General features: G+C 36.9%; 4 protein-coding genes, 2 long non-coding RNA genes and 1 pseudogene across 20 annotated transcripts; 2 read left to right on the top strand and 5 right to left on the bottom strand.

Annotated features, from left to right (window-relative positions):
* Positions 1-8035: 8035 nt before the first annotated feature.
* LOC113279890 (serine/threonine-protein kinase STY13-like) lies at positions 8036-11770 on the top strand. Of its 3 annotated transcripts, none has more exons than XM_026528540.1 (7): positions 8036-8257; positions 8471-8659; positions 9142-9254; positions 9499-9698; positions 9792-9966; positions 10632-10766; positions 11517-11770. In XM_026528540.1, the coding sequence occupies exons 2-7, from the start codon at positions 8494-8496 to the stop codon at positions 11721-11723; spliced, it is 996 nt and encodes a 331-aa protein (XP_026384325.1). In that variant the 5' UTR covers positions 8036-8257; positions 8471-8493; the 3' UTR covers positions 11724-11770. The 3 variants fall into 3 exon arrangements, with proteins under 3 accessions (XP_026384325.1, XP_026384332.1, XP_026384330.1); XM_026528547.1 differs by having other exon boundaries at positions 10676-10766; positions 11517-11746; XM_026528545.1 differs by lacking the exon at positions 10632-10766.
* Positions 11771-12146: 376 nt separating this feature from the next.
* On the top strand, positions 12147-15593 carry LOC113279879 (serine/threonine-protein kinase STY13-like). Of its 2 annotated transcripts, none has more exons than XM_026528531.1 (7): positions 12147-12250; positions 12573-12918; positions 13667-13788; positions 13873-14072; positions 14172-14346; positions 14612-14746; positions 15123-15593. In XM_026528531.1, exons 2-7 carry the CDS (start codon positions 12648-12650, stop codon positions 15327-15329), a joined length of 1110 nt encoding a protein of 369 aa, XP_026384316.1. In that variant the 5' UTR covers positions 12147-12250; positions 12573-12647; the 3' UTR covers positions 15330-15593. The 2 variants fall into 2 exon arrangements, with proteins under 2 accessions (XP_026384316.1, XP_026384312.1); XM_026528527.1 differs by lacking the exon at positions 12147-12250 and adding an exon at positions 12318-12336.
* A 402-nt stretch (positions 15594-15995) lies between these two features.
* Positions 15996-20021, bottom strand: LOC113279905. Of its 12 annotated transcripts, none has more exons than XR_003325683.1 (8): positions 19929-20021; positions 19703-19798; positions 19481-19522; positions 17964-19306; positions 17697-17851; positions 17464-17557; positions 16872-16933; positions 15996-16358 (listed from the first exon to the last, which is right to left on the bottom strand). It is a non-coding gene; the product is annotated as an uncharacterized LOC113279905 (long non-coding RNA). The 12 variants fall into 12 exon arrangements; XR_003325691.1 differs by having other exon boundaries at positions 17964-18633; XR_003325684.1 differs by having other exon boundaries at positions 17964-18091; positions 18174-19798.
* A 28117-nt stretch (positions 20022-48138) lies between these two features.
* Positions 48139-49338, bottom strand: LOC113353345 (F-box protein At3g07870-like). The gene has a single exon (XM_026597001.1). It carries the CDS (start codon positions 49336-49338, stop codon positions 48139-48141), a length of 1200 nt encoding a protein of 399 aa, XP_026452786.1.
* Positions 49339-49671: 333 nt separating this feature from the next.
* LOC113353250 lies at positions 49672-52302 on the bottom strand (annotated as a pseudogene).
* A 6387-nt stretch (positions 52303-58689) lies between these two features.
* LOC113353159 lies at positions 58690-62196 on the bottom strand. The gene is made up of 6 exons (XM_026596872.1): positions 61641-62196; positions 61408-61545; positions 60494-60950; positions 59461-60087; positions 59083-59204; positions 58690-58725 (listed from the first exon to the last, which is right to left on the bottom strand). Exons 1-6 carry the CDS (start codon positions 62157-62159, stop codon positions 58690-58692), a joined length of 1899 nt encoding a protein of 632 aa, XP_026452657.1. The 5' UTR covers positions 62160-62196.
* A 149-nt stretch (positions 62197-62345) lies between these two features.
* LOC113326278 lies at positions 62346-63826 on the bottom strand. Its single transcript, XR_003348357.1, has 4 exons — positions 63793-63826; positions 63595-63660; positions 63384-63462; positions 62346-62374 (listed from the first exon to the last, which is right to left on the bottom strand). It is a non-coding gene; the product is annotated as an uncharacterized LOC113326278 (long non-coding RNA).
* Between the last annotated feature and the right edge of the window lie 8263 nt (positions 63827-72089).

The raw sequence follows: 72089 nt of genomic DNA, 5'->3' as shown, positions 1-72089 counted from the left end.
AATTGCAGGAGTCGCTTTGAGGTTGCAAAATATGAATGTGGGTCGTATGGAATGAATGTGTGCTTGAAGTTGATGGCAGCTAGGTATGAGAATGCAGTATGGACTTGAACTGTGCAGTGGAAGCAGCTGAGACTAGTGAAGAAGCTGTTATGTGAAATAGATGAATCCTAGGAGTGCAGAGAAGGATTTAAAAACGACCTGAAATTATGGCCAGGAACATGCCATAAATGGGTAAACTCTGCCGGATTTCATCAACGGCGAGTTGACTCACCGATCCAACAGCTTACTCAGATGGACTTGGGCCTGATATTGTATGGGCTAGACAGGCTTGGTACTGGGCGAACTTGCCATGATTTGTGCTGACCTGAACAGAGAATTGGTAGGGGAAAGAAGGATAGATATAAAAGGAACTCCTCTACTAATTTATAGATATCTTATCTTGGTCTCTACTTTTTTGTTCTAGGGTTTGTGTGAACATGATAGATTTATCTCTTCTTTGGATGAACTCCATGAACATGTGTAGCTAATTATCTTTTGGTTAAGGAATAAGTTGGATTTCCAAACATGGGTTGTGCTCAATAAATTAGTTTTGTCTCATGTTTTATCGATTATGATTCGCTAGAAATATCGCCATGTATGATTAATTGTTAGTTTTGTCAAGTTGCAAATTGGTAGAACTCGTAATCATATCTATTGCTAGTTTAGGGTTTATTATACGTAAACGTGATACACCTTGACTACAAGTAGCATAATTGTGAATATTGCTTGTAGTGATACATCCTAGTAGTCACAAGTGAGTCATAACCTTTGTTGAATCGGATTAGTGCATTTTCCACGTTCGGTTGCTTTGATTGACCTGATTTCATAAAACTTAATGCTTTAGGGAATTAAACTTGATTAGTGCTTTTACACGTTAGGTTGTTCTCTTAGATAGAATTCATATTCACATCTTTTAATGTGTTTGTTGATGATAAGAGGAGATTTACGGGATAAACTTGCGATCAAGGTATCCTAGGGCCTTTGATAAAAGTGGAGATTAAAATATCAATTCTAGTTAGTGTCGAAAACATATTTGTGACTGAAGACGAAATCCTTAACCAATATCTTCGCATATTTACGTGCTTGCTTTGCTTTGTTTGTTTTTAGTTTAATATCCTTTATATAAAATCAGAAAAAAAACCCTCTTTGTTTATATAAGAAATCGAAACAAACGACAACCTAGACCTCTCTGTGTGAACGATCCTTTATTGCCCTTGCTATATTTATATTTTGAGTAGTAAGAAAGTGTAATTATTTTGAGTAGTAAGAAAATCTCGCCAAAGACTTTCCGCCGGTTCGCGGACACAGCTAGTTTGTCAACTCCAGCAGAATTTCTCGGGATGAGAAGTTCGGCAGTTCGCGGACTTGACAATAAGCCATTCTTCCGGTTTCTCTTGATCAACAAAGTTCGCAAACTTTGGTTCAAGGGATAGTACTTATGCACATATGTGTTTCCACAACAATACTTATGTCCATCATTGGTTATGTAATCTAAACTCTCATTCCAACCACTGAAACATTCTTAGAGGACGTTATACAGTTGTTACACTATTTCTCCTCAAAGAAATTTTCAAAGTGATTGAAACATATCATGAGTTTCGTCACTAGGTAAAGATAAACATGGTTGAAGCGAAATGCTTACCAACACATATTTCGAGATATAGATAAGCGAGGTATACTCGGCTCGAAATACCAAATGTGTATAATCTAAGGATATATATAGCATACAATTTTTGTCTCAAGAAGTAGGAGATAGAGTAGATAGACTTTTGAGTGATAGATAAGTTCAAGTCTTCACATACCTTTTTATCGAGAAGTTCCACCGGTTCCTTGAGTAGTTCTTTTTTTTGTATGATGAATCGCCATGAAGTCCTTGAGCTCAACTACACTTTCTATCCTAGTCCGAGACTTAGATATAGTATACTAGATATCAAGACTTATAGTTTTGATCACTAACATTGACAAACATGCTTGAGATAGCAACGCATGCGTGTTCGACCGAGCAATGCTCTAACATATGTGGGGAACCGATCCTAGTACCTAGTCAACCGAATTTTTGGAAAGCTAGTGTGACTACACACAATACTCTCATGGAGGTATAATCGAAACTTGTTTTGGTAGAATCGTAAACCCATGATTGTGATTGAATGTTGGTTTGATCAATTACATAGTTCTTGAAAGTCAGATGAACCAATTCTAAACTTGTGTAGAAGTGTGGCAAATCGGTTTCAAGGTTGTAAGTGTGAAAGAGAACTTACAAGGTTAAGATGTCGACAAACTTTGAACACGTGTTGTGAATGTTTATTTCTTTAATTGTTCAAAGATATTCCTTAACGGCTAAGGGAAGAGAATCCCAGAATCGAAACATAAGTAAGTTAAAAATATTTTAATTAAGGTTATTAATTTCATTTTGTAGGGAAATTACAGAATTAGTAATGTGCATTTACTAATTAGATTTTCCGAGAGATTTCGATCTTTATTTTTGGACAGAGCATTTCCAGGAATTATGAAAACTGAATATGTACTTTAATGAATATCTTGAGAATATTTTCGGTTTTGGAAATTCCTTGGTGTCCAAACTTCCTTGTCTATAAATACTCGAAGTTTGCCTTTCTAGCAAACTAATCCTTCGTAACAACAGATTTACTCTTTTGTTGTTGTTATTGGTGTAGCCGCCTATTCGGAGAGGAGAGTAACCTAATTAGGCGAAATCTCTTACGGCCGCTCAGTTTAAAGTATTCTTTGGGATTGAGAAGCTCTAGCGTGTAACGTTGGTGGTAAACTAGATAATTGCAGTTTACCTTTTGTTTTCGATTGATTTGATTGACTAACGGTTGTTGAATCTTTGATTGCACCTAGTTTGTCTATTCTTGAGAACCTTTTATTCTAATATAAGGTTCACTCAAACTAGATAAAAGATCAACGTTTCTACGGATCTAAGTCTTTCTAGATCCATAAGATAGATTCATTGATTTGCCATTGTTAACAGACTCCGCTCTGTGCGACAAATCAATAAGGAATCAAGTTTGTTTATGCAGGTTGTTACTTTGAAGATTAAATCGAAGATTGAAGATTTTGAAGATTTGAAGAAGAAGTTGTTGTGAATCATTAAGAAGATATACTAGATCTACTCCTAAAGAGAACGTCTATTCTGCTAGGATATTGGGTATCAAATATCTATTGAGAACTTCGGTTCTGCTAGATATTATCAAATCAAGAATATTGTTGAAGCTGAGTAACTAGGATTTTAGTTTACTTTATAGTGTCTACACGAAATTGCGGGTTTACTTTTTGTAGCGTCTTAATTCATTGAGTATTCAAATCTGGACTAGGTCCTGGGGTTTTTCTACAAGATTGTAGTTTTCCTCGTTAACAAAATTCTGGTGTATGCTTTACTTTATTTCCGCATTATAATTTTTTTATATTATAATTAAAGTAATTACACTTGTACGTTAACTAGGCACTTGATATTTATCTTATAAGGTTTAGGTCAAGTGAACACTTTGTTGTAGTATTGCCTCGATTTCATATCCATAGACGATCACACAAAGTTTATTGGATTTCTCCACTTGTCTGATATAATTATTCACGTGTTAGGCCAGTTCGGACAAACCCTATTTCAAGTGGACACCATGTTGAAATATTCCTTGAGTGATTGTTGCTCCAAGAGGTTTATACACGGTAGAGATTGAATAGGTTGTGATCAAACGAAAATATTGTGGTGTATTTGGGTACCCTCGCCTTTTAAGAAGATAAATGCAAAAGATTTTCTTTCCTAATTTTGTGGGAACGAAATTTGCATTTAGTATTTTTATGTTGAGTAATTTTGTAGCTGTCAATGTACGGTGGCAGAAAAATTCGGAAACAATTAACTGTAAACAACTGACTTGGTGGAATTTGAATTTTTTTGAATTGACTCTGAGGCGGGATGGGGGACTATTGAGTTTTAATGAGTTGAAACGGTTTTGAGACTTCTTCATAACAACACCGTGATCAAAAGCTTTGAATCCAATCCAGTATATTCCTTTAAGCAAAAGCTTGGAATATATTCAGCAAAAGCTATAATCACAACAACAAAAGTGGCAAAAGCCATTAGAGAAAAATCAATAAGAAAAAGCGTTAAGGGGAAAAAGATAATTAAAAAGCCATAAACCCAGATAATAGATTAATAAGAGAACAAAATACCAGAAAGATTAATGAAAAGTTAGAAAAGAAATATAGAAAAAGTGATTAAACAGACAAACAATAGTACTTAAATGCATGAATTAGATGAAAAGCTAATCAAACATTGAAAAATTAAGAATTTAGAAATTACTGATATGACTCAATTTTTCCCCCGATTCGCAGAGAAAATTTCCCACTAATGCCAGATACCAAAATGTCGAGTCAATTTTCACAAGACCAAACAAGTCTATCTTTTTAGTCTAACTTAATTACTAATCATACTAAATTTAGTTAATCTAATTATTAACACTAACTAATGGAAGATATTACCATTAACAAAATCAATAGGTTAAGGGGTTTGTTGATTACTATTTCATGACTCTCTATTTTGCCATCTTGAGAGCCACTAAAAACCAAAGTTTGGAGCCCCTGTATATAATAGGTTTCCTAATAAAACATTGAACTCCATTCCAATTTTGGCGAACAAGAATACCAAAAGGGGTAACCGGAATTAGTATGGGTATTATTTTGTATGAGACAAAAGAGTTATATCCGATCTTGATCGTCGGATCACTCAAACAGTATCCGGGTAACTTTGTTTAGAGAGGATACAAAAGGAATGGGAATAATAAGGCAATTCAAAACTGTGAATAGTGGTGGGTTTAAGACGAAACCATATTTGGGGAATACCCTCATGAATTGAGGGATATTTTTTGTAGCAGTTGGCATGATTTTTCAATGAAGAATGTTACAGTCTGTATTGAAAAATCATGCCCATTGTAATAAAAAGTAGTATCTACCATCTGTGGCAATATCTCCCGATTTGTCCATCTTTAAGATTCTCTTTCCTCGTATAATATGATTTTTGAGAATATATAGGATTTTTTTCCAAATATTTTTTAGAAATAATTAAATTGATGGATACGACATATGAGATTGAACCCTGCAGAGCATTCTTAGAGCTCTTTCGTTGAATTGTCATTTTAGATGAGATGCAAGCAACATGAGCATATGTATCAAAGTAATCAATTTCATTCCTTTGTTCATAACCCTTAGCAACTAATCTGGCTTTGAACTTATCAGTGAACCATCAATATTCAGTTTTCTCTTGAATACTCATTTACATCTTATTATAGGCTTAATGCCAGGAGCTGAATCATAAAATATTCAAGTAGCATTAGATAAAAGTGAATGTTTTTCATCATTGATAGACTCTTTCCAAAAAATAACATCTTTGGAACTCACGGCCTCATATTAAAGTTTAAGATCATCATCAAAATGCATCACATACTTTAATTTTATTCTTACTACTTTCTACAAGATATGTTATAAATTTCGGACCATAGTTTTTTTCTATTTTTGCTCTCTTACTCATTCCAGGTTCGATATTTTCAATAGGTACTCAAATATCTTCAATTTTTTGAGTAGGAGTTAAGATGTTCATCATACATCAAACGGTTTGGTGCCTTCGTGAACGGATAACATAAACCTAGAATCGATCCACGAGGGCATGAAGACCCACCGATTCTGGGTTGGTTATCTGGAAAATGAATCAAAATTTTTCAGTTATTTGATGTTTTGAAGTTCGATGAACATTAGTTGATTTCACATTTAACACGATTAATTAACAACTTAAAGATTATTTAAAATTAGTAAATCTGGGATAAACTAACCATTTTAGAAAATAGTTGGCTAAGGTTTTTCGGAAAAACTTCGTTTTGACCCGTCCTTGTCTTCTAATGATAGGCCTCAAATATATATTTTAGGCCGCGAATTATCCAAGTTTATATACGATAATAAATAACACGACATCTGTGTATTCTCTCTCTTTTTTCTTAAGAATACAAGCGTGAGTCCTTTATTTTTTATTTGTGGTCATAAAACCTGAGACGTTTAGCACTTAAATTTTATATAGGTTTAAGTTAGTTTTGTATTTGTCCCCTTCGATCCTAAATTGAATCCTAGGTTCGCCACTGTATTATCGAGATTATGGAATCATTAAGCACAACATTATATGAACAATTGAACATGTCCGCATGGATGCAGCCAAAAATGCCTTATGAACCCAACTTTTCCCTCTGGTAAATGTCAATCTGAATGCAAAAACCAAGAAAATACCTTTATATACGTAGTGCAAAAGGCTCTATAGACGGTTATTAATGTGACTAAAATGAAATACGATGAAACAGAAGAGGTTTCAGAAACTTTCACCACCGTTTTATTCATGGTTTATCTACTTTAGTCTTTAGGGGAACCAAGGTTGTTAAATTGTGAATCGCATCGTGAATCGTTTTTCATTCTTAAGAATTGAATCGTACGTTGAATCGCAAATTGAAGATTCATAGTAAATCTCTAAATTCATATATATAAGTTATATATTAATAATTTTAAATATATGTTAGTAGTGTAGATATGGATGGTGATGAATATATAACACAATTTAGTGTTCTGATCAGTGGTTGGACACTTAATTAGGTAGACATGGCTCTCTAATTCGAAGTTTGTGCTTTAGCATGAGACAAAATGTCGCAAAAAGAATGTTACTTTTTTAGAAAAATCACATGGAAAGAACAAATTTAAACTTATCCGACTTCTGAACCGGTACAAATCGCACGAATCCAAAGATAAATCGTAGAATTTACAGTAAATCGAGTCATAGCTGGGATTCGAATCCTGTTGGAAAATTTTGAAGCGAACAATAATTGTGGGTTTGGATGTAGAATTTTAAAGGTGGGATTTATGGGTCCAGGAGATTTGGTCGAATTATGTTTCCCTCGGTACGTTTGGTTGTCCAAATCTCTGAAATCACATTTTCCATGGGAATTACTTTTCCAGCGAATCCTCCATATGGAGTCCGACCCCTCTCCCTAAGATTTGCTGGGAAACTTCTCAAGGGATTTATGGACCCACTTTTTCTTTACTCTAATTCCCATATAAATACACAATTTTAAGATTCTAAGATAATGTCAAACATCATATGATATGGACTTTAAAACAAGATAATTTTAAAAATCCTAAAATTTTTAACTGAATTAACAAACATACGAGGGATTTACATGAATCCCAAAATTTATCATCCCATGGGATCATAAATCCTCGAAAAGTCGAAATAGTGAATTATGCAAACAACCCACCATAAGATTTCAAAAACTATGAGTGGATTTAACAACTCAACTATAAGAGCAAGTCTTATGGTGGAATCCAACCTATTCCAAGTGTGGAAAATTCATGGAATGTCAAGTCTAGTGGCTTCCAAGTTGGGGTGTTCCACAGAAAATCCAAGCAAGGTTCCATGGTTTGGTGGAAGGATCCGTGGAATCCATCTAAACGCCAATAAGAATAGCGTTAAACGCAATTAAGAATGGAGCTAAAAAAACGTAATTAAGAATTACGTTTTTTTTTATCCGTAGATTTAAAATGAGTTGTTGAAATTTAACGGCTGAAAAAAAAGCTCCATTCTTAATTGCGTTTTTTTAGCTCCATTCTTAATTGCGTTTTTTTTATCCGTAGATTTAAAATGAGTTGTTGAAATCTAACGGCTGAAAAAAAATTCCATTCTTAATTGCGTTTTTTTAGCTCAATTAAGAATAGCGTTTCTACTATTCCACCATTACACTTGCGCTTCCATCCACAGTTCTAAATGCTGAGGTAGCGTGGAAGATGGAAGATGAATAGATTCCACAGTAAGACTTGCTCTAACAAAAACAGATAAATGACCTTTAACTTCATGTGGGACCCATTGCTTTGAGAAGAGGGTATTGATCGGCATTTCTTTATATGTTTCTTTCGTACTCGTGGATTTAAAAGTTTATAAACACTCTGCTAAAACTGGAGCTGGCCAAATACAACCAATGTCTGGTCGTAAATGTTAAAGTCGCTAACGATCAGCTGTGTGAAAGTTTAACAATCTTAGAAACTGTTGGTGATGCTTTCCAACTTTACAAAGTGGAACTACTTAACAGAAGAAGTAGTCAATGGAAGCGAAGGAATGGCTCCTGAAATGCATTCGGATTCAGGAATTAGTTCTTGGGGGCATTTTTGTTTGCCGGAAGAGGTAGCTTGTTGGGTTTTTTTATGTTCAATTTGTATTATTTTTTATCTTTGTTGATGTATTCTTTACCGTCTATGGTGTGTACATTTGAACCTTTTTTTTTAGATTTTTTTAATTGAGTTGAATTTTGATGTTATTGAATCTTTCATTATTCAGTATGGTATATAAAACTGGATTGTGGGATTGGAGATTGAAATTTCATAGTTTTCATTTCAGGGAATTGATTGAATTTGAGCAATATGGATATGAACCTGAATGGGGCTTCTTCGTCTAGGCAAAGCGAAATTTATATAGCAACGGAAGAATGGGAGATTGATTTGTCAAAACTGCGTATTAAGAATGTTATAGCTAATGGAACCTATGGTACTGTATACAAAGGTGTTTATGATGGCCAAGATGTTGCAGGTAATTTTTCTCTCTTGTCTTGCACCATATTTCCATATATAAAAAAAGGTGCTTATGCTTGGTACTGTGCAACTGAATTATCCATTGATGTTTTTGATGGCATGCTCCTTCCTTTCATCTTTTTATTTGGTGACCGTGAATCCCATGACGGGTTTTTTCTTCTTCGGTAATTCTTTCAGTACAGCATTTGTTGGTTAGTCTGGCGAATACTTTTGTTGCTTGTGCCAATCTTGACAATATGCTTCTGAATTATTCAAAATTTAGTTATCATCGTCTACACGTTGCAGTATCTTAAATTGACCATGTGTAGGGTTACTTTACTTATAACAAGAATTGCTCTCGGGTATGTCATGTCACTGCATGGAGGTCTTGTAATAGCCAGTTTAGAATTTCATACATAGTAATTTTAGGACTTATTATGCAATATAGTCATCACTATGCTGCCAATGAAGTTCTCAAATAGTGTTGTTTCAATATTTTAGTGAAGGTTATGGATTGGGGTGCGGATGGCGATGCCAGAACTGCTGTTAACCGTGCATCATTTGAACAAGAGGTTGCTATCTGGCATAAGCTTGACCATCCTAATGTTACAAAGGTACGTAACCTTTATTTGATTTACTCATAAAAGGAGGATTACCTTCACTTTCGTTGCTTTCTTATTGAGATCTCAATGATCGGAATGAAACAATTGATAAAAATTGGGTTATTTTTTGTTGGCAATTAAAACTGATGTGAGAACTTGTCACTGCCTGGTAACATTTCCTTGCCTTGGAGGTTGTAAGAGTTAGATTTGGTTTCTTTCCATGTTCACTTTGGTTTTTATATCTTCTCGTTTACAGTTTATTGGTGCTTCAATGGGAACTTCAAATCTCCAAATTCCTTCGACAAATTCTGATGGTCAGGGTTCCCTCCCTGCAAATGCATGTTGTGTTGTTGTGGAGTATCTTCAAGGAACACTGAAAAATTATTTAATGAAATATCGACACAGGAAACTTCCATATAAGACTGTGATACAGCTTGCATTGGACCTTGCTAGAGGGTGAGTGGACTATTATTTCAAGTTCCTGAAGTAAAAATTCCAAATGATGGTTATTTCCTAATGGATGGTGTTGTTGTTTTCTGATATTCGCAGTTTGAGTTATTTGCACTCGAAGCAGATTGCACACCGAGATGTTAAGACCGAAAACATGTTGTTGGATACTAAAAGAACTGTAAAAATTGCGGATTTTGGTGTTGCTCGTGTAGAAGCTAAAAATGCAAGCGAAATGACAGTTTTAACCGGTACCCTCGGGTACATGGCCCCCGAGGTAACTTTAACTTGCACTGTAGCAATAACTAGATAATGGATCCAATTGATAAACATAACTATACTTTGTCATAAAAAACTTTAAAAAGCTGAAAGGCAAGTTCATTAAAGAATAACAGTGCAGATCTTGTTCAAGAAATTCTGTAGATTAGTGGAAAATTGTCTTTTACATATTTGTTAGCCTATCATTATGTAGAATTATCCTAGTATTCATTTTAAGACACCATTTATGTAATTTTCGTTTACACCATTATGTCCCACAGGTTTTGAACTAGAGTTGGGAAAAAGGAATGATTTTAGTGACACCTCCAAACTTCTCATGAATAATCCGTCTCCAAAGAGCATCTTTTTCACCACCATACCTCCAAATCCATTGCAATAGCTTTAGTCGCCAAGTTTAGCCTTTTAATGCCAATTCCTCCTCTAGACTAGGAATCACCGCTTTAGATCAAAGGAATTTTCAAACTTCTTAAAATAATAAATTGAAATTTTAAACAAGTGGTCGCGTTGGGTAATAAATCAAATGACTTACCACAAGTTGGGTCGCGTTGGGTAATAAATCAAATGGCTTACCACAAGTTGGTGATCAAATTGTAGAAGGAACTGTTTTTCCTTTGTAATTAAGAACATTTTTGCACGAGAATGTTAAGTCTTCCCTGTTTGTAGGTTCAACGTGGTGATCCTTATAATAGAATGTGCGATGTATACAGCTTTGGTATATGCCTATGGGAAATCTACTGCTGCGATATGCCATTTCCTCATCTAAGCTTTACCGATGTCTCATCTGCATTTTTCCAGCAGGTTAGTGTACTGTCATTAATTTGAGGTTCTTAATTTAGGTAATTCTTTACAAATGCGTGAAAGACCAGAGTTCTTGACAGCATTTCTGGTCAATTTACTTCCTGATCTCTCATTCTACCAACTCGTAATTTGGACTACGCTGCCATATTGTAGCTAGGGTCTTTAGCATGTCCAACAAGCCTACTACTATGTTCCTTGCATCTACCCGGTCTAATTTATTTAGTATCCTTGTTACTTTCGAAGACCCCATTGAAACCAAGTTAGCACTAGTGTTTTAGGATCCAAGAGGAAATTGAAGAGAAAAGTATAAAAACACATGTTCACTGGGTAGTGGGTAATATGATGATAAGTAAATGAAATCGAAGGCTAAAATCTCCCGAATTAATAGAAAAAGGAGAGTTTTTAATTGTTTAGAATATACTGAGATCAGGCCAGTGGTTCCGGCATAATGTTAGGAATTGGCCTTTGTGGGCCTTTTTGACACTGAAGACCTCAAGACTTGATGAGAAATCAAGTCGGATTAATAGCTGGATGCACACCCATAAGCTCATCTACAATTTTAATTGAATGTTTTCTCTGTTACAAACTTTAATTGGTAGGTAGTGTGCTACTGCTCCTAAACAGCAAAAGCTAGCTGACATACTTGTATATTTTATTCTCTAAAACTGACTGCAAATTATGTCATTCGACGACCCTATGGAACTTGACAAGTGCATGATTTGCTTTTTTTTTTTCTTGTTTTTCAATTAGCATTTACCACCAGAAATACCGAGATGTTGTCCAAGTGCATTAACAAACATCATGCAAAAATGTTGGAGTGGATACCCCGAAAATCGACCAAGCATGGCTGAGGTGGTTAGGTTGTTAGAGGCTCTTGATACCAGGAAAGGAGGAGGCATGATACCAGAGGGCCAAAAAAGTGGATGCTTTTGTTTCGGTGTTCCCCGGGGTCCCTGATTCTTCCTTTCTTTATTTTCTACATATTTATTATGTTGCAGTATTACTGTCATAGGGTTTTAGTTTGAAATTTTACATGGTATTTTATTGTATACACATTCAGAGCTCATTGCTTGCCCACAAAACAATATATCCAAGTCTTATAAAAAAAATTTAAAAATTGCTTCTGTCTTTATTGTTGTAAGTTAAACACATTCTTAGTGTCTGAGAAGCTGGGTACAGCATATCACGGCAGTAGAGTTCCCAGTTCCCACAAGCTTATGCCAAAGCTGTATATGGCGTATCATGGCAGTCTGTATTTTAACAGATAAAAAGATCTGTTAAAATTGAGGATCAGTAACATTTTGATCAGCAGCAACAAGTTTATCCGCGATCATGAAGTAGTAATTGGATGATTCTGGCTTGGGATTTGGAAAAAATTAAGTTGCTGATTGCTTTCCACGCATCATCAGGGCTATGTGAAAATATAACAATCTTGAAGATTTTGGTGGTGCTTTCCAACTTTACAATGTGGAACCACGTACTAAGTAAGAAATGGTCAATGAAAGCGAATGAATGGCTTTGAAAGTGCATTTAGGAATTAGTTCTTGGTAGCATTTGTTTGCCAGAAGAGGTAGCTTGTTGATTATTTATGTTCAATCTATCTATATATATATATTTTATCTATCTTGCTGTATTCTTACTGTCTATGGTGTGTGCTTTGTTCCTTTCCTTTTAGATTTTTTTTTTAATTGATTTGAATTTGATGTTATTGAATTTTTCCTTATTTAGTGTGGCATACATATCTCTAATACATATAGAACTGGATAGTTGAATTGGAAACTGCAATTTCACAGTTTTCTTTTGCAGGGGTTTGATTGAATTTTATTTGCTGCTTGCAATAGAATTCAGAAAGAAGGATCCAACTAAAGTAAACTGATATATATGGAAGATAAGAAATCTGATGCTGGCGGTTCGGGAAGTATTCGTAACGAAGATATGATCGTCAGAGCTGATACGGTTGATTTGAACAATTTGGATTTGGAGCTGGAGATGCCCCTGACTGCGGCTTCTTCGTCTAGAGAAAGGCAGGTTCATAGTACACCAATGGAAGAATGGGAGATTGATTTGTCAAAACTGGGTATCAAGGATGTTATAGCTCATGGAACTTATGGTAGTGTATACAAAGGTGTTTATGATGGCCAAGATGTTGCAGGTAATTTTTCTCTCTTGGCATGGTGCTATATAAAGAATCCCATGATCATTTTTTGTTCTTCTAGTAATCCCCATGTTTGATTTTGCTTCGAGTAGTATTCTTTTTGATGTCATAAATTTCAGTACAGGAATCTGTTGGATGGTTGGTTAATTTTGTTGTTGCTTGTGCATTCTTGACCAAATGCTTGCTGAAATAATTCTAACGGCCCTGCAAGGCCAATCTGAATTATTGACTATCATCTTTAGTGGCAGGCATGTCACTCACTGAGTGGAGGTCTTGTAATAGCCTAGTTGATTGACCCAGTTTTTTATTTATTATATTTTACTTCCTAAACACAAGAACAGTAGTCGCTATCACGAGAGTTCGAAGTTTGAAACCTGAAAAGGATAGTTCCTGACCCAGCTTTTTGTAAATACTGATTTTTTATTGTACCACCTAATTCATCATGCACGACTCTAGTAATTACTCCCTCCGTTTCATTGCACATGAAAAGCCTACTATTTTGAAACAGAGGGAGTAGTTTTTTCCTTGTATTTTTACTTGAGAATCCAAAAGCTAGTGTTTTATGTTCAGATATTTTTTATCCTGTTCTTCCAAAACATGACAATGCGCACTAGGATATTAGGCTAGTACGCAGTAATTTCGTAAATAAGAAACTGAGAGAAATTTTAAAAGCAAACGCAAATTTTATTTATAGACATTATTATTTACAATGAAGTTCTGAAATAGTGTTGGTTCAATATTATAGTGAAGATTCTGGATTGGGGCGCGGATGGTGTTTCCACAACTGCTGAAACTACTGCTCTTCGTGCATCATTTAAGCAAGAGGTTGCTGTGTGGCATAGGCTTGACCATCCTAACGTTACAAAGGTAACGCCTCCTTTGGTAGTTATGATTTGGTTTTGCTGTTAACACCTCCAGATCAAGTATTTATTTGTATCTTCTTGGTTACAGTTTATTGGTGCTTCAATGGGAACTGCAAATCTTGATATTCCTTCTACAAATTCTGATGGTCATCGCTCCCTCCCTGCAAGAGCATGTTGTGTTGTTGTGGAGTATCTCCAAGGGACACTGAAAAATTTCTTAATAAGAAACCGGCGCAAGAAACTTCCATATAAGACTGTGATACAACTTGCACTGGACCTTGCTAGAGGGTGAGTAGTATTATCTGAACTCTAAAGTTGTTGAAGTAAAAATTCTAAGGGATGGTTATTTCCTAATAGGATGGTGTTGCTGTTTTCTGATCTTTGCAGTTTGAGTTATTTGCACTCACAGCAGATTGTGCACCGAGATGTTAAGACTGAAAACATGTTATTGAATACTAAAAGAACCTTGAAAATTGCGGATTTTGGTGTTGCTCGTGTGGAAGCTCAAAATCCCAGTGAAATGACAGGTGCAACCGGTACACTAGGGTACATGGCCCCTGAGGTATTTCGAACTTGAACTCTAGCAGTTACTAGATAATCCATCCAGATTCCAATTGAAAAACATTTTGGATATCAAAATGATTCCAAACTTTCTAAAACAGTAAAATGTTTTCTAGAGAGAAAAATTAAACAAGTTGGATATCAAAATATACTCCCTCTAGCTCTATCTCAAAAAGAGATATTATCTTTTCCAGAAACATAGTAGTATAATATACTGTTGTCCTCTTCAGTAATGCTACTGAATGTTAATTCTTCCTTGTTCGTAGGTTCTGCGTGGCGATCCTTATAATAGAAAGTGCGATGTATACAGCTTTGGCGTATGCCTATGGGAAATCTACTGCTGCGATATGCCATATCCTCATCTAAGCTTTGTCGAAATCTCGTCTGCAGTTGTCCAACAGGTTAGTGTACTGCCATTCATATTAAGGTATTTCTTACAACTGCATTGAAAGACCAAAACCTCTTGACAGCATTTCTTTTACTGCATCTCAAATACTACCTATTCGTATTTCGGACTATGCTTGGCATGTTGCAAGACTATTACCAAGTTTCTTGCATCTACCTACCCCGTCTAATTTTATCAATTATTGCACCCTTCCTGCATTCAAAGACGCTATTGAAACCAAGTTAGCACTAGTGGTTTAGCAACGTGCCTTTGGGCTTCTTTGATACTAAAGACCTCGAGACTTGGTGGAATCCACCGCAAGTTTGCATCATTTGACCACCAACCACATGAACTGGACAAGTTGGTGATTTACTTTTTTTTTTCCTCTATAGCATTTACGGCCAGAAATACCGAGCTGTTGTCCGAGTGCATTAACAAGCATCATGCAAAAGTGTTGGGATGGATCCCCCGAAAATCGACCAGACATGGATGAGGTGGTTAGGCTGTTAGAGGCTCTTGATACCAGTAGAGGAGGAGGCATGATACCAGATGACCAAAAAAGTGGATGGTGTTGTTTCGGTGCTGCCCGGGGTCCTTGATTTCTCTTTTCTTTTTGTGCACATTTCTTATCGTTATTTATTGTTTGCCTAATTTCCATAGTTGTACAAACATGTATTTTTATTTTAGTGTGTGCCCCCAAAACTAATAACTATATATATGTTCAAGTCATATACTAGAAGTTCTAAAACGGCTTGCGTTTGTACTTTGTACTATTATACTAGGGCTTAACCCGGGCATGAAACACACTAATAGGATAATCGTCGGATAAATATTGGTCTAATTACTTTTGCAGTGAATAAAGAAGACAGTTCTATAAACTGGAGACTTTCTAATTACATCAAAGACATCAAATCAATTTTTACAGTTTTTAACTCTTGGAAGTGTTATTACATTCCTAAAGAGTAATAAAATTGCAGACATTCTATCCAAGAAAGCTAGGAAGGATGAAACCACTATGTTATGGACTGATTCTCCACCTGTAGAGATCAGATCCCAGTTACTTAAGGATTCTACTTATGTAATAGTTTAACAAGTTGCAATACATTCCATTTTCCGTTTCAAAAAAAAAAAAAAATTTACTTTTGGGCGGTCGCTTTCCCAGTGTTGTAAGCAATCTATGTCATGAAGGATTGGGTATTGTTAAACCACTTTTTTATCCATTTGGAAGAGACAAATAGGATAACTGTAAAACAATATTCGAGTTATGGCACTATGAAAAGGATTGATCATTTCAATTGATATCTATGTACGTACAACGAATAGTTATTCAACAAATTAACCTTAACAGCCAATGAAAGTTCAGAAGTTGTTCGTATTGGAACAATATTGAAGTTATTGTACATGAGTTCCTCCCATCATAAGCACGGGAGTTAAAATTTTCTGCAACTCACCAAAGTACTCAAGCCGACTATTGTTGACGTTTTCCAGACTTCGAGTCCAGCATCATAACCATCTTTCATCAAATGTTAGGTTTTTCATATTACCCGCTTCCTGATCGATGCAAAATGAAAATATGCTTTTCCTTGACATTTATTCGTCAAGTTCTTTGTAACCCCCAGTTCATCCTCCTATATAAGCACCAACAACAATCGTTCTAACCAATCGTCCAATATATATATATATACGCAAAAAACTATTGAACATTGGAACAGTTACGCGGCTATGAAATTGCTAATATTCTTGGTTTATCTATGTAATCACAAAAATAAATTAAAAACAATCTCATATCCAAATAACCATTTCGATTGTGTTAAGAGGATCTGCATGTACACTTATGACGTTCATGGCCACTTTGACCAAACTAACTGGATAGAAGAAAGTTTTAACACTGAAGGACTTCCAACAGGTTCTACACCTGCTCAAAGAGAACTCGAAGAGAGTTGGAACCATATCCAAAAATTATTAATCAAACTATGAAGCCTTAAACATACCGATCTTACACCTAATTCCTATTTCATTGGCCACTTGGTCAATACTATAGGCCTTTAGAAAATCTTTGATACTATTTAGGCTAGTTCTTTTTTTCCTAGTAAGTATGCAATATCAGGTCTCATTCACTCGTCAGCAAATCAAATTTGTACCTTGGTATGTCATGTCAAGGAGCAGGAAAATTGACCACATATCCAATATAAAAAGCTAGTACCTTCAAATACGAAAACATGAAAAAAATAAATAAAAAAATAATTAATTAGTGCCGGTAAACAAATGAAGAAACAAAACAAAGGTTGGGTTTCAAGGTTCCTTATTTTCCTGAAAGTCAAATATGATTTACGTTTCCTTTAAGATCTTGCATTCATTTATCAAGCAATCAAGTTCATGCCCAACTTCAGTAACTAAGTACACGATTATATAAAAACAATTCATTTCAAAGTTCCTGCCATTCTTATCATTAAACAGTGATAGGTTTCCGTACGTAACAGAAATGGTATTAATTCAATAGTTCACCTGCTACTACTCTTTGGCTATATATATACTTGAGCTCCATGGCACGGAACAAAATTAGGTTATACAGGTTGAATCCGTATAAAATCTTGCTGCCAACCGTGTAGGTGGGCAAATAAAACAAATGCACATAAATAAGAGTAATCATTGTTTCCCAAACTAAGTTAATTCAGTATTCATGGATGGTAATTATACGGAGTACGGCATACACTTAAGAAGAGAAAAAAGTACCATGACAAATATGCTAGAATCTTGGATGCCCAAAATTGTCCTTTGAAACAGTTAGCGGAGCAGCTATCAGTAACATCATTTCTAGACACAACCCCTGCAATTATCAAGCAAGACACAATTAAAACGATTCATCCAAAGATATCAATAATATTAAAATATGAAACCCAACTCGATATTCGATACACATGAATCAAATCTTGATGTGAGGTAGAGAAAGAATAAGAGAAAATTACCTTCCTCCATCTTTATTGTCTTCAGGCAGTCACTAATCTCCGTATGTTGGCTATAGAGAGAACTTAAGCAGAATCCAAATCCGAACTATAATGAACTCTGCGCTGTAACCAACTGCCTTGTTCATATTAGGAAGGAATCTGGAACTCACGAAGATCTGCCAATTATAAGTACACATTAGAACGTCCTATGGTTGCTTTAATAGTGAAGCAATACTAAAAAATAATAAAAATTTGTAATACCCATTAGAGTGCTCCATGTTAGCATACCTAAGAATTTCAATTAGTGTAATATCAGCCGCCTTACAAAGTTGCACCTTCGATCACCTTGCGCTGATCCAGTCAGTTCATTATTCATTTTATCTTCAGTAAAATACCAAACTTGGGTAACTTAACTCCTGCAGCACTTGAAATTTAGTTACACGTGATTCATAATTACTTTTCCTAGATAGAAGTGAAGAACAACATCAAAGAGCATACCAGACAGAATAGCTACCATAGGACATCAAAGAGCATATCAAGAGCCTTAGGAATTATGTTGCACCTTACACCTTTTAGCTATCCTAAAAAAATCTATAACAGGTCATGTCCCACTTAACTTCCGAAGCAGACTTCAAATATCCAATCCACTCAAGTCTAGTTGTGAAGACTATGAATTCTCTGAAAATCTAACGCAAATATCAGTCTTATAATATATCTGAATGAAACATTAAATTGTTGTAGTTGCAAATTAATAGAATGAAAAGTACAGAAACAAAAGAAAATTAAGTACCGCCATGAAAATCCCAACTATTTTGTCAAGCCGTCTTTAGATCAAAATCTGAGACGCATATTTTCGGTCTATTACGAACCCAGGGAAAGAAAGAATGATTGAATTTGGTTCCTTCACAAATATCACTTGCTTTCTTGCAAAAATTAATCAACCACCTACTTAAGAAACCTAAATGAATCACCAAAGCAGAATAACCTAAAGGAATCAAAGGGATGGTCTATCTGAATTAAGAAATTCAGATAATAATATGCAAAAGAGCAAATTGAAATGTGCATATAGAGGAAATATAACCTAGTAAATTCCGAGAGGAAGTGAGAGAGGTTGATCTAGTTAGGGAGACATCAAAAAATTCAATGAAAGTAAACAGTCACAAATAACCATTCCCAACTGATGCAAGTTTCAGTTATTACAACTGTCATACCAATAAGAGAAAACCCAAATCCACAAATAAGTTCCAATAAGAAAACACCCTCATTACATTAATGCCATTTTTTGTTGTTGTTGACAGAATAGGCAAATGGTATGATGCATCACAAAGACACAAATTCAAGACCAACAATAAAAACCGAGATCTCCTCATGCCAAAACCTTTAAAAAATCCAATTGTAAGATAATTCTTGATTGGCTTAACATCCCGTGACGGATCATTATAATTATCATCATATCTCAAAAAAAAAAAGAGACAAATATCATAAAAAGACCTACAAACCACATATGAATTCAGCTATGAATCGTTCCTAGTATGCCATTGTATTCAGGTTGATTCTTCCCATGTAGCTTATGAGCATCTGGAGTTGCCAGAAGAGATTGGTGCTTCTTTTCCCAGAAACAGTTACAACACCTTAAATGATATTTGTTTTCATTCAGTCACAATATCAAACATTTTAGTTCTAAATTATTGAGGCTGGTGAACATTTAATGAGAAAACAAAATAATACTTGAGATAATACTGAACTAATAGACACAAATCAATCCCTTCTGCTGCATCTCTAAGAGGAAAGATACCAATCAATACCTTCGTTTTCCTTTGCCATAGCTATTACCCACCAGTTTCAGTCTAAATAATCCGAAAGGGTAACCAAATCAGTTAGAGGGGAACAAAATAGAAATGTTCCAATCGACAAACTTTGAAAAAAGATCAGTCGTATCAAAATCTTTGATTCATGAGACTCTAAGAATCACATAGTCAATTAATTCCATCACCGGTTACCATATTCATAGAGTTGAAATCCATTACCTTTCTCATATATATTTTTTTGTTGCCAGACTCCCTTTCCATCACCTTGTACCTCGCAGTGGTTATACTTTTCTAAATGCTCTATACTTCCACGTCCTGTAACATCAAACAAAAGAAAAACAATAAGAACTTTCATCTGATCTATCTACACAACTACTAAAATAGTAAGAGAAGTAAGAATCGAAATAAATACACCAACCAACGGAAAACCTAAAACTTATATCACCTTGGAAGACGAACCGAATAATTTCGCCTCTTATTTCTCTCTCTACCTGTCCTTCCCAATTTAGGGGAGCGGAAACATCACCTAAGCCACGCGTGTCTACCCTCGATCATGCCTAATCATATACTCGCAACGGTAGATTTATCTATTGGTCCAGACAAATCTGGACCGCCACTTACACAGACAAACTTAACCAAACTGTGTTTTATACTTTTGAAGTTGAACCGTCTGTCTCAAAAGTTATCTTATAAGTGACTTGGGAATGGTGCCTGGTGTAACCTAAGTTCAATGTGGGACTAGTTAATCAGGATGCGGTATGCCACAGAAGTTGGCTTTCCATGAGCATGTGACAAAGCTGTATACGCTGCACCTTCTTCTTTTCTTGCACGGTGGCATCACGAGGTGGTTGACTGATGAAAAGTAGCTATGATCTTCCTGATATGAGACTTTGTATTGCTATCCTTGTCCTTTATGGTATAGTTAGTCCTTGGATAGCTTAATAACTTCCAATAGAAGTGAGTTAAGAAAGGAGGATAAGTAGCCATTTGTTTCACAAGAAAACAAAGAACTCTGGAACCATCCTTTTTGTAACAAAGAAACAACAAGGACAGTCAAATAATCAGGATCATCATACTACACTCTATACTAGTGGTGGAAGCCGTCATGAACAGATTCACAAACACAACTACTTTCGGTAATCTACTCTCCTAACTTAAGGAAGAGCCTGATAATCTTTTGATTATTTGCAACATGAAAACTGTTCTTATAATTACCTGGCTAATAAATAGCCGTATCACTACTCAATCACCCATTGGGTGGTAATAACTACTCAGGTGCCCTAAGAAAGGAAATAACATAAGTGGGTAGAATTCTGTCAATGGGCTTACAAGAATAACAGGCCCATAACAAGCTGGTAGATTACTCCCCCCATTGCACATCCTTGTGAGAATGAATGTGACTGGCTTCTTCCCAAGTTGCATCTTATGGTGGAGAGCCATCCCATTGATTAAGCACCTGCAACACAGTGTTTTCCCTTCTGAGAATATGTCTGGAATCCAAGACAGCTACTTGTAGTACTATAAAAGTACCAGAAGAATCCACCGTTGGCAAGCTTGAAGTTGGAGTGAGATGTTGACCAATCTTCTTCTTCAATTGGGATACATGGAAGATAGGGTGTATCCTAGAACCCACTGGCAGTTGGAGTTTATAAGCCACAACACCAATTTTCTGCAAAACTTCAAATGGGTCAAACTACCTTGCAGACAGCTTAAAATTAGTTCTCAGAGCCACAGATTACTGTATGTATGGTTGTAACTTCAAGAATACTAAATGTCCAACTGAGAAAGACCTGTCAGTTCTATGGGCATCTGCAAACTGCTTCATTATGTGTTGAGCCTTTATCAAATATTCCTTCAAAAGTTTAAGCATGTTGTCCCTTGCTTGCATATAGTCTTGTACAACAACAACTGAAGTAGTGGCTTACACATGGAATGCTAAGTGTGGTGGTGTATAACCATATAAATCCTGAAATGGAGTCATCTTGAGGCTTGTATGGTAGTTGGTGTTAAACCACCACTCAGCTAATGCCAACCAGTTGATCCATAGCTTAGGAGAAGAGCTAGTCATGCATCTTAAATATTGTTCCAAACAGGCATTGGTCATTTTAGTCTGACCATCATTTTGAGGATGGTAAGAGGTACTAAGGTTCAACCGGGTGCCTAGCGACTTAAACAAGTGTTTCCAAAAAGTTCTGAGAAATACCTTATCTCTGTCTGAGACTATGGAAGATGGCATGCCATGCAATTTGAAGATATGGTGCATAAATTCTTTGTCACATATATTGCACTGAAGGGATGGATTAAGTCAATGAAATGATTGTATTTAGTTAGCATGTCAACCACCACCAAGATAACATTCTTCCGAAAAGACATGGGTAGGCCTTCAATGAAGTCCATAGAGATGTGCTACCATGCTGTGTCTGGAATAGGAAGAGGTTGCAGGATTTCAGCAGGAGAAGAAAGCTCATGCTTGTTACATTGGCAAACATCACACTCAGCAACAAACTGGAAAATGTCATCCTTCATCTTGGGCCAATAAAAGTAAGATTTGGCTCTGTTGTAAGTGCCCATCATACTAGAGTGACCTTCAACAGCTAATGAATGGACAAAGTGCATGATCTGGCTCCTAATATGGGAAATTGAACTAACATATAATCTAGTTTTGTACCTCAGAATGCCTTGCTTCAAAGAATAGGGGAAGTCAGCTGGAGAAACAAGTAGTTGTGAAAGAATATGTTGAGCATGAACATCTTCAGTGTAGCTAGAGATAATATCTTGAGTCCACTGTGGATGAGCTACTGACAAGGACTGACATGTTGGAGTAGAGTGAGGTACTCTGGACAAGGCATAAACTGCTTTATTTCCCAAGCCTTTCTTGTATTTAATGACATAGTCCAAACCTAATAATTTCATAAGCCACTTCTACTGTAAAAAAATAGTGATTCTTTGCTCCACAAAGTATTTAAGACTCTGATGGTAAGTATGGATAATGAACTGATGCTGAGATAAATAATGCTTCCATTTCTGAACTGCCATGACAATGGCTAGTAATTCTTTTTCATATGTGGGTAAAGACAGAGCTTGAGGACCCAATGTCTTACTGTAGAATGCTATTGGCTTGTCTTCTTGCATTAAAATTGCACCTACACCTGTAGAACATGCATCAGTTTCTAAAATAAATGGTTTGGAAAAATCTGGCAAGGCCAAAACTGGAGCAGTTGTCATTGCAGATTTAAAAGCCAAGAATGCTTGTAATGCTGATGGTGACCATGAGAAAAAATCCTTCTTAAGCATATCTGTCAAAAGCTTTCTTATATTACCATACCCTTTAATAAACCTCCTATAGTAACCAGTTAACCCCAAAAAAAACCTCAGTTGTTTAAGTGTAGCTGGTTGAGGCCAATTATGCATGGCTGCAATCTTATCAGGGTCAGCAGCAACATCTTCAGAGGTTATCAAGTGTCCCAAATAAGATAGTCTTGGTTGTGCAAAGCAACACTTGTTCTTGTTAGCAAATAGAGAATGGTGTGTTAACAAGGTGAGGGTCTGGGAAAGATGTTCAACATGCTCTTCAAGTGACTTGCTGTAAATCAAGATGTCATCGAAAAAGACAAGGATAAACTTCCTTAAAAATGGTTTGAAAATAGTTTTCATCAAGGACTGAAAGGTGGCAGGAGCATTTGTTAAGCCAGAAGGCATAACTCTGAATTCATAATAACCTTGATGGGTTATAAAAGCAGTTTTATGAATGTCAGCTATGTTCATCAAGATTTAATAATAACCAGACTTCGGGTCAATTTTTGAAAAAATGATGGCGCCATTCAGTTCTTCTGGCAGATCATCTATTAAGGGGATAGGGAACTTATCTTTGATTTCGATGTCATTTAATTTTCTGTAATCCACGCAGAATCTCCAAGAGCCATCCTTTTTCTTGATTAAAATAGGAGATACAAAAGGGCTGTGATTTGCTTACCACTGCCTTTTGTATGTGAGGACATCTATAAGGTCTTTGAGAGATAGGTTCAGAATTAGGCTTTGAGGGTATTTGGTGATCCAATGCCCTTTGAGGAGGCAAAGATTTAGGAGAATAAAAAACATCTGAGAAAGACTCCACCACTGTAGCAATGCTAAGATGAATTGGTTCTAGAGGTACAACTAATATAGGAAAAAAAAATGACCAATAAATGTGGGGATGTTGTCTTTAAAAAACTGGAGAAAGGTATTACCACTAATCATATTGCAAGTGGGTAGATAAGAACTCCCTTGAAGAGTTATATGTTGACCCTGATAAAAGAAAGAAATCCTGAGCTCAGCTAGATTGAACATAACATCACCAAGCTTTTTCAGCCAATCTAACACAAGAAGTATGTCGCATCCTCCGGGTGTAAGAATGCGTAAATCACTGACAAATTTGTATCCCTGCATATTCCAGGCAAGTTGAGGGAAAATGCCTTTGCTGATGGTAGTGTCGCCATTAGCAACTGTCACTAGAATGTGACCAGTAGGGGAAACAGGGAGTTGCAGCTGTTCATCTAACTTGGCATCCACAAAACTGTGGGTACTGCCAGTATCGATCAAAATGAAGATATCTCGTGATTGCAAGTGACCAAGCACTCGAATTGTATTCTGCGTAACCAACCCTGTTAAGGCATGGAGAGAAATCTCCATTGGAGAATCCAGGGATGACGAAGGAGAAGCACTATCATCTTCAATCTCCTCTACAGATGATGGAGAACCCATATCCTTCGAAGCAACCAACATAAATGATGTGATTTCAAATTGAGTTGTAGTAAAAAGTTCGTTGAGACTTGTGAAAGCAAAGATTTTAGATTTAATGAAATTTAAAAACAAACAAAACTTAATTCAAGATTATTAGGAATAACCAAGACACTGATTCCACTATCACACATGAATAAATTATGGAAAATAATCCGAAACTCTAATTATCTTTTAAGTCCCTTATTTCTTAATTCACAATTAATCAAACATATTCTCAAATATTAATTGCATTCCCCAAGCATAGACTATCAATTGATTAAACAAAGTATAATCTATCAAATTGAATCACAAGTAATTAAGAAAATTATGTAAACATTTAAAAACTCTGCAAGAGCAGTGATTGAGTGAATTATAATTAAAAATTAGAGAAAATGAAATAGTTACCCATTATTCATGAGTGAATAACTTCCTCATTGCCTTGGTTGTGGGAGAATTAGCTCATCATCATGTTGGAAACACACTCAAAATTCATTTTTATTGCTCAAAGGGTGTTTACAAAGATGAAATGGAGAAAACTATTAAAAACTGGGTTTACAACAGTTATAAGTGTTACAAACTGAAAAGAACGATAGAACAGAGTACTGTCGCTGATTCTCGACCCTCGCCTGTGTGTCGTTTCCACTGTTGAGAAACGACTGTTGTTGCGCGCCTAATGTTCTTGGTGTTCTTCACAACATCATAAATGGTGATTCTTCTGCAACTCGACTTTCACATCTCTATAATCTCCCCCAAAATCTCGTAACCCTCCTCTGTGGTTCCAGCAGCCTTTATATACCCAATTGAACCAAGAATAAATCCTCATAACTCCACATAATCTCGGCAATCAACCAAAACTATTTTCTTTTACTTCCATGCAAGATACGAGATTTTCTATGCTATTTCAACTCCTCACGCAGATGACTTGTGTTTACACACTCCAAAAACATTTCTAGCACCTTTTAAATCGCGACCAACTGCTTCTTCCCACACGCAAACATCAGCTGCACTCGGGACAGAGAAGGAAAAGAAAAACCGTGAAACCCTACTTCTCTGTTTTGCCAAAACTTCATGGATAAATCTGTTTCTTCGATTCAATGTCCATTACCAATCCTGTTTGATCGAAACATGCCTAAACCAACTCGAAACCATGAGAAAGTCCAATAGAAAGATCGTCCAAATCATAACCAGGTGACTTTGCCGGAGAAGATGAACAATCCCGACCAAAAATCCTGTTTACCTCCCAACCGTTGATATAATCAATTCCAATCGAAATGAACACCACTACCAACCCTGTTTACTCCATTAGAGCAAACCCAATTAATTCCAACCCTTTAATCTCCCAAAAACATGCCCAAATCATAAACCCTAATTCCTGACGGTTGAGAGCTTCTTTTCCCGCCAAATTCGTTTTTGAAGTGTTGAAGATGAACTGCCCCTTATCCACGACAGGGGTGCGAATAGCAGGCGGCGTCCTGGGATGCCCCTTAGTAACTGGGTTCCCCTTATCCAATCTGAGAGTCCGTATAGTAAATATCCTCCGGGGGGTGTTTCACATAATTTTTCGAGCCGATTTTTCCAAAAATGTTTATTGGCCAAAAATACCTACATACATAAAACACCATAATTAGTACAAAAATAGAGCACTAACAATAGAGACACTGAGGACAATTCAGACACAAAAATGTGTCTATCAAATACCCCCAAACTTATTATTTGCTAGTCCTCGAGAAAATCTAATATAAAATGACTACACTTAGCACGTGCAGCAAGCCGTTAAACCGCTAGGTGGCCCTAGCGGCGGAGTGTTGTCTCCGGATGGTTTACCAGAGGTGTACCCACAAAACCATTACTCCAGACCCTAGATATCTACGCAGAACCTTGGAAGGCACTAAAGAATCTCGTTGGTTGGTATACAAACATTGACTATAGGAGGAAGTACCCTGATGCGTATTTCCAATTGTTGTACACGAGTTTGCACTCAGCATACTATAATTCATATATAAGTGACAGAGCTCTACTCAGATAGTTTCTAGAAATCATAACCGGAGTCAACCAATCATATGGAAAGATTATGAAGATGGATAAAGAGAAAAATAGATGGTTAAAGTGAACGGTGTTTCCCATATCTGTCTGAAAGCCTCTGCCAAGATGATCTTATCCTAATGGACTGAGATACCGGTCTGACTAATATCAACACAACTGGCATATACAAGGGGACCAGTGGTCGATAAACCTAACTCTAGGTCAACACAACTGGCATATACAAGGGCACCAGTGGTCGACTTTATTGAATTTATTCCGGTTGGTCTGATGGTCTGGTCTCAAACTTTTTTTTTTGGTATCTCAATCACCCTATTTCACCTAGAAATGGTAAAAACTTGAGTCGTGTGCCCCATCAAATCACTTAAGAAATAAAAACAGAAGGGATTAGGATTCAACGAGTTATGGCGAAACTACCATGTTTTTTTTTTAATTCTAACACCTGAGCTCTGTGCTTTTATGAATAGACTCTTTAGATGTTTCCATCTAATCATATTGGTTCCTCAACTCCTATAACCAAGATGTTCCCATCCACTTAGATTGGTTAGTGCCAACCTTAATAAGCATAAATTTCTAGGCTATGGAGTTTATTTATTGCAACTAAAAGCTAACAAAAAGTTTCTTCCCCACCCCCAAACTTAAATCTAACATTGTCCTCAATGTTTCTAATGAAATAGAAATACCAAAAAGCAAAGTAACATGAGGAATCAGTAAAGAGAGAAGTCGGAAAGATAGTACCTGGGTGAAGAGAGAAATCAAAAACTAATATATAACTTACAATCGCCTCGATGGTCAATCAAGGGTAAACAGGGTCCTCCAGAGGGACCTCCTCAATATCACCTGTAGGAAAGGGCTCTAAAAAGGGTTTCAATCTCTGACCGTTAACCTTCGAAGAACTACTACCATCTGGTGTCTCGATCTCAACAGCTCCATGAGGAAAGACAGTGCGAACAATAAAAGGACCCGTCCACCGAGAACGTAACTTCCCAGGGAAAAGATGCAAGCGGGTATCATACAGAAAATTTTTTTGACCTGGAGAAAATGACTTTCTTAAAATATTCTTATCATGCACAAGTTTCATTTTGTTCTTATACTCCTTCGTACTATTGTAAGCATCTATACGAATCTCTTCCAACTCATTGAGCTGGAGTTTCCTATGGGCTCCTGCCTTGTCAAGTGAAAAATTTAGCTGCTTAACAGCCCAATAAGCTCTATGTTCTAACTCAACATGTAAATGACATGCCTTGCCATACACAAGCCGATAAGGCGACATTCCAATGGGGGTCTTAAATGCAGTACGGTAAGCCCATAAGGCATCGGTAAGCCTAGACGACCAGTCTTTCCGATTAGGATTAACTGTTTTCTCTAATATACGCTTTATCCCTATTGGAAACCTCTACTGACCACTAGTCTGTGGATGATATGGGGTAGCTACCTTATGTGTAATACCATATTTCTTCATCAAAAGCCTAAAAGGTCCATTACAAAAGTGCGACCCTCCATCACTAATTATAGCTCGCGGTGTACCAAAACGTGTAAGTATATTATTTTTCAAGAACTCAATCACAACCCTATGGTCATTGGTTTTACACGCAACCGCCTCAATCCACTTAGAGACATAGTCTACAGCGACAAGGATGTAAAGGTTACCAAAAGAATTAGGAAACGGACCCATAAAGTCAATACCCCACACATCAAAGACCTCAACAACTAAAATAGGGTTCAAGGGCATCATGTTCCTACGGGAAATGGTTCCTAATTTCTGGCAACGCTCACAAGTAACACAGTGACTATGGGAGTCTTTAAACAACGAAGGCCAATAGAATCCACACTGCAATATCTTAGCAGCAGTCTTCTTAGCACTAAAGTGACCCCCACAAGCATGATCATGACAAAAGGAAATAATACTGGACTGGTCACTCTCAGGTATACATCTCCTAATAATCTGGTCTGGACAATACTTAAACAAATAAGGATCATCCCAAAAGAAGTGCTTCACCTCGGCTAAAAACCTAGAACGATCTTGTTTACCCCAATGTTGGGGCATTCGACCAGTAACAAGATAATTCACTATATTCGCATACCAAGGTGCTTGGGTAACAAAGAACAGTTGTTCATCAGGAAAACTATCCCTAACAGGAGGAGAATCATTAAGGGTATCCACAACAAGCCTAGACAAGTGGTCTGCTACTACATTTTCTGCACCTTTTTTATCTCTAATGTCTAAGGAAAATTCCTGCAACAATAGGATCCATCTAATCAATCTAGGTTTAGTATCCTTCTTGGAAAGAAGATACTTCAAAGCAGCATGATCAGTAAAGATTATGACCTTAGAACCTAAGAGGTAGGATCTAAACTTGTCTAAGGCAAACACAATAGCTAATAGTTCTCCGTAGTGGTATAGTTCAACTGGGCATCATTCAGAGTTTTGCTAGCATAGTAAATCACATGAAGTAACTTATTTTCTCGCTGACCTAGCACAACACCAATAGCATAATCTGAAGCATCACACATGATCTCAAAGGGTAGGTTCCAGTTGGGTGCCTGGACTATGGGGGCGGTAGTGAGTAAATTCTTAAGCTTCTCAAAAGCCTCTAAACAAGCATCATCAAAGACAAACTTAACGTCTTTTGCAAGCAAATTGCAAAGAGGTCTAGAAATAAGCTAAAATCCTTAATGAATCGACGATAAAAACCTGCATGCCCTAAGAATGACCTAATATCTCTTACGGTTTTTGGGACCTGTAAAGTTTTAATAAGGTCAACTTTGGCTCTATCTACCTCTATACCCTTCGAAGATACGATATGCCCTAGAACAATTCCTGAACGAACCATGAAGTGACATTTCTCCCAATTAAGCACTAAATTCTTTTCCTTACACCTAGTCAAAACTAATGACAAATGATGCAAGCACTCATCGAAAGACGAACCAAACACTGAAAAATCATCCATAAAGACCTCTAAGAACCGTTCTACCATGTCAGAAAATATGCTCACATACAACGCTGAAAGGTCGCAGGGGCATTACATAGCCCGAAAGGCATGCGTCTATACGCAAAGGTACCAAAGGGACAGGTAAAAGTGGTTTTCTCTTGGTCTTCTGGGGTAACAACCTGATTATAACCGCAGTATCCATCTAAAAAGCAATAATGGCTACGTCCAGCTAATCTCTCTAGCATTTGGTCGATGAAGGGAAGGGGAAAGTGGTCCTTCCTAGTGACCTTGTTCAATTTCCTATAGTCAATACAGACACGCCAACCCGTGGTCACCCGGGTTGGGATTAACTCATTGTTATCATTCTGGACTACAGTAATACCGGATTTCTTGGGAACAACCTGAACGGGGCTGACCCACTTACTGTCTGAAATGGGGTAGATAATGCCTGCATCTAACAGCTTAAGAACCTCGGTTCGAACTACTTCTTTCATATTAGGGTTCAGTCGACGTTGCATCTCCCTAGAAGGTTTGGTGTCACTCTCTAAATAGATATGATGCATACAATCAGTAGGACTTATACCCTTAATGTCTGCTATGGTCCACCCTAAAGCTTCCTTGTTATTCTGAAGGACGGTCACTAGCCTACTTTCCTGATCACTATCCAAGTCGGATGCTATAATCACAGGTAAAGTTTCAGATGGGCCTAAAAACACATACTTCAGGGAATCTGGTAATGGTTTAAGGTCCAACTTAGGAGGCTTTTCTAACGAAGGAACTAGGGTAGACTCAGAAACGGGTAGAGGTTCGAACTTAGGTTTCCAGCCATTACTAGTGTCTATCAAAGGGGTTGAATCTAACAAAGCATTCACCTCATTAATCACATCGTCATCATCAAAATCAATCCCAAAGTGGGCTAGGCATTTCTCTAATGGATCTTCTAACAAAGTGTTTGGTAATGACTCCTCGACTAATGTTCCTATCATGTTCACCTCTTCTATGTTCGAGTCATCTAGTTCAGAGGGTAGCTTACTAATATTAAAAATGTTCAGCTCAATAGTCATATTACCAAAAGACAAATTCATAATACCATTTCGACAGTTAATGATCGCATTGGATGTAGCTAAAAACGGGCGACCTAAAATCACTGGTATTTGGTTCTCTGGGTCAGGGACAGGTTGGGTATCTAGGATAACAAAATCCACTGGATAAATAAACTTGTCGACCTCAATAAGAACGTCCTCGATCACACCACGAGGAATTTTAACGGACCTATCAGCTAACTGAAGTGTCATCTGGGTAGGTTTCATCTCACCAAGTCCTAGCTTAAGGTACACATGGTATGGCAGTAAGTTCACACTGGCTCCTAAGTCAAGCAAAGCTTTCTCGACACGGTTTACCTATTGTGCAAGAAATAGTAGGGGACCCTGGGTCTTTATACTTAGGAGTAGTGGTATTCTGAATAATAGAACTCACATGACTAGCTAGGAAGGCTTTCTTCTGGACACTAAGTTTTCGCTTTCGCGTACACATATCCTTAAGAAACTTGGCATAAGCGGGAATCTGCTTAATCGCATCTAACAATGGGAGGTTGATAGTAACCTGCTTAAAAACCTCCAATATATCATTAAAGTTGGACTCCCTCTTAGTTGGAACTAGCAGCTGGGGGAACGGGGCTCTGGGAACAAAGCCGGGCTCAGCATGACCCTCATTGGTCTCTTTGGAGACTCTATCAGTCTCCTCATTTTCTGGCTCAGAAGGGTGAACTACAACATGTTCACTATCAGGCATGGCAACCTTATTGTCAACTTTCTTTCCACTCCTAAGGGTTGTTATAGAATTCACATGATTGTACGATTTCTCTCCTTTAGGGTTAGGATCAGTTTGACTAGGGAACCTTCCATCTTCTCTTTCACTAAGAAACTTAGCTATTTGGCCGACTTGAAGTTCTAAGTTAGCAAGAGACTGGGAATTATTCTTAAAATTCTGCCTGGTTTCTTCTTGAAAACCACAGTGGTTCTTTGATAACATCTCATGGTTCTTTGCTAACATAGTAAGGGTTTCTTCTAAGGTGGAGATCTTTTCTCATTCTGAAACTGGGGTTGACCTGAAGAGTTCTTAGCATAACCAAAACCTGGGGGAGGCTGAGAATTACTAGACTGTCCTTGATTCTGACCCTTAGACCAAGAAAAATTAGGATGGTTTCTCCAACCAGGGTTGTAAGTCTCTGAGTATGGGTCAAACTTCTGACGGTTCTCAAACCTAGCATTGTTATAGACAGCATGGGCTTGCTCTTCACTAACCTGACCTTCCCAAAACGAGTTATTGGGTTCTACTCCACAACTAGACACTTGAGAGGCTCTAAACCTATCATCAGGTTCAACAAGAGACCTATGTTTAGGATGATTCAATTCCAAAGCTTCTAACCTTCTAGACAAAGCAGCAAACTTAGCATCAGACCCGAAGCTTGTATCTACCACATTGGTGCTACTTCTATTGACCAAGAGTCTTTTGGGGGTTCAACACAAGACTCCCACTGTTGGGATTTTTCAGCGACACTCCTAAGAAGGTAAAAGCATCATCACACTTTTACTAGTGAACTCACCAGCGCACATAGACTCAACCATGGCTTTGGTTGAATAGTCTAAACCATCATAAATAATCTCTACGAGTTTCATCTTATCAAATCCATGGTGAGGACACTGGGATAGGAGATCATTGAATCTCTAAAAACCTATAAAGAGACTCTCCCTCTTGTTGCACACTAGCACTAATTTTCTGCCTAACAGACGCAGTTTTATGCTTAGGGTAGAATTTCATATAGAAAGCAGCAATAAGTTCCTGCCATGTTTCAATGGATTCAGATGGTAGGTTGTTCAGCCAGGTCTTGGCTTTATCTCTCAAGGAAAAGGGAAACATCTTAAGTTTCAAGACTTCATCAGTAAGGTCTTTTATTCTAATTGTCCCACAAATTTCCTCAAAGTCCCTAATATGAAAATAAGGGTTCTCATCATCTTTCCCTAAGAATATAGGGATCATCTGAAGAATACTAGGTTTTATCTCGAAATTAGCCGTAGTGGCTGGCAATTTAATGCACGAAGCTCGGGTGGACCTAGTTGGGAACATGTAATCTTTCAAAGTTGCCATGCTGGCACAGCTGAAGTACTAGGGGTATTTTCCTCACGAAGAGACAGATTCTCAAAACTGAAGTTTCCAAAAACAGGGCTCTCAAAAGAAGAGTCTTCGAGCTCCCCGCCTTCACAAGAAGAACTACTAGGTTTATCACTAATCAAACGACCTAGAGTGTTTCTTTTCCAAGCCCGCTCTTTAATAACCTTGGGCATACACTAGAAAAACAAAAGAAAGAAAGAAATCCTAAAAGGAAGGGAAGTTCTATGCAAACACAAACAGGCTGACTCCACCAAAGCAAACCTAAAGATTTCTAGCAAACAAAAAGCATGATGGCTCCACTTAGATTGTTTCTAGACCAGCTTCTAATCCTTCGAAAGGGAATTCGTTACAATTTAAGCAAACCCCTCTGGAATCAATCCGAGTTTAAGTAAGTTGAATCGAGACGAGGGAAGCTCAATGGAGCTTTGATACCCAAGGCCTCACCGGCGTTACAAGGCGGCGTATTCAACTCACAGAAACCATCATGAACTTTGAAGCATGCTTAAAAGAGTAACCAATATTTTTCGAATGACTTTCCTATTAAGCTCGTTACCCTATAGGTCTCGTTCTAGTCAAATTTTAGGCTTAGGTTCGCGTTTGGTTTCGTTTTCCTAAGGCGGGCAAGAAGGGAACGGTGATGAAATCCGAACCCTTATCTTGTATGGCCAGTCCTTGCCCTTTACTAGGAAATTAAAGCAGCCGTTTTCAAATCCTCAGCATATATGCAAACGAAGGAATACAGTGACTCGCTGACAGGGATTCGCGAGTGTTTCGACAAACTTACCTCCCGTACCAGACGGGGGATGAACCGCTGAAGTCGACTCGGGCCACGACTCCTATGTCATGTACGAACCCGAGGGGCCGAGGCGATATCGTAATCGCCGTCTTTCTCTGCAAACAATTTATATTTAAACTACCCTTCCGTAGGGTTTTTAAAAAAAAATAGAGTCCCAAAGTCCAAAAATAAAGTGCAAAAGAAAAAAGATAATCTAAAAAAAATTCTAAAAAAATTCTAAAAATAAAAAAAATGTCTTTCTTTTTTTTTTTAATTAATTTTTATTCTCCTTTTCTTTCGCTCCTTTCGCTTTGCTTTTACTCCAAATCTTTAAGTATTCACCAAAAGCTTTGGCAAATTTTTCTTTCGCTCCAAATTCCAAAATCTGTAAGGAAAAGACAAAAACCCAGAAACGTAAAGAAGAACAAATAAAATAAAAAACAAATAAAAACCTAAAAAAAATATATCTAAAAACTCTAGCCTAAAGACAAGTCCGCGTCGGCGGCGCCAAAAATTTGATGTGATTTCAAATTGAGTTGTAGTAAAACGTTCGTTGAGACTTGTGAAAGCAAAGATTTTAGATTTAATGAAATTTAAAAACAAACAAAACTTAATTCAAGATTATTAGGAATAACCAAGACACTGATTCCACTATCACACATGAATAAATTATGGAAAATAATCCGAAACTCTAATTATCTTTTAAGTACCTTATTTCTTAATTCACAATTAATCAAACATATTCTCAAATATTAATTGTATTCCCCAAGCATAGACTATCAATTGATTAAACAAAGTATAATCTATCAAATTGAATCACAAGTAATTAAGAAAATTATGTAAACATTTAAAAACTCTGCAAGAGCAGTGATTGAGTGAATTATAATTGAAAATTAGAGAAAATGAAATAGTTACCCATTATTCATGCGTGAATAGCTTCCTCATTGCCTTGGTTGTGGGAGAATTAGCTCATCATCGTGTTGGAAACACACTCAAAATTCATTTTTATTGCTCAAAGGGTGTTTACAAAGATGAAATCGAGAAAAACTATTAAAAACCGGGTTTGCAACAGTTATAAGTGTTACAAACTGAAAAGAACGATAGAACAGAGTATTGTCGCTGATTCTCGACCCTCGCCTGTGTGTCGTTTCCACTGTTGAGAAACGACTGCTGTTGCGCGCCTAATGTTTTTGGTGTTCTTCACAGCAGCAGAAATAGTGATTCTTCAGCAACTCGACTTTCACAGCTCTGTAATCTCCCCCAAACTCTCGTAACCCTCCTTTGTGGTTCCAGCAGCCTTTATATACCCAATTGAACCACGAATAAATCCTCATAACTCCACATAATCTCGACAATCAACCAAAACTATTTTCTTTTACTTCCATGCAAGATATGTGATTTTATTTGCTATTTCAACTCCTCACGCAGCTGACTTGTGTTTACACACTCCAAAAACGTTCCTAGCACCTTTTAAATCGCGACCAACTGCTTCTTCCCACACGCAAACATCAGCTGCACTCGGGACAGAGAATGAAAAGAAAAACCGTGAAACCCTACTTCTCCATGTTGCCAAAACTTCATGGATAAATCTGTTTCTTCGATTCAGTGTCCATTACCAAGCCTGTTTGATCAAAACAGGCCTAAACCAACTCGAAACCATGAGAAAGTCCAATAGAAAGCTCGTCCAAATCATAACCAGGTGACTTTGCCGGAGAAGATGAACAATCCCGACCAAAAATCTTGTTTACCTCCCAACCGTCGATATAATCAATTCCAATCGAAACGAACACCACTACCAACCCTGTTTACTCCATTAGAGCAAACCCAATTAATTTCAGCCCTTTAATCTCCCAAAAACATGCCCAAATCATAAACCCTAATTCCTGATGGTTGAGAGCTTCTTTTCCCGCCAAATTCGTTTTTAAAGTGTTGAAGATGAACTGCCCCTTATCCACGACAGGGGTGCGAATAGTAAGTGGCGTCCTGGGATGCCCCTTAGTAACTGGGTGCCCCTTATCCAATCTGAGAGTCCACATAACTAATATCCTCCGGGGGATGTTTTGCATAATTTTTTGAGCCGATTTTTCCAAAAATGTTTATTGGCCAAAAATACCTACACACACATAAAACACCATAATTAGTACAAAAATCGAGCACTAACAATAGAGACATTGAGGACAATTCATACACAAAAATGTGCCTATCAATAAACAACTGATGAGTCTTGCAAATGTGACCTTGTTTATAGAATTCATCGCAGTTGTAGCATAACCCTTTATCTCGTCTAACCTTCATTTGAGCCGGGGTAAGTTTTTTAATAGGAGGAAAGGGTTGTTCCAATTTAGTAGGTGTTGATGGAAGGGTAACAAATGGTTTAGAGTTGGAGAAAGGTGGTTTGGGAGGAGTAGTAAATGGAGACAGAACAGGTCTCGTAGAATGGGGAGTAGAAGAAGATGTATTATAAGGTTGAAATGGTTTAGAGAATGGTCGAGTACGAGTAGATTGAAATTCGACATAAGCCTGTTGCATTCTAGCCAAATAGAAGGCATCTGTGTCTATAGATGGTTTAAACATTTGAACAGGGTTTCAAATCTCGTCTTTGAGGTCACTGATAAATCTCATGGTGAAATAGTCTTCAGATAAACTGGGGTTATGAGATTTCATCAAAGATTTTAAGGATTCATATCTATCAAAATACTCTTCTACAGTTGTAAGTTGAGACAAATTATTAAAACTTCCTACTTAGTTATCAGAAGCTATGTCTTCAAAACGACAACAAATATCAGAAGAAAATTGAGACCATTCTATCATAGTTTTACCTTCTTGATAATCTAGAAACCATGAATCAGCTCTACCATCAAGGTGAATTGAGAAATCATTGCGTTAAGCTATGGAGGAACAACAGCATCACCGGATGGATCTGGTATAGCCTCAGAAATTTGATCTACTGGAATACCCATTCGTTGACACAACAAGGCGATAGTGGATAGGGGATTCCTTAACAGGAATCATCTCAACAGATAGCGAACGGAATTCAAAAGCAAGGGTTTTAACCGATTCTTCTAAAGTCACTAGTCGATCTGAATGAGCTTGCAACTGAGCTGCAGCTTCCTTTACTGTAGTAATCATCTCTCCTCCTCCGGTCATCACTCAAGAAATCAAGATCGTAAATGGCTGATACCAATTGTCATGAGATTCACAGACACAATTACTTTCAGTAACCTACTCTCCTAACTTAAGGAAGAGCCTGATAATCTTTTGATTTTTTCCAACATGATTTTTTTTTTACAAACCGTGTTACTACTCAAGCACCCATTGGGTGGTAATAACTACTCGGGTGCCCTAAAAAAGGAAATAACATAAGTGGGTAGAACTTAGTCAATGGGCTTATAAGAATAACAGGCCCATAACAAGCACAACAACTACTGTTAGACTTAGACTACTTAGTTACATGATAGAAGCTTAATTAACCGCAATACCATTCACAAAAAAACAGCATAAAATTTACTCTACTCTCTAGTGCTAAAAGTAAAACCCGATCTTCCTAATCTTTGAGTCATGTATTTTTTTTTGTTGATTAATAGAACTGCCTAATCAAGCAAAAAGGAAAAAAAATAACAAATGGTTGACGAAAGCTATTAATTAAAGGGCCAAACAATATCAACCATTATGGTCTTTAAATAGAAAACACGTACAGTGCATAGGGTTATTCACATTCACAGATTAAAATCACGACACTTTGACATGCACGCTCCATGACTAAACTCAGAATTTTCTTTCAACCCCAGATGAAGTAGATTTTTCTTCTTGTTTCCCAAGTTGCTCAAACCAATCTAGCTAGCGTATCTATGTCTTGGTAATTTCTAAACCATAGGACCATGCTACTCCAACCATAGTTAGTAGCTACTAACCCTACTCCAAAGTCTATAAAACAAACCCTAATATCCTCCTCCACTACCATTAATTCTCTCTGTACCATTTTGATAGCTATAGGGGTGTTATGGTAAAGTGAGTCCCAACAAAACCTGTAGGCTGTAGCAGGCGGAGATTTTGTCAGCCATTCCTACACCACAACTGATACACACATTTCGTTTGTGTTATGGATGGTTTTGACATTTCGGAAAATGTGAAGAGTATCATTTGTGACACAGGAGAAGAAAAAGAAAACTTGGGTCTGTTTATTTAAAGCACTTGGGGAGAACATGATGATGATGATCATCAAAGTTATATATGAAAATATCATACCCTTTTAAAGAAAAAGAAGAAGAAAAAAAAGACAGTCCGTACGACAATTAACATGAAAACTAAAAGTTAAGAACAATGATGCGGATTAAGTTTGTCTAGTATTCATGAATATAGACTCCATTATAGAACCAGTGAAGAACACAACCCATCCCATAAACTAAAAAACACTTAAAAACCCCAAAACAAAGAGCAGCTTATCCCTTTGCTGCACATACGAAACTTCAAACCTAACAGTACCTACTAATAACTGTTGGAAAACGATTAATAAAAAAATAATTTTTTAAAGTTTTAATAAAAAATTATAATTTATTGTTTTATTTTGTGAATGAAACTTTTTAGTCCCACATCATGGAGTTTCCAATTTTTAGTAGTTTTAAGAAACTATATAAAGCTTTTAGTCCCACATCGGGGAGTTTTTCTTCTTAAGTTGTATTTGTCAATTATATAAAGAAATTCACTACTTTTGTAAAATCTATGGGAAAGGGGTTGCTCTATATTTTAGAGGGACCCCTAAGGGAAAATATTTTATAGCGGTTTTTAAGCATTCGCGATTTTCCTTAACGGTTTTTTGGAGTTGCCAAGCTCAAGTTGAGCATCTACTACATATGCTAGTAGTAGGTGTATTAGGGTGTTTTATCCTGGAGATATCCGTCCTGTGAGGGCTATAGCATCACTCTTGAGTGTAGCCGGGCGCTAATGTCTTAAGGACAGCGTGTTGAACACGTGACTCACTCTATTTTCCAAAGTTTTGCCTTGTTGCTGTTGCGGAGATACGGGGAGCTTGTTCGTTTCGTCAAAGCAATCACTTCCATTATAAAGGAGCTAAGTATCAATAACTTTTGCTTATTTGATTTTTCTTTGTTTTTGATTATTGCACCCAACAATCTTAAGACATTAGCATTTGTAATAATCGAAAACGATTGATTGGTTTGTGAATCATGGATGTTAATTGTGGAGTGAAAAACAAAAACGAATTTCTGGTCAGCTGTAGAGTTTCAATTTTATCTTTTAATCTAGAAGGAATTTCGATGAACCCTTTTGACACAACGTAGTAGACATCCTGATAGTTACCCGCGTAAAATTTCAGAATTTTTGGAGTTGTAAAAGTATTTTTTGATATTTTACAAAACAGAAAAACGTTTCTGAAAAATTCTGACGAGCAGAAAATTGTTGTTAACTAAATTAATTTTTGTGGGGTAACCATGAGTTTTTTGAAACGCTGATTCAAACGAAGTTTGTATATATAGATGTTATCTTCAAAACTCATATTTTACTTTCTGATTTGGAATTGTGATTTGTGAATAAAGGTGTCATCTCCGAGGGACATGGCTAATAGCCGCATGTGGTTGGAAACAAATCTTCCAAAGATGGCAAAGGTGAGAACATCGAACGCAACTCTAAGCATGGTCTTCATGATAAAGGTATATTTCGTAAACCTGAATCCGGAATTACTTTAGTTAAGGGTGAGTGTTATGTTTGTAAAATTTGGCCACGCGGCAGTAAATTGTAGACAACATAAAAACCTTAATAAGTAGAAAGTTAATGCTAATTTAGTTGAAACAAACTAGAACGAGTTTGGTGGCATGATGTCGGAAGTTATTTTAATAACCAATGTGAGAGACCAGTAGGTGGACTCTGGAGCCACCAAGAATGTTTGTTGAAACAGAGACCTGTTCACCTCCTATCATAGGATAGGGGATGTCGAGAAACTCTTATTGAGTAACTCATATGCAATAGAGGTTGCATAAAAGGAAAAGGTCGAGCAGAAGCTCATATCTGTAATATTCTCACATTGAATGAAGTTTTCATGTTCCGAGCATATGCGAAAATCTTGTATCTTGTTCTGTTGTAGATGGAAAAATATTTAAGATCTTAATTGAATCTGGAAAACTTGTTGTAACTAGGCAGTGATTTTTTAAGCAAGAGTTATAGGACTTTGGGTCTATATAAGCTTAACGGAAAAACTGATGATGTGAACGTAGTTGATTCTTGTGATATCTTTGTGTGATTGATTGTTTTACGTGGTAGACTTGGAACCGTAAACTTATAAGTCAATGCTTAACTGGCTAGCATAGGCTTCGTACCCAAATTTAGTTTGGATTTTGAACACAAAAGTGAAATCTGTGAAGAATCAAAATATGCTATAAAATCTTTTAGCACAAATGTTCAGAGTAATTCTAAGCCTTTAGAATTAATTCAGTTAGGCCTAGTTGACATGAGTTCAACCCAAAACCACTGTGGTAAAAGATGGTTATAACTTCCGTAGATGATTGTACGAGGTACTATCTTGTATACTTGCTTAGGATAAGGATGACGCCTTAGAAGCCTTAAGATGTATAAACTTGAAGTTGGAAACCAATTAGAAGCCTTGAACATAACAACCGTATCCTTAAGGAGATGATAATTTCCATGTTGATTAGTTCAGGATTACCTGCGGCCTTGTGGGGGGAGGCAGTCCTCTTAACTAGTATATCCTGAATAAAGTACCCTTTTAAGAATCAGATGAAACTCCATATGGTTTATGGAACGGTAGATGACCTTCTTATGAATGTGTCAAAGTGTGGGGGCGTTTGACTAAGATTGTAATTCCTCTTCCTAAAAGAACTAGATTGAAACCAAAAATGTTGATTGTGTTTTCGTATAGGGTATATTGAGTATACTTCTACAAATAGATTTTTGGTTGTGTGTTCTGATTTTTTCTGACATTGGTGTGAATATTATTACGGAATCTAGGGATGCTGAGTTCTTTGAACATGTTTATTCTAAACCTGTACCTCATTAGAGATGTGTTGTTGATCCCCTAGATTTATCTTCAAATAGTCAGAACTTATTTTAAAGGAAGATGAAGTTGATGTTGAGCCTAAGAGAAGTAAAATAATTAGACTTGAGACTTCTTATGAAACCGACTTCATAACATGCCTAGCTTAGTCTGAGCCACAGACTTGTAAAGAAGCCTTAATATCTACTGAAACCCCATTCTGGTAAGAAGCTTCATTTAGTGAAATGGACTCAGTCCGTTGGAACCAGACTTGGGAGCTTGCTAGTTTACCTCCAGGTTGTAAGACCATGGGATGTAAATGAGTCTTTAAGAGGAAACGATAGGTAGATGAAACTGTGGAAAAATATTAAGCTAAGTTGGTAGCTAAAGGCTATAAACTAAAAGAAGGTGTAGATTTCCTTGATTCTAATTCAATTGTGACGGAAATTACTTCCGTTGAGATACTAATTGTTATTGCTGCCATAAAGAACGTAGAGATACATCAGATGGATGTTAAGACAGCTTTTTCTAAAACCGTGAATTAGGTAAAGAAATTTACATAGATCAACCTGAAGACTTTGTAGTGAAAGGTTGTGAATACAAAGTTTGTAATTTGAAAAATCTTTGTATGGTTTTCAAATAAGCACGTAAACAGTGACATGGAAAATTTAATCATGTGATAATGGATAGTGGATTTAAATTAATGAATCTGACAAGTATGTCTACAAGTAACTTGTTAAGGATGTCTGTGTAATTGTATGCTTGTATGTTGATGATATGCTTGATACAAACATAGATGTGATCAATTCCACTAAAAACATGCACTGAATGAGAACATTGACTTGAAAGACTTGGGCCCTTTTGATGTAATTAGGGATGAGGATTAGAAGATAATCAAACATTTATAAGTCTTAGTCGTTCTCATTATGTTGAGTTGTGCTTAAGAGATACAATCAGTCTGATTGTAAACCTGCTTGTACTTCGTACGATTATTCTTGTAGTCTCAAGAAAAATAAGGGTAGTGGAGTATCTTAACTTGAATACTCAAAAGTTATAGGATGTCTGATGAATTTAATGAACTGTAAGAGTCCAGACATTGCCTATATTGTGAGTAAGTTAAGTGGATATAATTGTAGTCCAGAGCAAGAGAATTCAGATGCACTGAGTAGAGTATTATGGTACCTAAAATAAAAAAAATACAACAGATAAATACTCTTTTGATTTATGAAAGGTATCTTGTTGTCCTTGGGACTTTATGATGCAAACTGGATAGTTGACTCAGAGGAGTCTAAGTCTACGAGTGGATATGGTTTCACTCTAACATGTGGGTTTGTTGTTGGAAGATTTCCAAACAAACATATCGCTCAATTCATTATGGAATCTGAGAGTATTGCGTTAGATAAAGCATGAGAGGGGGCCGAGTGCCTAAGATGATTTTTAGAAGACATTCCTCTTTGGCATAGGCATGTGCCAGCTATATCTATACATTGTGTTAGCCAAGCTATAATAGTTAAAGCTAAGAAATAACTAATCTCAATCGGCGTTATTTCCATTGATTGGATAAAGTCCAAGGAGAATATCGCCCAATCTTTGACGAAAGGTTTGTACAAAGAGATAGTTAAAAATGCATCGAGGGGGTTGGGGCTTAAGCTCATATATTAAACTTGCCATGAAGGATACTCAACCTTGCTGACTGGAGATCCCATGATCAAGGTTTCGAATGAGACAACTAATTTGTGGTGGGTAAAGGTAAACACTATCAGAGATTTTCATTCTCTGTCCTTTCCCTATGGTGTAGACGTGATAGTGTGACTGCATGTGGAGGATGACTTTTTAATAAGTCTTAATGAGTTCTATAGTTTCAATTTAAGATTGAAGTGGGGTGTAGCAGTAACACTCTTTATGGAAACTCACCTATCTGAATGAGGAAGTGGGTCGCTTCCTGTGAGAATATGAGCTGATTCTCTAGAGCATTCTGAGAAACAGGATACGTCCAGTGCCAAAACGGACAAAACGGCACGAGCTTGGCAGCAATCTTGGAGATATCACCCGTGGTTGTTATCACGAATTACATCAAATGCTAGCAGTTCAAGACATAGTTCACTGTCTCTAGCAAGTAATTCTGGTAATATCTCACTAAGCAAAGGTTCAAGACCTCATGGACACCTCTGCTTAAAATGGTATTTCCTGCGTTTTTTATGTGATTTTCATTTTGATGGTTTTGGTATTACTGGAACTTAGGACCTAAAGGTCACTAAGGGTTCACTAGTTCATGCTTTTTCACTTTGGTGAAAGATACCTATAGTCTCACCATGTGAGAATTAAAGATGAAAGCTCTCAATACTATTATGATTTATGCAATCCATAGTATGACCCTGGGGTCAACACACTTTTGTGTGAGGGAGAGGACGTAGAAATGACTAGTATGATTTCAACACTTGCACGATCAGTCTGTTTGGATCGTGAGGTTGAGATGTTTATTTACCAAGATCTATCTGTGTTTTCATGTTTTATTGAGTTTTCATTCATGTGGGGGATTGTTGGAAAACGATTAATAAAAAAATAATTTTTTAAAGTTTTAATAAAAAATTATAATTTATTGTTTTATTTTGTGAATGAAACTTTTTAGTCCCACATCGTGGAGTTTCCAATTTTTAGTAGTTTTAAGAAACTATATAAAGCTTTTAGTCCCACATCGGGGAGTTTTTCTTCTTAAGTTGTATTTGTCAATTATATAAAGAAATTCACTACTTTTGTAAAATCTATGGGAAAGGGGTTGCTCTATATTTTAGAGGGACCCCTAAGGGAAAATATTTTATAGCGGTTTTTAAGCATTCGCGATTTTCCTTAACGGTTTTTTCGGAGTTGCCAAGCTCAAGTTGAGCATCTACTACATATGCTAGTAGTAGGTGTATTAGGGTGTTTTATCCTGGAGATATCCGTCCTGTGAGGGCTATAACATCACTCTTGAGTGTAGCCGGGCGCTAATGTCTTAAGGACAGCGTGTTGAACACGTGACTCACTCTATTTTCCAAAGTTTTGCCTTGTTGCTGTTGCGGAGATACGGGGAGCTTGTTCGTTTCGTCAAAGCAATCACTTCCATTTTAAAGGAGCTAAGTATCAATAACTTTTGCTTATTTGATTTTTCTTTGTTTTTGATTATTGCACCCAACAATAACCAGATATATTTTTGTTGTTCATCACTACCATAAATCTCTTTGTTGCTAACTAACTCCACTCTAAACCATAATACTCACTTCTCGATCATCACCGCCAGAAGCTTCAAAAATGGCTTCAACACATCATCCTTGCAAGCTTGATCCAAGTTGGAGGAGTTCATCCTCTTGGTATCCCCTTGTAGTTCCTCGATAGCTTTGGTAATTCCATTCTTCATATTTTTTGATGTCTTCAGTAGATTGAATTCCTTTTTTGTACTCCCTCCGTTCTTTTTTAATAGGCCAGTTTCTATAAATAAAAGTTTCAAAAAAATAGGCCAGTTTCCTAATTGGGAAAGTCAAATGTTATTTTAATTTTTTGGGACCATTTTTCTCTTAACTTCTTTTGATGACAAGTGTCATGTGGACCACTTCACTTTACTTCTTTTGCTAACAAGTGTCATGGGGACCATTTCACTTTACTTCTTTTATTGACAAGTGTCATGAGGACCACTTTCAATGATTAGTTCTCTTAATTTCCTTAAATTTCGCTAAAAACAAAACTGGCCTATTAAAAAAGAACGGAGGGAGTAGTAAAAGTCTGCTTCAACGCTTCTCTCATCCTTCCTCTACCCTTATCACATGTTATGAACCTATGATCTGATGCAAACAGGAAATCATGAATGGAAGGCTTATCATTGTTTTCATTCACATAAATAATAAAATCCTTCTCAACTAAGATCTTATAGAGACAAAACTACTAGATATTATGATAAAAGAGAATTGTATTATTGAGATAATTTACATTGAGAACCCATAAGGTATATATAGCGATACTATAACTTGGTATGCAAGATTAATACTTGTAAATAAATTCATACTAAATATATCAAATACTAAATATAACTCTAAATACTAAAACTTTCCATATAATATTTGTATACCCTAACACCCTCCCTCAATCTCATGGGGATTGGAAAAACCGCATGAGATTGGCCATGAAAATTGTTGATGAAGTGCGGTGTCAATAAACACCCGAGAATTATAAGAAGAAGCGCGTCACCATTGAAAAGAATACCGATTCGGAGAACCATAACTTGCGCGTCACCATAACTTGTTTAGCACGACAGAACTAAGTGAGAAAATGACAACGATGAAGAGGAGTTGTTGCGACTATGGAGTTTCGGTGAAATAGGGAGAAAGTGGGGTACTGTACGGAAGAAGCGCCAAGGCTTGCTTCTGTTTACTGTTTTACAACAAGGAAAAATAATAGAAAAGTTAAGAAGGAAAGTGATAGATGGGATCAATTAATTAATTGATAAGAGGAATGGGGTACTGATCGTGGAGAAAGAAAAAGAATGCAAGATAGGTGGTAGAAGTAGGATTGGACCAGGTGAAGAAGTAGGGTCCTGGACGAACAGGAGGGGGATGGGAAGAGTTGATGTCTACGGATAGACACAGGTGGGCTTGGTTCGGTAGTTGGGAACAAAGAACAGTAAGACGTTTATGGTGGTGAAAGAGAGAACAGATGAAATTAATTAAAGAAGTTGGGTATTGTAGAGGAAATAGAAAACGTGATAGGAGTGGAGGAGGACAAGATGTGTTGGAAACAGAAGATTAGAAATAACAGCAGAAGATGTGTTGCCCGTATCGGTGATTGCTACTGATGCAGATGACCATAATGCAGAGAAGGGTATTGGATTGATGAGTTGATAACAGCAGATAGAGATGGAGTACGAGCAGAGTTGGTGGTGGTTATTTCCGGTGAGAATGATATCTGCTTCCGTTGAGGAGAAGAGGGAATGAGAACAAGGAACGAGATCGAGAAAGATGATGACAGTGATATGGAGTTGAGCTGGTGGTAGTTTTCCGATCGATGGAGTTTGGCAGAGGTGCTCGTAATGGCAGTTGAGGAGATAGCTGTTGTGAAGAACGGAGTCGGACGGAGGAGCTCATGGTGATGCTTACAAGCAAGAGCAGGAGATGGACAGCGAGGATATGGCTATTGAGAAGAGCTGGGAAGAACAAGAGATGGTGAGATGAGGTTCGGTGATGATCGTTGTCATCACGACAGAGAAGCCGAGTTGCTGTTGTGGATTAGTCGATGGTGATATGATGCTGTTGTGGACTGATGGTGACTTATAGAAAAGGAACGAGAACATGGATGTCAAGCAACAGTTCGGAGGAGTTTTCGAATGTTAGGCAAGTTAGGAACAATAGCGAGGGTTGAAAAGAAGGTTGGTAGTGAACAAAGTTGACGATGGAGTTGGTATTTGTCGGAGTCCGAGTTTGAGAAGAGATGGGACTCAAAAACGAGAAAAGACACAGGAGAGAATACGGCTCGAAAGTTCATCCGTAAAGTAAAAGAAGAATTGGGAGAATGGATGAAGATGGTGTCGGTGAGGAGAACTTCGAGAAAAAACACGAAAGAAAGGTTTTGTAGATGATAAACCTAAAAAATAAAATCCTAATAAGAAAAACTAATCATATTGCAGCAGAGGAAAGATCCAGGGGACGGTAGCATTGAAGGCTACTGCCGCCGGTTAGAAAAGAAAACGAGGTGGAAAACAGGTCCGAATCGAACCTTCTGATACCAAAACATATAGACCTCTATGTTATCATCTTGATCAATAATTAAACTTATTCCAACAGTCTTTGATTTGGTTTTGCTGAAGCTTAGGATGAAATCCTTGAAAACACTTGGCTGGGTTGTGTGGATGAATCGATAAGTTGAATGGTTTAATTTCAATTGAATTTTTCTGAAACCTGCTCCCTTTGATTCATCAGACAGCTTCTCCATTTCTAGGATGATTTTCTTGTTTTGCTTATCCATTGTCTCTGCACAGGAAAATAAAATGAGAGAAAAGAGAATCAGTTGTTTGGGTTGTTTATATAAAAACAATTGGGATGGGAAAGTTAACGGTAAATACAGGAACAGTTAACTAACAGCTGTAAAACACTACTCGTATAATTCTAATGAACCCGAAACAAAAACCTAAATACGTATATACATGCTCTTCACTGATTGAAATAATGGGCATGGACTAAAAGCCTAGAAGCAACAAACTACTCAAATGCCACACTTTTTCTCTTCTCTTTTGATTCTAATATATGTAGATGTCACAACAAGAAAACTGTATATACGGTTCGGAATCGTAAAGTTAAATGCCTGTTGTGAGATTAGGGAAAAAAACAAGTTGTGAGTAAATGGGAAGCAATACTACACTAGACTTATTAGTATGTGATGAGCCTAAAACTTTCTCGAACAAAGTTTGAACAGTAGGCACTTGGCTCATGAGACAGTTTTTATAAAAAGGTAAAGGATATATTAAAGAAGAACCGTAGAAATAAACAAGATCAGACAAGAAACCTTAAGATGAAGAAGAGATTACACACTCACAACCGCCTAGCTGCCAATTAATAAGAACTTGAGATATAGAATAAGAACTAAGTCTGTGAATGGTGGTGACTCCATGAGTTGTAACATAACTTAAGTGGGAACTGAATGTGCAATGCTGCCCAATGCAAGAAAATCACCTCTTCCACAAAGCTAGCTTCCAACATCTTCTGCTCTTTGCGTTTGCAATTCTATGCAAATATATATCTCGTATTCCTGTCACCATCAACTAAACCTTGCACTTTTGGTCTTTGAAAAGCCATCCTAGCCTGTCACTTTGACTTCATCAAATTAACCTCATCTTTCAAGTAATTCAGAGTCCGAGAGAGGTCCACCTTCTTCCTGGAGATTGAGTCTTTTAATATTAGAAATGAGCAACTCTTCCTTCATCTTCAGTTCACTCAAAGTTGATATACTCCATGGTTTCATGAAAAACTTCAAGTTTTGATACTTCTTGAACAATATATAACTGAGTGTAGTAGTGTACCACTGAATTGTAAAGCCTTCCACCAGACAGCTATCATATTGTAAAACTCTTTATGCTTGAGCCAATGACTTTCAACCTTAATATCAGGAGATAAATCATGAGACACTTCGATGGAGCTAACGAAATGACTTGTTTTGTCAGTCCTTCCCAAGAATCCACCATAGCAGCGGATCAGTAAAATCATTTCTAGGCAAGCAAAATCGTCCCGAAATATAACGTTATTCAAGAGAATCCCCAAACATCTACTATGGAAATAGAAAGCCATGACAAGATACGAGTTCGTCAGAACTCCTTTAAATCTTTCATCCTTGGACACCATAAATTTACATGCATGGAATCACCTCCCTCCACGGTATCCATATTCCTCCCCTAATGGGTTCAAGAATTCGCCTCCGGTTGGCATTCTCGTGGCATACATTTATGGCCTTGGCAAAGAGAATTTGAAGTTTGATTCCTCGAGCAATTTCTTTTGAATGTTACAGTTTGGGTTTTTGGTTAGACAGAAATTAAAGAATTTTGTCTTATTGAAATATTCTTTGGACAACAGCTACAAACAAAGAGAAATATATAGGAACGGAAATGCTATTTGGCTCTGTATTCTTCACCTTCCTATAATCTAAGCCTCAATCTATGTTGAGATTCGCAGGTTCAGATGGGGTTCATCATTTTCCTTACGTGGGGTTTAGATTAATAGGACAAAATACAACTTCATTACTATAAATCAAAAACTATTAGACTATTAAAATTACTATATTACATTACTTGCATAAAAACGAAAAGAACTTGTCATTTGTTTTAATAAAAATAAATATGCATGACAAAACTCATGGCAATCTTACGTACCCTGCATGGATCTTGTTGTTATCTTCTCCAGGCTGATGCATCTAGATGTAACCAAATCACAAAAAAACAATAAAAATACATGGGTTTTGACTCCTAGTTGTCAGACTCATCATCTACGAACTTGGGCTTTCTCTTTTTCTTGTTTTGGTGGTTTTCAGTCTTTAAATTCTTTCCACCTAGAGGTTTAATTGATAGAAAGCTGTTCATATGTGGTATTCCTTGAAAATTTCTCAGCTTATTAAACTTTTCATCCAACATTTCGTTCATAATTTTAGTTTTCGTGTCATAACAGCAAATACCTGTTCCATTCCACCACATCAGAATTTCATTGTTCTTTGTGAGCGCGAAGGGTTCATAAACATCGTTCACACCGAGAGCAGAACTTGGTATATGAAATTCCAGACTCCAACTACAAGAATGACTCCCTTCTTCTTTATCATCAGTTTTCTTTTGCTTATTTTTGTATGACCATATGTCCAGTTGCCGACCTCTGTCAAAATGAACGAGACATAAATTCCCTCCCAATACCTTGATTTGATATTCAACAAGCTCACTGCTTCCACCAAAACATTGCGGCACATCTGGGAGCAATTGGAATATTTCATCCGCCAAATCAAAAGCCACAATTTTCTTTTTATCGTAGTCAAGCCAGTACAACGATCCATTTGCAAGGACGCCCCTTTTGTTCAACGTGTAGGTGACTTCTCCTAGACTTCTCCACCCCGCAGAGTCCCTCCCAAGTGTGTATATTTCAACAAATCCTTTTGTTACCGGCCTATACCAGCGAGATCTGCCCCGATAATGGATGCGAATGACTTTGTAATCGTTGGTCGAAGGATCGTAGCCAAATCCACTAACCACGAAACCAAATTTGTATTCCAAGCGGGGAAGATTAATGTATTCTCTAGTCATAGGATTGCAGATGTAGACAGGATCATTGATGTCGTGATGGGGTACGCGGAGGCAAACCAAACCATTGCAAGAACCAACCATCTGATCCACGGACAGTTGGGTTTCTCGACGGTTAATGACAGGGTGATTGATCTTTGTGAGACTTTTGAATGAAAAGTCCGCCTCACCAGAACTAATCTTACTAAAAATCTCCTCATAATCTCCATAGAAAAGTTGAAGGTTTCTTTCCCAACATGATCGAAACAAGAAGAGAATACCCACTTTTTTGTGCGAGAGGAGGATATTTTCCCATTTTTTGCATACAAGTTTGCACTTAAAAAGTGGCTCCGGAGGAAGATGGGTAAAGATCTTTAATATCATATCTTCGGGAAGATCCTCCATCAATAAGAAAATAAAAAACACCCTCCAGAAAAGAAAAGAAAAAAAAAAAAAAAAAAAAAAAAAAAAAAAAAGAAAGCAAAAAACTTTTAACCTAGTCAATCCCCCGCCCTATTCTGATTTGGTACCTTAAACCATGTCTCTTATATATATATAAATAGTAGAGTTGAGCTGAGCTGAAAAGGATCCGTTTCTAGGAAACCGGTACCGTTTTAAGAAGTAGACCCGGTTTAGGAAACCTCCTAAATAATTCTCACTGCAACACATAATAATAAATAATAATGTTAAGTAAAAACAAGTAAATAAAATAAAATCAAATAACCCGTCTTGGTCGAAGCTTGAACACGGATTCTTCTAATCGTAGATATTAATGTCAAGTAAAAACAAATAAATAAAATCACCCATCTCAGACTCTCAGTATCCTTACTTTTTAGAGTAGGACTCGCTCCAAATATGATTACTGTACTTCTGTATTCTCTTGCACGGAGTAATTCTCTCATATGGTGAGATATTGAAATTCATGAAGCTAGCTCAGACTATTTTAGAAGGATTGGAGATGGCAGTCTAACTCGATAAATATCATAAGTGATAACAGAGTCAGTGCTCCAGCTTGATGGGCAGTGCCAAGTGAGACTGGAACATATGATAGAAGACTTGACATTGCCAAAGGAATACTATAATCATCATAATTGGCCTACTTACTAAATTATCAAGGCTATAACTTTGGCTCATAATGTGATTTAGAGGATAAAATAAGACCAGGAAACAAACTATACAAGGAAGATTAAATAGATACCTGAAGAGATACCAATTGTGCCCCCCAAGTCCCAAGTAATGAGCGTATAGTATGATGTATGTCCAATTTTTGCGTAGCTCACCACCAACCGTCAATTGGTAGCAGCGTCGCAGTTGCAAGAATACGATGACCAATCTGTAAAATGTAATGTAATGAAACACAAAAAAGCAAACTTAAAAACTGATAAAAACATCGTACAGTTTTTAAGAGATGTCGAAGTAAATAATCCTTCTTTGTATTATTTCACCAACAATTTTCTTGTATAGTTATGTATTATATACACTATTGCAGAAGAAGCTGTGAGAGTCCGCTTGTTAATTGGTTCTAATCTATATAAATTATATAATCTTATTGGCCTGCCTCAGATATGATATGCACAGATGTACCACAAACATGCAACAACAATGACTATGTAATACAAGTATCTTGCGTTAGTATACTTCGTGATTGAGGTGAAGGAAGAGTTACCTGCACAGGAGCAGTATTCTCGAAAAAGTTATGCATTATTGGTTCCATACTCAAGATATCCTCTGGAATTCATGTATCTCCCCCATCTTGGGGAAGTGTTAAAAGCATGACCCTGCCAAAAAAATATGTTCATTAAATTGGCATGTTTTTTGTGCAAGCTAGAATTATCCATCATATACAATTATAAACGATAAAAACAGAACATAGCAGAGATTTCGTCGTACTGCATCGTTCCTTGCAGCAAAGGCTCCTGAAATGGCAGTGATTCCAACAACAAAGCTGTACAGGAATGCAAGGCTCCTAATTTTAGCAGCCCCACAAACTCCTAATTTTAGCAGCCTCACGAACCCAAGCTACAGTATGCCCAGGTGGTTCATGCTTGACGACTGAAAGAGCAGTTCAGAGAAGGCCACACATTATATACCAAATGCTAACGGAAGATGAGCAGCAAGGCGTTAAGGGCTTGCTCTTGGCTGCACATATTCAGAAGTTGGTTCCTACTTAGACAGGTATACAATTGTTACTTCCACAGACAAGTTGGGGAAAAAACTATTGGTTCAACTAAAACAAAAACGATAATGCCGACATATTGGTGGAGAAAAAAATGGTTTGAAACAAAAGAATCTAAGAAAGTTGAACTCTGTTCCGGATGATGCTTCTTACCTCTAAACCACTTTTAACCATCCACCAGCCAATCAATCCCTACCCTGCACCAAGTGCAAATAGAGCGGAGAGTCTCACACCAAGATAGACAGTTGTGTACCCTTTGCAAACAAACATGATATCCAAACCCCTTCACCACAACGATGTGCATATTCCACCGTTCACTCTGCATATTGTCAAACCATAAGATTGCACATACCTTAGTTCCAGATGACATAGCATTGCATCATGAAACTACACAACTCGGTTATAGATTACCAAGATCTATTCTAGTTTATCTTTATCAAGCACATAACTCCTTTTGACAAGAGGTACTCTTCATATAAATGAACAGTCGAAGGTCAAAAAAAATTAAAAAATACAGATTTCTCTGGGGCAAAGATAGTACAATGTATGGGCCGCAACTTAGTAACATGAAATAAGTGAAACAATGAAAACACAACAGGCCATGCTGGAAATTATGCCCATGTAGGAGATGAACTAACCTTGAGATGTAAGGTGACCCTTTCAACATTCGTATATGTTGCAGGTACTTGTTACTGCCACTCAAGGTTATTGCAGCGGAGGCAACCTTCAGGGAAGTAAAATCGGTTTCTTTGACAGTTAATTCACTAGGATTCTTGAATAGCCTAGTGAATGAATCCTTCCTGTTTTATATCTTAGGTTGCAGCTGCTTCATATAACTGACCAGTAAGTTTGTGGTGGCTACATTGATTATCTCCTCTAGTCTACTAGCTCCCACCAATCTAAAAAACAACACATTTCCAAACACAATCAATTTTCACAGAAGGAAGTAGCAGAGAGCTTATAAACATTATAATTGAATTAACATTATTTTGGGTTGGAACCCCCCTCAATTATAATACTCACAACAAACTAATCCCCTTCCTCAAATCACAGCCGAATTTCATAGTGCTAATAAATTTGTGTATCTATATATATAGTAAGATCGATTTCAACAGTAACAAAAATGCAAACAGGGAACTGATAAGAGAAACTTACCCAATGATTCTAATTCTACTGGTTGCCTTATCTCCCATTGATGCTCACGCATTATAGAATTGCCACCTTTCGCCAATATCATTAGAAGATGATTAGGGACTGAAACTAAAGAAATAAAAAAACCAATTTTTTTCATCTTCAATACGTCGTCCGGAAAACAGATTCAATAGACCAAATCTCACAAGCAACAGCCATAAGTTTAACTTCTTCCGCCGATTTCAAAATCTTCCCCAATATACTAGTACTAGTTTACTATGCTTGAGCTTGAAGATAATTTACTGAAGAGATACCTCTGTCTAGGTTTCCAATTTCGAGTAGTCACCAATAAGGAGGAGGATCGGCCCTGCCAAGTACACACTACTGACAATGCACGATTTGAATTTGGAAGCTGTACCCTACAAACCCCTAAAGATTTCTACTTTGCATTACAGATTTCAAACTGGAGTTTTCTTTTTCCATCGAAGTCTCAGTTAGCCTAGTCCTCATTATTGTACGCGTGGCATATATAAAAGTAACTGTGGCGAGTGAATACTCTCATCTTATTTTATTTACTAATACTCCCCCGTCCCTAAATAAAGCAATTAATAAAGCAATTAGTAAAATTTAAAAGTGAAAAATACTAGAACCCCCTACTATATGGGTTCAACCATATACAAGCCCCACAAAATGGATCTTACACCCTCAACTCCACACTTTCCGTTTTTGATATTTCTAGGCCCAGAAATATTTTTTTTGGGGTCTGGTTTTCAATTTTCCCGGATTGCTGACGTCATCAGGATTTTTAATAAAAGTAAAAATACCGAAATTAACCTTCCCTATTTATAGACGTTTTATACCTACCAGAAACTGAAAACCAAATCAGATTCAGCTCTTTCTTCTCTCCGCTCTCGTTCAGAAACAGAATTGGAGATTTTTCTTCAGACGAATTCGTGAATTTTGATAGTTTCATACTGATTTTCGTTAATTTGATAGGAAGAAAACGAGAAGAAGAACAACATAAACGAGAAGAAGAAGAAAACGAATTTTCTCTCAATTCGTTGAGGTGTATTCGTCTGTTTTTCAGATCTGACGAGATAGTGAAGCTGCATTGATGAACAACAAATAGGTTTGTTCGTTTTTAGCTTTTCTGTTGCTTGATTCACTAGTTTTCTCATCGATTTTTTGAATCTCGATCTTCTACTGATTACGATTTTTGTTCTGTTTCGAATTTGTTGAGTCTGAGAAGAAGAAGAAGACAGTTGGGAATACATAAATCAAAATAGGTACGAATTGTGATTTCGATTTAGTTTTCAAATTCAATTGATTTTAATTTTACCGTTTCGATCTATTTTTGTCACTTTTGATACTTACACATGTTTTTGTTGATGCTTACACATGTTTGTTTGATACTGAGAAGAGGAACAAAATAAACATTGTTTCAGAAGAAAGAAAACAACAAATCTAGGTAAGAATTTTATGTTGTTTTTGATTTCAGATCTGTTTTCAATTTTTTTTTTTGAATTATTTTGTTGTTCTTTCATGTGCGATCTGTTAATTTGTTGTTTTACTTTTTGTTGATACTGAGAGAAGTATGAAGAAACAATTTTGTTTCAAAAAAACAACTTCAAATTGATTTGTATACATGCTGTTTTTTTTTGTTACAGTATGTGTAACTTGAGGTTACACATATATATCATGTTGTATTTTAAGCATGCTTAAAGAAGATGCAGATGTTTTTTAGTTGCAGCATGTGTAAATTTATTTTACACATATATATCCTCTTTGTATTTTTAAGCATGTGTGAGGAAGATGCAGATGTTTTTTTAGTTACAACATGTGTAATTTTAGTTTACACATATATATCCTGTTGTATTTTAAGAATGTGTAAGTTGAAGTTACATATATATGTCCTGTAACATGTTTTATTTGTAAACAATTGTATCATCTGTATCTTTTACTTATATTTAGCTTGCCGCATAGAATATACTTCTCACGAGGGGGCAACGCCCCCGAGTGAATTGCGTTCGTTTTCAAATTTTGATATTCTTATTGTGTATTTGATATTTTCAGGTTATCATGGCTGTTGTTAGTTGCGCTGCTGTTAGTTGCATTACTGTTGTTCGCTACTTTTCTGATTTCATTACCCTGCGTGTTAATACTGATATCAAACTTGATGAGTTTAAGGAACAAGTTTGCAAGGAATGGAAGCAGTATACTCCACTTGGTATTACTTTCTTTTTTCGAGAAAGTGGGAAAGATTTTCCGCTTGACTGTGATTTTTCTTTGCAAGCTCTTATATCTATCACAAATAGTAAACAGAAGACCAATGTTGATATTTTCTTGTAAAATGTTCCTCGTGTGGCCTCTTCCTCTAGCTCTAGGACAGATTCTTCTATTTCTAATGGGTCTAGTAGTACGTCTTCGTCCACAAACAATCTTACTGTTGCAATGTATTTGGAAGATAAAAGTAAGCCAGCGAAACCTTTGTTATCGGATGGTTGGCCCAAGGTTCTTGGTGATATTGGCCATGTGTTTGTTGAAGGAGTTAAGCAAGTCAGGGTTGCTTTTACCAAGTATCGTCTTCGCACTGGTTTCCAAATGATTGTAACTCACAATGAGCGTTCTAGGTTCACGGCTAAGTGTGCAGATGAAAAATGCGGCTGGAAATTCCATGCAGCTTCTATCGATGAAAGGAACGAAATGTTTCAGGTAGGTTTTCCGTGTTCTGTCATCTAATGCTTAGCATATGTTATGTTTTGTTACAGTATGTGTAACTTTGGTTTACACATGATGTTTTTGGCACCATATTGTGTTTTGGTTGAATTGTTTATATTTTGTATGAATCTCTTCAGGTCAGGTCTTATAACCCTGAGCACATTTGTGGTGCTGGTGGACGCAACTTGAACCAAACTTACTCCACCAGCTTCTCGTCTAGTTTGATTGAGGAAGAAGTTCGCAAAAATCCTCACAAGAAGCCCAAGCAAATTGCTGCTGATTTCCAGACCAACTATGGGATCAACATGGAGTACTACCAGGCATATAATGCTAGGGAAAAGGTTTATGATACGATTTATGGCGACGATGTCAAGTCCTACTCGCACTTGGTATGGTATATTGATGCTATAAGGGAAACCAACCCTGGTAGTGTGATAAAGTTTGAACGTGAAAATAAACAGTTCCAGCGGATTTTCATCGCATTTGCTGCATGCATCAAAGGGTACCGGTTTTGTCGTCCAATGGTATACTTGGATACTACTTTCCTTACTGGTACATTCAAAGGTTGCTTGATGGCAGCTACTGGGATCAATGGTGGTAAAGGTATGTTTTTTCTATGTGTTTTTTTTTTATGAACAACTTCAGTTGACAAATAACTAACAGTTACACATGTGTAACTCTCAGTTACACATTACTTTACTCAGTGTGTGTAACTAAGAAAACACATCTGTAACCTTAAGTTACATATTTGTTTTAGCATGTGTAACCTTAAGTTACATATTTGTTTTAGCATGTGTGAAACTTATTATTCTTTCGATTCTGCACAATTTTTTTTGTAGGATTTTTCCCCCTTGCTTTTGCACTAGTCGATTCTGAGACGATCGACAACTGGGAGTGGTTTTTAAGGAATTTGAAAGAAGTTGTTGGTGATGGGAGGCCAATCACCTTCCTTTCGGATCGCCATGAAGGACTCTTGCAAGGTGTTCCACTTGTTTATCCAGATGGGTTCCACAGCTTCTGCTACTATCATTTGACGAAGAATATACCCATCACTGCAACAGATCCTAGGTACTCACTTGTGATGGACCATTTCCGAGAGGCGACATACGCACTCTCACCTGAAAACCATGCGAAAGCCATACAGAAGATTAGAGATTTGAACTGCGATTGGGTGGCTGATTACATCGAGACAATCCCACCTGAAGCATATGCGAATGCCTATTTCAAAGGTTGTCGGTATGGACGAACATCTAGTACTCTAGCAGAATCAGTCAATAGCTGGGTTCTGGTTCACAAGAAGATGCCTGCATCTGCTCTTCTTGATCAGGTTAATTGAGTGTGTGTGTCTGTTTTGTTGTTTTGTTGTCTTTTTATTTCATTTTGTCACTTTATGCATTGATGAGTTTTTTTCTCCTTTTCAGATTAGGAGGAAAATAATGTGTTTGATGGCGGAGCGTCGTGAAATTGGTGCTAATATGATGACTCCATTAACCCCTGAGTATGAAGAAAAGCTTGTGGCTCTTCAAGATGAAGGTTTGGCTTGGGAAGTATTGGTTGCTAGTCCTACCGTGTTTGAAGTTATTAGTGAAAGGTCTCACATGGTGGACCTCGAACACGAGACTTGCACCTGTCAAAGGTTTGGTTTCTTATGCTTTTTTCTTCTCTTTGTATGTTCTTTTTTTTAAGAATGTGTATATCCACTTTACATTAGATATATGCATGTGTTAATAATAGTTACAAATTTATTTTGCAAGTGTAACTTAAAGATACACATCCTGTACATGCACCTGTAGCTAGCTAATTTTGAGTGTTTTATGATTTGTATGTGCAACTAACTGATTTTTGATTTGTTTTTTGTTTTCTTCCAGGTGGCGCGTATATGGTTTTCCTTGTGCTCATGCTCTTGCAGCCATACGCAAGATTAAACGTGAGGCTATTGATTTCATTTCACCGTATTTTACAAGCGACTATTTTAGGAAGACTTATATGCATGCCATCCAGCCGATTCCCAACTACAACAGGCCTGTTGAATATCATCCAGACGACACCGTCAACCCACCTACCGTGAAGAAGCAACCAGGTAGACCACCAGGGAAAAGGATTATAAGTAAACACGAGAAGAAGGTGAAGAGGAAAGTTCATTGCAGCAACTGCAAGGAAACAGGTCACAACAAGGCAGGTTGCAGGAATCCTCGGAAGTTCACACCCCACTAGCTTGAGCCTAACAAAATTCATTTCTGCAACTAATGATTTGATTGTTATTTATCTTTGATTATTTTTTTTTTAGTTTTCTTCATGTTGGTTTTCATGGACCAAACGTTTTTATTTTTCTTCAACGTTGATTATGTGTAAGGATGATTCATTCAGATTTTATATTTTGTCAGTTCACAGTTGAAATGCATTTTATTCTATTTTTGATTTATTGTATACGTCTGATCAGTGGTCAAATGCTTTCTGTAACTTTTGTTTACACTCAAATATATGGATGTGTAACCGGAAGTTACACTGCTGTGAATGCATGTGTAACATTAGCTTACACATGATAAATGCTTGTGTAACTTCAGTTTACACTCAAATATATGGATGTGTAACATTAGCTTACACATGATAAATGTATATGTAAACTCAGGTTACACTTTCTGCATCAAATTAAGATGTGTAGTTACTTAACCTGTTGCATACTTTCTGAAACCTGTACACACAGCAGTAGTAGTTCTAACAAGATAAAAGTTTTTAATTCAAAGAATTTCAACCCAAAAATATTTTGCAAAACTAAGAACTGCTAAAATCTACTAACTGACGAAATTTAAAAGTTTCTAACAACATATTTTCCAAGTCTAACATCTGTTTGTGGCTAACAACATATTTGCGAGTATAGAATTTTTTCTAATCCTAATGACTGCTTTACACATCTCTAGATGGATCCGAAAGAATCTTGTATAGCATGCTTCCTCTCATGCGGTTCAGCTTGTCAGTCCACCATAGCATCATAGTTGAGGTTAATTTTTTGTCAAGTGGTTTATTCTTCATCCTGATCTTCATGTAATTGCATACACATGGAAGACAGTCAGGAATTGTACCTTGTGGGGGCGCATTGAGATTCTTGGCATTTTCATTCATCCCAAGAGCAAAAGGACAGCGGAGTCTCAGTTCTGTAGTAATTGCAAATGCATATTTCTTGGCTTGAAGAAGGTGTTCACCCTTGAGTTCCTTAACGTTTGACGAGTTCATGTAGGACCAAGGATTAGAGCTCCTCAAGTCATACTCCAGCAGTTTGTAGTGTGTTTGTTGTTGCACATTGGGGCGAAAAGTCTGACTGCATCGTTCTTGTACTTGACATACTCCTTCGCAAGCTTCGGAATCCAAAATTTCTTGAATTCTTCGTAATCCTTCAAGTAAGAGATCTGCAAAAACCATTTGGAATGTCAAACTCACATTTTTAATCAAAAGTTACAAATGAACAAGTGATTATGTAAACAGAAGTTACACATAGGGCCTTGGGTTTTACACTTCTTTGTAATGCAGAGACATTATAAATGCAATAAGATTTTAAATATATCGAAGTACTTACGTATGCTTTTGGCGACAGGAATATCGCCTTGTCATACTTGCTGTTAGAGTTCATCTTCGTCCTCAATCTGCTAATGTAGAAGTCGATGAATTCTGACTCCAAGAAGGATTCTTTCTTTGTAAGCTGTATCATTAGTTCTCCAGATATATCAAACAGCTTGCTACCATCTTCTTTGCGTTCCATCCAAGTAATGTCTCTGCATTACAAAGAAGTAAACTATTATCAATCAAGATAACAGAATCAAGTAGTAAAATACAACAATCAATAACAGAATCAAGCCTACTTGGAGTCAAGCTACTTACGTTTTCGTATGAGTATTGAAATATTCAAGCACTTTATTCTTTTTCTCGCCTTCCAGCCTTTCGATAACTTCTGAACCTTTCACATCGTTTCTCATTGTTCCATCATCTTCTTCAGCAACCTCAGCCATTCTATCTTCTTCTACTTCTGGAACTGCGGCCATTTCTTCTTCATTAGCTGTCTTCTTAATCCTCTTTGAATTTCTTTGATATTGTTTCAGATCTTGTGTTGGGATTTTTCTATTCCTCAGCACACGTTGTTGTATGAATGATGGTTGCCTTTCTCTTATTGCATTTGCAGCTTCCTTCAGTAACTCTCCTGCAGGTTTTGGAGTTTTTTCTAATCCAAGGCTAAAAACGTTTTCCTGCGTTGTAGCTGCGCAAACAAATATAGGCAGAATCTCAGTAAAATTAGCACATGTATGTAACTTAAAGTTACACAAGCCAAAATAATAATGTACTGTATGTAACCTCAAGCTACACATGCCTTTTACAATGTGTAACTTGAAGTTACACTTCCATTACAAACAAAACACACTGTATGTAACCTCAAGCTACACATGCCTTTTACAATGTGTAACTTGAAGTTACACTTCCATTACAAACAAAACATAGAACGGAAGAGTGGTTACCAGTTGAGGTAGGTTCTGCATTCTCCGTCACTGCGGGTCCATGTTCAGTTTTGTTAATGTTGCTGACGATCTCATCTATCATTTCACTCACTTCAACATTCGTCATATCATCGGGGTTAGCTCCTAGTTGCACCAACCTGTAGGTCTGAGCATTGTCAGGCTGTGTTTGCGGTGTTGTAGCAGTTATCACCATGGAGTCCTCAAACTGTGTTGAAGCAGAACTGTCATCAAAAGTTCCAGGAGTTGGCTGAGTTGGAGCAGTCATAACCAAACCGTCACCAACAGTTGCAGGTGTATCCTCATTGACTTTTGCAGTAACATCATCACCTACGGCTTTTGCAGCTACATCATCACCTGCCCCATCCACAACTCCACCATCTGCAGCTTTCTTCTGTGCCTCATCCGTAACAGGTGTCTCTTCAACATCTTTCTTCTGCTCCTCATCAACATTATTTGTAGGAGTGGGCTTTTGCTTTGCGACAGGCCTTTTCTTTGGTGGAGTCTTGCAAGTTGTCACACTCTTCATACTCGAACTATATGTCCTGAGTGGTCTTTTGTGCCCCTCTGCAGCAGTTTGAGCTTGCAGAATTGTTGGCGTATTTCCAGCTGCAAGGCTCATACATGGAACTGCACAAGTATTGAAACGAGAATTAGGATGATGATGATGATGTTAAATTTTTTTAATAAAATTTCAAGAAGAATATATCATGTGTAATCGACTGGCTTGGATAACTAATATGTGTAACTTCATGTTACACATGAATATGGCATGGATACCTAGTGTAACATGGAGTTACACATGCATCTAACTAGTGTAACCAGAAGTTACACATGCATGTGGCATGTGTAACTAGGGATTACACATCCATATGATCAGTTTACTCAACATTTATTAAGTCTAATCAAGTTAAACAAGCAAGTTAAAAATGAACAAGTAAAATATGAAATTAAAAAGGTTCAAAGACCTTAGTGTCAACTAATTGGGTACCTCTATCAAGTTAAAGAAGCATATTAAAAATGAACAACTACTTACATTCTTCATGGAAGGAAGTTTCCGCGTCATCTTTCTCTTTCTCTTGCTCAGTACTTCCATCTCCTTGTTGCTCTGTCTCAACTAATTGTAACTCTTCTTCTTCATGCTCAGTAGCTCCATGCTCAGTACCTCCATGTACATCATCTTCATGTTGCATAAACTCTTCCTGGGTCACTTTGTAAGGATCAATACCCATTGCTTGCATAATTTGGCAACTAAATTTGTGAACCTTGAATTCCGCTGTTCCTGAAAGGTCCCCTTCTGATATCCCTTCTCTTGCAATTGCATACACTGCTTTAAGCATTGCTTGCTTTTCTTGCAGTTGCTCTTTCAGATGGCTATTCTCAATAGTTTGCGCTTTCAGCCAACTTTGCAGGTCGTCCTTGCTGGGTACCACGGTTGATATACCCAGCTGCTTCTCAAGCTGTGAAAACTCAGCCACAAAGCTAGGAGTTGGCTGCAATTAACAGATGGAGAGGTTAAAAGAGATTGCAAAAAACAGTTGAACATTCTAAATATACATTTTTCGGTTGTATGTGTAACTTAAAGTTACATAAGCACATTTTATATGTGTAACCTATAGTTACATAAGCACATTAGATATATCTAATGTAAAGTGGATATGTGTAACTAAAGGTTACACATATATCTAATGTAAAGTGGATATACATATAAAATGTGTAACCTATAGTTACATAAGCACAGGATATATATACAAACAGGATATATATGTTACATAACCTATAGTTGCATTCACTTGTGTTATCTTTTGCATGTGTAACTATAAATTACACAAGCACATTTAAATGTGTAACTTATAGCTACACATGACAATTTTGATTACATCAAAGTTTTATCTAAATTACATTACCATAAATTTACAAAACCTAAACCAACTGACATATAACACTTACCGAAAACTGTGTCATGTCTGTTTTCCAAATGTAATCAGAAATCTGGTATATATCCCATCTCCCAACCCTCGGGATATCTTCCTCGTGGTTCTCAACTTTCGGGATTAATCCTGCTGGCGTGTGTTCAGCAAACAATAACTGCAACATATAAATTTTAATTAGTCGATTGAACAAAAATATCCATCACGTAACACTAAAACTGCTGGAATAGAAATTACACACAAGCTTTTTACCAGTAGGTATTGCACACAAGCCTTCACATTTGACAAACAACTAAGATTAGTATGAATCTCTTCAAACAAGTGCTCGTGTATTAAATCAGGCCACGACACCTTGAGCACCGTATCATAAGTTTCAACGATACTAAGATATTTCGCGTTCACTCCATTGGCATTTTTGTCGCCAAAAAACAATACACAGCAAAGATAAAGACCTATCAGGCAAACTAGATCCTTTTCATCAACTTTCTTTCTTTTCCCACTTTTTCTCCTTTTTGCCATAAGTTGTTTTATCTTCTCTAAAATGTTTGTCTTAGTCACCGTCGTCTGATGCTTTGTAGATTTGATATCGGTGAAGTATTTGCTGTATAAAACATTGTCAGTCAAATCACTAGGACAATAGTACTTTAACAGCTTCTGACCCTTTCTGCTTCCAATCCTCTGCATGCAAAATATACCAGCCAGCTTTGCCGGTGTAGACTCTATAATCTTATCATCAGCAAACTTGAATGAACATGGTGTCTCACAATCCATGTCAAAGCAGTTCAAGAGCTTCAAGACGCCGTGTTTGTTGGTAGTTATCTGTCTTGTTGTAGTTGGTACAGTTGTATCATAGTCATCGTAATACATCATTACGAGTTCTCCGTAAGCAGCTCTCCTAAGATATCTATGAGCCCTATCAGTCAGTCCTATAGGCTTTATCACCTTTACTAAATCCTTTACTGCATTCAACGACTGCCTTAGGTTTCCTGTACACATCACACACAAAAATAGCATGAGTCAGTATGTTGTGTACTTATCAAATACACTCGTTTTTAACTACAAAATGAAAATCATGTTACAAACTATGTGTATTTGCCAAGTACACAAACTGAATCATTCTATTCTGTGTTGTGTAACCTTAACTTACATGCATATGAAGGTTTAAAGGGGTCATTTTTTTATGTCCAACTATAATTTACAAACACAATACAGTCATAGGTTATATTTTTGCATGTGTAACTTTTAGTTATCTAGGCAATTGCCAAATCAGTTATGTTATTATGCATGTGTAACTTGTAGTTACACAGTCAATTGGCAAGTCAGTGATTAGATTTTCAATGTGTATCTTACAGTTACACAGCCACTTTGCAAGTCATTGGTAACATCTTGAATGTGTAACTCACAGTTAAGATGTGTAACTACAAGTTACACAGCCACTTCTGCAAGGCTCATTTGTATGTGTAACTACAAGTTACACACTCAATATACAAACCACAACATAGTGGTGAGATTTTGAATGTGTAACTTAAAGTTACACAGGCCCTTGTTTGCGTAGTTATACATTCAAAAGCATCACTTACATTAGAAACTTTTAAATTTCTTCAGTTAGTAGATTTTAACTACAAGTTACACACTCAATCCTAGACATTCTACAAGGTGTAACTTTAACTTACACATGCATATTAATGAGTAACTTTAATTTACACAACCAATTTTCTATGTGTAACTACAAGTTACACATCCTAAACACAACCAATTTTTTATGTGCAACTACTAGTTACACATCCCTAGGAAAGTCAGTGGTGACAGGCTCACTTGGTATGTGTAACTATAAGTTACACAATCAATATACAAACCACAACACAGTCAGTGGTTACATTTTGAGTGTGTAACTTATAGTTACACATGTCCTTGTCTGTGTAATTACATATTCACAAGCATTATATGAGAAATAAACATGAGACCATGAAAACAATAGTTTTCACAACTTAGTACCTGTAATTGTATCATCTTTTCTAGGGGGATTCATTTTTCCTTTCACCATTTTTATTCCAAAAGAAATTTGATTCTGAATCTGCAGTTGATGTAGTAATAAAATCAAGTTAGTTGATTGCAATTTAACTTAGAGTTTCTAGGGTTTTCAAACAGTAACATCTCAGAAATGAAATCCACTAAATCAATCAGTTATATCACATCCATGACTTACCTTTGTTTCTATTTAATCAGTTATTTCATGGATTTTATGCACAAACGATTGTTCTCCTTCTCCGATCTGTAAAAGGAATTATCAGTCAGAATGAGTTATGTTTGTTGTAATCTCATTACAAACCCTAGTTCAGAAATTTTCGACCCACGAATCAGTAACAACAGGAATCAAAACTAACAACTTCAAATCAAAACTTACCTAGTGATTAATCGTCGGAGTATTTCATCAACAGGAATCAGTAACAACGGCGATTTAGGTTTTGAATCTGAAACTGAATCTGAAACTGTTTCTTTTGATTTTTTTGGTTTTTGAATCTGAAACTTTTTCGATCTGTTTCTCTGATTTAGGGGTTAGCAAATGATGAATAGTTTTTGATCTCGATCTTTGTTTTGGAACAGATTTCAGGAAGATTTCTTGATTTTTTGGGTTTTTTTCTAGATTTCTTTCTGTTTCAGGTGAGTGAGATTTGTTTTCTCTCTCCTTGGAAATGAAATAATGGCGTCTGAACGAGAGAAAGGTAGGTGACGCCTCTTATATACTTGAGGCTAATTTAGTCTTTTCGCTTTTATTAAATTTATTTTTTAATTCAGGGCCTACTAATAAAACTCTTTTATCTAGGGGCCTCATATTATGGGTTATCCATGGGTTGGGCCTGAGCCTAATTTCCCCAATTTAAAATGGATTTATGTCCCAAATTATACAACCGATATTTAAAAACTTTATACTGTTAGATATTATTTTAATGCACATATGTAACGAATATAAATACGTCTATACTTTTTATATTAACGATAATTAATTAAAAATCAATTACTTAATGATATAGAATATTTAAAAAAAATTGTTCAGAAATATCCATTATTTAATTTATAATGAGACAAAATTTAAAAATAAATGAGTCATCTATTTAGGGACAAAAGAAATAATTGTTAGTTATATCGTGAAATCAAATTGGATTTTTTGAGTCCGGCAGAAGCAAAAGACAAAGATATTGTCAGATTTGGCATGTTGTTAAATGCTTGGTTAGAGGAGATATCAAGATATTCCATTGATGCTTCCTCATGCAATTAGGTAATGCGAAACATAGCTTCCGTGAACATTAGAAAAGACAAGATGAAAAATCAATTTTTGGAAATGAGTCAACTCATTAATCGCCGACACTCAGAGAAAAATATTTTTCGATCCAATAAACACTTGTAGTATGGTAAAAACTGATTCTGCTAAAAATAGTAAATTGGATGTGTTGATGAGAAATGAATCTAAACCCTAAACAAATGTATTGCACAGGAATACCTTTAGATTCGAGAGATCAATCTGTACAATCCTGGCCTAAACCAAGAAATGGCCGTTCCAGTCTTGCTAGAAGGTGTTGAGATCAGGATGATGAACTCTGTAAAGTGTAGTTTTTATGACTTGTATCAGAATGTAGAGAATCTACTTGCAAAGTGTAAGTTGTCGATCCTGGATGGTTTCTGAATACTTGCATTCATAATTACCAATGTTGTTGGTTGAAATAGATTGAAAAATCTATTTATACAAGTCATAGCCGAACACAATGATCTCATTGGAAGTGGGAGTTGTGAAGTAGTGGAGATCATGGGTGAATGGTGAAAAACCGTGTCTTATGGTTATGGGAAGACTGGACGGTTTGTACTCCCACTGCTCCTCTACCTGTCACCTATCCGCTATTCCAGTCACTTTCGCTTAGTGGGCATGTTACACGCAGCACGCCGTAAACCGCCAGAGCAACACCTTGATGGACATCCCCCAGTTGTGATATGTTTGATGTCTCGAGTATTTTGTGGGTAATATGGAGCAAGTTACATGAAGAATGAAACAAGTCCTTTATGGTAGTGGCTAAGTGGGTCTTGCTTGCAAAACCTAATTATTTAGACCAATCACGCACAAGATTGGAAAGTGGTCATAAGTGACAAGTCAAGTTGAATGAATGAGACTTGTCGTGAGCCAGCTCTTAGAGAATAACATATGTACTTTTAGGTTAAATAATTAAATTATTTATAAAATTGGTATTTATAAAATATCGTTTGTAATAGATGCATGTAAAGCATCACTTTTAAGAAAGCAGCTCAAAATAATCGATGCATATGAAGCATCGTTGTATAGAACCTGTTTTAGTCGGTCACGGATTTCACTTTCTTAAAAGGGACGTGACCGGCCATCTGTGGTCAGTTGTCAGGAGCTGTTCGTGGTTAGGGACGAGTGACCGGCCCTAATAGGATATGGATAACCGGTAGTCATCATTTCACCTCATTGGTTAACTCAAATTAAATCTAGGCCGGTCAAATCAACTGCTCAACTTGAGCGGTTGAGATGATTTACGGCAGTTTCTGATTATCGTTGAATTTATTTAAGGTTTTATAAGGAGCATGACCAGCCCACTTTGAGCAGTTGCCAGGATCTAGGAGAGTTTCTGATTGGCTGAGATAAAAGTGGGTCCGTCAGTGAGTATCATGGAACTTATTTGGTCGCGCCGGGAAGTAGCCAAGTTCGTCAAATCGACCGGCCAAGTCGTGTGGTCGTGATCGTTCTGCGACTGACTTGGACAATCTAGATTATTTGTCTTATATAAGAAGCAATGCGACTATCCTAGTTTGGCTAACAATTTGGAGTAGTAGCAGGTAGGCTAGAAGCGATATGATTGGTCAAGTCGAAAGAGGGGATGACGGGTAACAACATGAGGCAGGCCGGTCGGTGATGGAAGGCGCCATCTAGGGAAAACCGACCGGCCAAGTGGCGCGACTGCGCCCCTTTTGCTGCTGCCTTTAATTGCCGCAGTTTCATTTTTCTTATTTTAAAGACTTTTTGTAGGATTATACTCCTACCAGCTCCATGATGGGCTGGTTACTTAGCTTGCCTAGGTTTACTCTCGACCAATAGGGATCAAGATATCACGCATGCTCCATTTTTGGGCAAAAATCTACTTTTGGCAGGTTGACACAAAATCAGGATTATTGAAATTTTGCAAACTGATGCAAAATCAATCAATTTAGATATTTTGTATATTGATAAGTGCATAGTTCATATGATTTTAGTGTCCATTCCATACTTGTTTTAGCTATTATTCATGCATATTTTCGTATTATTACTCTTGTTGTCTCTTATTTGCCTCTATTAGGTGAATCATCCAAAAATGAGCTACACAGTGCTGAAAAGAGCTATGAAGAGAAGTATTCCAAGTATCCAAGTGCCCAAATCCAAGAGAAGTTGAAGAAGTGCGACGAAAAGGAGCAAAACTCTCAAAATCAAGAGAAGGGCCAAAGACCGATCTTAAATCATTCAAATTAAGCATTTATCATCACCATCTTTAAGATAATTTAAATATAAAAAGAATACAAAAATAATGAGGTCACTCCGAGTTCGGATGAAGAAGTTGTGGCCAAAATAAGTTTTTGTTGAATACCGGAGACAGTAAAGTTCGCGGACTGGTTTCATACTTTAATTCCGAAAATTTCTGCTGGAATTTGAATTTCGCGGAATGGGTTCGCGAACTTAGCAAGTGGAATACGTGTATTACCTTGGAAAGCCTAAGGGCACGTTTGGATTCGTTATTTCGGGTCGGGTTCTTGAACCAAACTAAATACGTGAAGACCAAGCAATGTAAACCTATAAAAAGATGTTAGATTATGTAAAATGATATCACATCATTAGGTCACGAAATTGTAAGTCTAGGAGAGAAGAAAAATCACACACAGTGAAATCTAGGGTTTCGGAGCGATTCTCAATCGTGACGATATCTCTAACCTTTTCTTATATGTATATCATGGGTGTTTGTACATCTATGAGTAGCTAAACACCTATTGATTGAGGATGAATTCTAAGTTGTAAACAAGATTTGAGTTATTATATTAATCTACTTTAAAGTTCTTCGTATGATTATTGTTTGTTTATACCATTTGAATTTTTATGATTGATTGATAGATTGTTTAGGTGGACAACTAAATTGATTTGTTGATTCAATCTATTGCCAGTATTAAGTTAGGAGATAAGTAATCGTCGAATAAATTGTACACAAATAGAGAACAAAACACCTTGCAGAGGGATTCTGTGGAGCGATTGTGTGTATAAACAACACTAAAAAGTGGACCTTGATCTAAGAGTCTAACTAGTAGGATCAACCTATAAATTCACAAAAGATAAAGCATTCGATTGGATTACACCTTGAGTGATCTACTACTTGGTGGTTCGTTGAACAGAATCTGGTAGGCGAGAGCTTCCATATCCAGTGATATAAGGAATTTAGGGGATAACATTGATCTAGATGTTATTCCACGGTTGGTGATAATCTATGATTAACGACGAGTATGCAAATATAATGACTCATTGACGATTTATTAAGGAAGAAGGATTCCTCGATCATATCTCTCTTTATTGATTACAATACAACTTTATTTGCTTTGATTATATACTTTTTTCGAAATCTAAAACAACCCCCCCCCCCCCCCCCCCTTGTGACACTTTGACAACTAAAACTCACTGCTCTTCGTGGTAACGATCCTTACTTCCATTATATTACCAGTTAATTGTGTGGAAATAAGATTATTAGTTTGTTGCACTCACGACACACATCAAATTTTGGCGCCGTTTCCAGGGAGCAGTTGGTAGCTTTAGTTGTTATTTTTATTAGTTTTGATCTTGTTTTTAGAATTTCTTTTTAGTTTTTAATTTCGTTTTCTAGATTTGTGGTTTCAGGTACTTAATCTCTGGCACCGAAAGACTGGGAATACCAGAGGTGCGGAATCCAAACTCGTAGAGGAACGATACTACAAGCACGTCAGCAAACGCAAGAAGAAACTTCTACATCAACAATGGTGGACGACGACACAAATCTCCACCACCTCCAACTGTGGAGAGGAAGCTGCGAGAGAGTTAACATCTCCATGCTTAGATTCACAACCACTGTGTATTACAATAACTAACCCAGTGGAGCTGAAGTTGAGTCTACTTCATCATCTACCAAGGTTCAAGGGACTTCCAGGCGAAGATCTGAATCGTCATCTTCGACAATTTCAACAGAAGATGACAAGTCTTAGGCAAAGTACCGAAGACAGTTATATAGCTTTGTTGCAAGCTTTTCAATTCGATTTCATATATTCGGCGGAAGAATGGTTGTATTACCTTCCTCTAGGGAGTATTACAACATGGAACGAGATGAAAAAGCTATTTTTAGAGAAGTATTTTCCTGCTTCTAAGGTAACATCCGTTCGTAAAGAGATTAGTGGTATTCTTCAGATTACATGGGAATCTCTTTATGAATACTGGGATAGGTACAAAAAGTTAGTGGCAAGCTGTCCCCATCACAACATATCCCTAACACTCATCATTCAATACTTCTACGAATGGTTACTTCCAGAGCAACGGAACTTGATTGATGCAGCCGCTGGTGATTCACTTACTGACGATCTCGCGGGCAACTAGTTTGATCGAGAGTATGTCTTCGAATGCTCAACAATTTTACACCATAAATAACTCAGATGTCATAAGAGTTAGCAACATGGAGGAAACTTCACAATCAGAGAAACGAATGAAAAACATAGAGAAGGTAGTACAAAGGATGGCAGCAGTGATTATTCCTTCATATGAAGAAGAAGCTGAGGTAAATGTTATATTTCCTAATAAGAGGCCCAGGTATGACCCATATTATAATACTTATAATATTGGTTGGAAATATCATCCTAATTTCAGTTATGCTAACAAGCAAGCTGCAGATCTTAATCCATATGCAAGACAGGGTGGTTTTCAACAATAGTTTCAGCAACCACAACAGCATCAAGCACATAATAAAGATTCATCTGTTGACGATAAGCTCAATAGCATCTTGCAAACTATGCATAGTTTTGCTTCTTCTACACAGGGTCTTAGGGAAACAGTACTGAAAGATCAACAAAAGAACGATGTTGCCTTTAAATATTTGCATACTCAGATTGGGCAATTGGCGACAAATATATGAATCTTATGAAGGCTCATGCGTCTACAACATTCCCATCACAACCTTTTGTGAATCCAAGAGAGCACGTTAATGCAGTCACTCTAAGAAGTGGGAGACAAACTGAAGAGACACATCAACAAAAAGAGGTTAGTGACGACATCGAAAAGGAAGTAGAGGAGGAAATCATCCCAAAGGAAAATCCAACCTCAAACGTCCAACCTAAGGACACGGTTCCCACTTTTACCATACCACCTCCTTTCCCTAGTCGTTTTTCCAAGTCGAAGAAGCAATCTCAAGACAAGGAGATCATGGATATTTTCAGCAAGATACACATCAAAATTCCATTTATTGAGGCCATCAAAACCGTACCTAGTTATGCCAAGTTTTTGAAGGATTTGTGTACAAGGAAAGATAGGTTGATTGCTAATGAGATTACTCAGGTGGGCGAAAGTGCTACAGCTATGTTACTAAAGAAGATGCCTACAAAGTGTGAAGATCCTGGTGGTTTCACAGTTCCCGTCACCATTGGTAAACGATGATTTGAGCGTGCTTTGCTTGATTTGGGAGCATCCATAAGTGTTATGTCAGCCGATGTTTATGATTCTTTAAATATCAGACCTTTAAAAGAGGCAAAGATCACTATTCAATTGACTAACAACTCCAATATATATCCTAAGGCAGTCATGGAGGACGTGTTAGTTCAAGTGAATCAGTTAATCATTCCGGTTGATTTCTACATTGTGGATATGCACAATGGAGATAATTGTTCATCTACTTTGTTACTTCTTGGAAGACCGTTCATGAAAACTGCAAAGACGAAGATTGATGTTGATAGTGGTGCACTATGAAATTTGATAAAGAGATCATACGGTTCAATATTTTTGAAACCATGCGCCATCCTGGTGATGTTCACTCAGCTTTCTCCATTGATGTTATTGGTTCATTAGTGCAACAAATGTTTGATTTGAACAGTGAAGATGCACTTGGAGTTGTGCTACGGAATAACATTGATTTGGACGTTCATGGACATCCGAACATGGACGTTGAGATATCCAAAGAACTGGTGGAGATGTGTGGTGCCTTAACAACACTACAAGAAGTAAAAATGGGTAATATTTCTTATATTTCGTTACCCATAACTAATGAGGTTCCTTTACCTTTTATTGTGCAGGCACCGAAACTTGAATTGAAGCCGCTTCCAGACCACCTAAAGTACGCGTACTTGGATGATAAAGAAGAACTTACGGTGATTATTGCAAATAACCTCACCCCAATACAAGAAGAACGTCTACTTAGGGTTCTGAAAGAGCACAAAACGACTATTGGGTGGACAATTGCTGATATCAAAGGCATTAGTCCATCCATGTGCATGCATAGAATCCTAATGAAAGATGATTTTAAGCATGTACGTGATACTCGGCGTAGGCTTAACCCCTCAATGATGGAGGTCGTAAAGAAAGAGATCCTCAAATTACTAAGTGTGGGGTGATTTACCAATTTCTGACAGTAAATGAGTTGGTCCGGTACAGGTAGTACCTAAGAAAGCAGGTGTCATTGTTGTTAGAAATCAAGATGATGAACTCGTTCCTACAAGAGTTCAAACAGGATGGAGAGTGTGCATAGACTACATAAAGCTTAATGCCGCAACCCGAAAGGATCACTTTCCTTTGCATTTCATTGATATGATGTTAGAGAGGTTAGCGGGGCATTCACATTATTGCTTTTTGGACGGTTATTCGGGGTACAATCAGATTGTTATTGCACCATAGGATCAAGAGAAGACTACCTTCACTTGTCCTTTTGGTACGTTTGCCTATATACGGATGGCGTTTGGTCTTTGCAATGCGCTTGCCACTTTTCAGAGATGTATGGTCAGTATATTTTCTGACTATGTAGAGCGCATAATTGAGGTATTTATGGATGATTTTAGTGTTTATGGTGATTCATTTGATATTTGTTTACAAAATCTTGAACTTGTGCTTCAAAGATGCATAGACACTAACCTTGTTCTTAATTGGGAGAAATGCCATTTTATGGTAAACCATGGTATAATGCTAGGTCACATTGTGTCCTCTCGAAGGCTTGAAGTTGACAAAGCAAAGATAGATTTGATAAGAAACTTACAATATCCCACTCCGGTGAGGGAAATTCGTTCTTTTCTTTGTCATGCAGGTTCTTTGTCATGCAAGTTTATCAAAGATTTCTCCAAAATCTCAATGCCGATGTGCAAATTATTGCAAAAAGAGGTTATTTTTGACTTCAACAAGGAGTGCAAGGATGCCATTGACAAATTGAAAGAATTGTTGACGACTGCACCAATTATCAAGTCACCGGATTGGAGTTTTCCATTTGAATTAATGTGTGATGCAAGTGACTATGCAGTTGGAGCCGTTTTGGGTCAAAGAGTAGACAAGCTGTATCATGTGATTTATTATGCATCCAGGACCCTAAACGATGCACAAATCAACTGTTCTACCACCGAGAAAGAATTTTTGGCTGTAGTGTTTGCATTAGAAAATTTTAGATCCTATTTGGTGGGTTCAAAAGT

This window comes from Papaver somniferum, chromosome 1 (genome assembly GCF_003573695.1).
Source record: "Papaver somniferum cultivar HN1 chromosome 1, ASM357369v1, whole genome shotgun sequence".
Classification (NCBI taxonomy): Eukaryota; Viridiplantae; Streptophyta; class Magnoliopsida; order Ranunculales; family Papaveraceae; genus Papaver; species Papaver somniferum.
The sequence above is the reverse complement of the archived record's forward strand: the minus strand, read 5'-3'. Positions and strand labels throughout refer to the sequence as shown.

Bases quoted from the DNA above. Each gene is read 5' to 3' on its own strand.
- LOC113279890 (XM_026528540.1), top strand. From the start codon at position 8,494: ATGGATATGAACCTGAATGGGGCTTCTTCGTCTAGGCAAAGCGAAATT. The intron at 9,967-10,631 runs GTAACTTTAACT...CCCTGTTTGTAG, and splicing joins TCGGGTACATGGCCCCCGAG to GTTCAACGTGGTGATCCTTA. The intron at 10,767-11,516 runs GTTAGTGTACTG...TTTTTCAATTAG, and splicing joins CATCTGCATTTTTCCAGCAG to CATTTACCACCAGAAATACC.
- LOC113353159 (XM_026596872.1), bottom strand. From the start codon at position 62,159: ATGGATTGTGAGACACCATGTTCATTCAAGTTTGCTGATGATAAGATT. The intron at 60,088-60,493 runs GTAAGTAGTTGT...ATACTTGTGCAG, and splicing joins AACTTCCTTCCATGAAGAAT to TTCCATGTATGAGCCTTGCA. The intron at 59,205-59,460 runs GTAACCACTCTT...TTGTTTGCGCAG, and splicing joins TGCAGAACCTACCTCAACTG to CTACAACGCAGGAAAACGTT.
- LOC113353345 (XM_026597001.1), bottom strand. From the start codon at position 49,338: ATGGAGGATCTTCCCGAAGATATGATATTAAAGATCTTTACCCATCTT.
- LOC113279879 (XM_026528531.1), top strand. From the start codon at position 12,648: ATGGAAGATAAGAAATCTGATGCTGGCGGTTCGGGAAGTATTCGTAAC. The intron at 13,789-13,872 runs GTAACGCCTCCT...TCTTGGTTACAG, and splicing joins ACCATCCTAACGTTACAAAG to TTTATTGGTGCTTCAATGGG. The intron at 14,073-14,171 runs GTGAGTAGTATT...TGATCTTTGCAG, and splicing joins GCACTGGACCTTGCTAGAGG to TTTGAGTTATTTGCACTCAC.